Source organism: Sparus aurata, chromosome 5, assembly GCF_900880675.1.
Source record: "Sparus aurata chromosome 5, fSpaAur1.1, whole genome shotgun sequence".
Taxonomy (NCBI): domain Eukaryota; kingdom Metazoa; phylum Chordata; class Actinopteri; order Spariformes; family Sparidae; genus Sparus; species Sparus aurata.
In genome coordinates, this window is record NC_044191.1 from 6,004,784 (window position 1) to 6,076,872 (window position 72,089).

The 72,089-nt window shown below is 40.2% G+C and overlaps 2 protein-coding genes across 3 annotated transcripts; one reads left to right on the forward strand and one right to left on the reverse strand.

Annotated features, from left to right (window-relative positions):
* The first annotated feature begins 10,647 nt into the window (after positions 1-10,647).
* htra4 (HtrA serine peptidase 4) lies at positions 10,648-39,060 on the forward strand. 2 transcript variants are annotated; one of them, XM_030416455.1, is made up of 9 exons: positions 10,649-11,510; positions 27,984-28,083; positions 28,163-28,367; positions 30,325-30,519; positions 30,652-30,684; positions 32,296-32,410; positions 32,521-32,578; positions 34,818-34,913; positions 36,532-39,060. In XM_030416455.1, the coding sequence occupies exons 1-9, from the start codon at positions 10,913-10,915 to the stop codon at positions 36,704-36,706; spliced, it is 1,575 nt and encodes a 524-aa protein (XP_030272315.1). In that variant the 5' UTR covers positions 10,649-10,912; the 3' UTR covers positions 36,707-39,060. The 2 variants fall into 2 exon arrangements, with proteins under 2 accessions (XP_030272316.1, XP_030272315.1); XM_030416456.1 differs by lacking the exons at positions 30,325-30,519; positions 30,652-30,684 and having other exon boundaries at positions 10,648-11,510.
* Positions 39,061-40,746: 1,686 nt separating this feature from the next.
* tm2d2 (TM2 domain containing 2) lies at positions 40,747-53,550 on the reverse strand. Its single transcript, XM_030416457.1, has 4 exons — positions 53,138-53,550; positions 52,464-52,551; positions 52,259-52,374; positions 40,747-49,483 (listed from the first exon to the last, which is right to left on the reverse strand). Exons 1-4 carry the CDS (start codon positions 53,392-53,394, stop codon positions 49,270-49,272), a joined length of 675 nt encoding a protein of 224 aa, XP_030272317.1. The 5' UTR covers positions 53,395-53,550; the 3' UTR covers positions 40,747-49,269.
* Between the last annotated feature and the right edge of the window lie 18,539 nt (positions 53,551-72,089).

Sequence of the window (72,089 nt, forward strand, 5' to 3'; positions counted from 1 at the left end):
AGCGAGCATGGAGCGATTTCACTGGAGCTGAATGAAATTGTAGGTGAGCGGAGAGCGGTCTTGTATAAGTTGTCTGGTATAACTTTGAGCGATGGAGCGAAGGAGCGAATGCCCACGTAAGCCAGGAGTGGAAATTCTCGCCGCTCAGCTCCGTTCACATGCTCTGGTTCTGAGTATAAAAACAATAATTCTCAAATATTTTACAACACACAGAAATAACATTGTTTTGAATTGAAAGTTTCATTTTGCAGGAGAATTACAGTTTTTCTCGATTGTTTACACACATTTTCTGAAAGCATGCCTCATGCTCTCAGAACTCTACACACAAATCAAAAATCACACACACAATGGGCAAAACCCCTCAATTCTCCTGCAAAATTAAACTTTACATTCAAAACAATGTTATTTCTTCTCAAAATGGTATTTTGTTTTCAAATGACACACACAAACCATCAAATGAATAGACATTTATAAGAACCAGTTGAACACTGATGTGCTCAGTGTAAAACACTATGATGAATGGAAAACACTTCTTCTTCATTCATCATAATGACTTAGGCCTTTTTTGTTCAGTTACACTTACTACAGTCAGTACATACATAAGTGTGATGTAAAATATTTGAGAATATTGTTTTTATACTCAGAACACGCAAATACATGGTAACAGATATATTTTATTTTTCCCACAAAAAAATGTACACAGTGTACATCTAAACCAACACAAAGTTGCATATACAACAATATACGGTCTACATACAAAATAACAGAAGAATTTACTGTACACAGTTACAGTAAAAAAATAAAATAAAAAAATAAAAAACTGTGCAGCATGATCTCCTCCGTTTCAGTCTGGCCACAGCACCTCATCCACATCACAAGCAATGTTTTCCCTGGCCAAGCACCAAGAGAAACATCACCTAGCATGGTGAATCCAGCCATGAAAAGCACCAACTGCTATATATCCACATGCATCTTCCATAGCTTGGAGAAGGGGTATACACATTTGTGGATTTGTGGATTTCGGTCATACACTTTACAAAAAATTCTCAATAGGATTGAGGAATGGAGAATATGGAGGGAGGTAAAGTGTGGTTGGGCAGTGAACCAGTTACGAACCAGAGCAGCCCAGTGGAAACTTACGTTGTCCCAAATGACAACGTACCTGAGCTGCTCTGGTGGAATGAGTGTGTTGTGTAGGGTGTCTAGGTGTTTGCCCATTTGATGAGTCAGTGTGCATAGTAGGGCAGTTCACTTTAGAATTTTGAATGACAGAGTGTTCTTTGTGAAAGCAAGAGATTTTCTTCATGAAAATTGTGCCAAATGCAGAGAATTGTGTGTAGTGTTTTGAAAAAAGTGTGTTTTAGAACTGCAATTTGAGTGTAAAGCAGGAATTGTGCTTCTAGTTTAGCAGAACTGGTTCAGGGGGTTGGTGCATGAGTTACATGTTGTGGTCATTGTGTCTCAAGTACCAGTTTTTGTGTGTAAACAATTGAGAAAAACTGTAATGGGTTTTGCCCATTGTGTGTGTTTTTTGATTTGTGTGTAGAGTTCTGAGAGCATGAGGCATGCTTTCAGAAAATGTGTGTAAACAATTGAGAAAAACTGTAAGCAAAAGGTTGATAAAAAAATATTTTCCAAATAATCAAAAACTCACAACAGGGACAAATATTTTTGAAGTAAAAAAAAGTAAAGGGAGAGAGAAGATCAAACGAACTATGTGCATTTTTACAAGATAGAGAAACATCCCAATCTGGAAAGAAAGAGTGAGAGAGAAGATCTAGACTCAGAAGTTCAAAGTTATCATCGGTAAAGTAGGGGAGACCGGGGCTTGTTGTCACACTTTTTACACTCTTATATATTTCTTGGAATCAATACATCATATAAAAAAATAATGTGTACCAGATGAAAGACCAAAGTCTCAGGTATATATTTTGTATTCATGTTATTTTTATATCTTGTGTCAGTGCAGAGTTATAAGCAATCAAATAGAGAGTGTGAACATGTGACATGTTGCCCCACCATCGGGTAAGTTGTCTCACTATATGGGGTAAGATGTCACACTGGATTTTGCAACAAATAAAACAAGGACAAAATTATTGTTGTTGTTCTTTTTTACTTGAAAGTGAACATTGAAGTCAGGCACAGAAAATGTTTATCATTGAGCTTGAAAAAGTCATTGAACAAATGTTACCATAAAATATTATACAACATGCACTGGATTAAAGTCCTTAGGAACTGCTGGCTTGTAGGCTATGCATGGCTCTCAGACGCAAATGCCTGTCTTACCTTTCTTAAGATCAAAATTCCAGATTGAATTAAATTACAAAAAAAGAAAGCATTGGTTCTTTATCAAACTTAAACCAGTCCTGAAATGTGGACATAGTTCCAACAGCTGGAAAATCCATTCATAAAAACTCAAAGAAAACCTGACAAACAATTTTCATCACTAGTCAGACTCATCATCCGTCGCAGTTCTGGCAAACATAGACTGATTTGCCAGGGGTGCATTCTTCATGGGCCCATCCTTTGCATATTATGCACTGCACCCAGGTTTCTCCTGGGCAGCTGTTTCCAAATGGCTCTACACAGACCAGGCACAGGGACTCATCTTCTTCCGATGAGGAGTCATCTAGAGTTTTTCTTCTCGTACCTGCCCTCTGTCTCTTCCGTGTGCTTTGTTTCTTTGGTATTTTGGTTTTGGTTGCCTTGAATTTCTTTTTGAATCACCTTTTTTTCCCTTGTGCCTGCCTTTCAGCTTCAAGTGCCTCCTTCACAGTTGTGTCTGTGAGAATAGCAGTTTTTCTCTTTTTTCTCTGCTGGTTAACTTTTTTTCTTGGACCAGCTTTTGGGTAAGGCCTGGAGTTAATGTGTTGGTGGAGGTGGCATGGCTACGAAAGGATGATCACTTCATGTCACGTGTGACAACTTACCCCAACATGACTGAGACATGTTGCCCCAAACTACCGTGTTTGCTAATGCACTAGCTTATAGTCAATTAAAACAGAATAATGACTGAGATATGACAGGATGCCTTAATCTCTCCTCTAACAAGACCACATGTATCACTGTTAGGATTTTTTATCTGAATGAAGCTTATTTATAATATATGAAATTGATATTTTTTACTTTGGGTTGTGCAAAATGGTTACTTGGTGCTCATCTCAACTCACAATGTGCTATCCTCTTCTCAGACAGGACATGACACCTGACCATGTAAAGGAAGAAAACTAGTATTCCACTTTTTAGTTGCACCCCCTGGTGGAAAGGATAATTGCAATGTGACAACTTACCCATGTGACAACAAGCCCCGGTCTCCCCTACCAGTGGAACCACGAAAGACTAACAAGTCTCTATGTTTGTTGTGTGTTCAAATTCAGGGTGTATTTGTATTATTTTGGGAAAGTGTTGATTTCTCAGAGCCTGGTATTTGGGGCATGAGGTGAGGAAGTGCAATTCTGACTCGACCTGTTGTCGGTCACAGTGGGAGCAGAGTCTCTCCTCCTCTGGCAGCCAGCTCTGTCTGTGCCGACTCTTCTCTACAGCCAGGCTGTGTTCACTGAGTCTGTACATAGTCAAGGCTTTTCTTAATTTAGGATCTGTTACTGTGCTCAGATAATTTGCTAATGTGAAGTTTATTTTTAGGGTCAGATAACATTTTAATTTACTCTGTGTTTTAGTTGTTTCCTTCCAGTATGCGATATAGATTTCTTTTTGTTGGTTGATAATTTGGTTTGGTCTGATTGGCTTGGTGTTGTGGTCCCGAGGCTGTCCAGGCCATGTTGGGTTGTCTGGACAGAACCTCAGGACCAGCTGGCTGAGGGGACTCTTCTCTGGCTTCAGCTCTTGGCAGGTTAGGGCTTTGTGATGGTATGTCTGGGGATCACTAGGTTTTAGTTCATTGTAAAATGTAATTGCTCTTTTTTGTATTTTCAATATGAGGGGGAATTGGCAGAGTTCTGCTCTACATGCATTGTTTGCTGTCTTTCTCTGGACGTGCATGATGTTCTTACAGAACTCTGTGTGGAAAGATTCTATTATTGTTTTGTCCCATTTGCCAATTTCATGATTTAGTTTTGGTCCCCAAATTTCACTGCCATAGAGAATTATCGGTTCTAATACAAATTGGAAAATTTTAAGCCAGATTTTAATTGGAATGTCCAGTTTGATATTTCTTCTAATTGCATAGAAAGCTCTTCTTGCTTTGTCTGTCAGATCTTTCACAGCCAAGTTAAAGCTTCCTGTAGAGCTTATGTTGAGGCCAAGGTATGTGTAGTTTTTTGTATGTTGTAATTAAGTGGTGTCCAAATAGAAATTGTGTGTGTTGTCCTGACTTCTGGACTGCTTCTGGAAGATCATAATTTTGGTTTTCTTTGGGTTAACTGTCAGAGCCCAGGACTGACAGAATGTATGCAGGAGGTTGAGGTGCTGCTGTAGACCTTCTTTTGTTGGTGACAGCAACACCAGGTCATCTGCGTACAGGAGACCCTTAACTTCTGTGCCATTCAGATTGAGACCAGGTGCCGTGGATTGATCTAATTGACATGCAAATTCATTGATGTATAAATTGAACAGGATTGGACTGAGGTTGCATCCCTGCCTCACCCCACACCCTTGGGGTAAGAAGGCTGTTTGTTTGTCTCCTATTTTAACTGCACATTTACTGTTTGTGTACATAGATTTTATTACATCATATGTTTTTCCTCCAATGCCACTGTTGAGCAGTCTGTCGAAAAGACCCTCATGCCAGATGTAATCAAAGGCCTTTGTGGAGTCAACAAAACATGCGTAGGCCTTTCCTTTCTTCTTGTCTAATTCTTGCTCAATCAGGGTGTGGAGGGTATAGATGTGGTCTGTTGTGCGAAAATTTGGTAAGAATCCAATCTGGCATTTATTCAAAACATTTTGGTCATTGATAAAACTGATAAGTCTTTTATTAATAATGTTGCAAAATGTTTTTACCAGGTTACTATTTACACAGATTCCACGGTAATTATTAGGGTCATATTTATCTCCATTTTTATAAAGTGGTGTTATTAAACCTTTATTCCATATGTCAGGAAAAGTGCCAACTGCTAGAATTATATGAAAAAGTTTGAGTATAGCCAATTTTAATTTATGGTCAGAAAGAATATTTAATCATTTCATTTAGGATGCTGTCGACTCCACAGGCCTTTTTAGCTTTCAGGGATTGGATGCTTTCCGTCAGTTCCTGCTTTGTTATTGAAGCATCTAGAGGGTTTTGGTTGTCTTTAATTACTAATTCTAAAGTTTTCCACTTGACGTGTGTTTTGGTCACTGTTCTTTGCAAAATTGCTGTATAACTCAGTAAAATAATTCATCCAAATGCTGCCATTTTGTATTGCCAATTGATCTTGTTGTGTATTGTTTAGAGTGTTCCACTTCTGCCAGAACTGGTTTGACTCTAAAGATTCTTCTATTTCAGAGAGCTGGGTTCTGGTGTGTTGGTCTTTCTTAGCTCTCAGTGTGTGTTTATATTGTTTTAAGGTGTCATAGTAACAAAGGCGTATATTTTGGTTATTTGGGTCTCTTTGTTTTTCGTTTGATAACTTTCTTTAAGTTTTCCTTATATTTTTGCAGTCGTTGTTATTGTGTGTTTGTTTTGGTTTATGATTAGATGTTTTCAAGTGTGATAACTTTGCCAATTTATCAAAAATTGCGTTAATTTTGCCCACAGCAGTGTTTACAAAATCATTATTATGGGGAAATATTTCAGAAAGAAATAGATCGATTGAATTTTGGATTTTGGAATTTTCAAATGCCTTTTGGTAGCTCTCCATGCTGTCTGATTTCCATCTGTATGAATGTGTGGTGTTGTACAGTTCTCTCTCTCTCTCTCTCTCTCTCTCTCTCTCTCTCTCTCTCTCTCTCTGTCTTCAAAATAAAAGCTTTACATTGCACCCCAGTGGTGTTTAGAACTGGGTTCTTAGCGGGGGGCTTTTAATTTGAAAGTAGCGACCGTTCGTAGAGAGAGAGAGAGAGAGAGCAGAACCGCAGCAGACAGAGAAGCGGTTTTATAGGCTCAACACACTCACAACACCATATTACCAGGAAATACGTACGGTAACCGTGGAATTTTTATACCGCCGTTTTTTGGCATCCCTTTGCACAACAGGAATTTATGTATTCATTAAAAACACACACAAAAAGGGCACTTTAGAGTACGAGGCACAAAGGGCAGGGTCTCAAGCACCCTTTGGGCCTTATGTGTGCACATGCCTGGGCCAGACTGAAACAGAGAAGAGCATGCTGCACAGTATTTTTTTTTTTTTTTTCTTTTTTTTTTACTGTAAATGTGTACAGTAAATTCTTCTGTTGTTTTGTATGTAGACCGTATATTGTTGTATATGCAACTTTGTGTTGGTTGGGATGTACATTGTGTACATTGTTTTTGTGGAAAAAATTAAATATATCTTTTACCGTATATTTGTGTGTTCTGAGTATAAAAACAATATTCTCAAATATTTTACAACACACTTATGCATGTACTGACTGTAGTAAGTGTAACACTGAACAAAAAAGGCCTAAGTCATTATGATAAATGAAGAAGTGTTTTCCATTTATCATAGTGTTCTACATTGAGAAGATCAGTGTTCAACTAGTTCTTATAAATGTCTATTCATATGATGGTTTGTGTCATTTAAAAACAAAATACCATTTTGAGAAAAAATAAAATTGTTTTGAATGTAAAGTTTCATTTTGCAGGAGAATTGAGGGGTTTTGCCCATTGTGTGTGTGTTTTTTGATTTGTGTGTTCTCAGAGCATGAGGCATGCTTTCAGAAAATGCGTGTAAACAATCGAGAAAAACTGTAAACTGACAACTAAACCCCACAGCTCAGTTGTCACAGCTGGGATTCGGAATTCAATATAGGAACAGCCAGATTTTATTCGCAGAAAGTTGGTAATCCACATTCTTTTTTAATACAGGTTTAATGGATTTGTGTGAGATAAAGGGTGTGCTCATGAATACAATCTGATGCTGAAATGAGAGCTTGGCTGTTCCAAGTAGTATGAATTAACAAACAGGTCAACTGTCAGACAATAGAGGAAATTAAAACCATCCTATCAAAATGTAATGTAAAAAATGCTGAAATACTAGTAATAAAATTCAGATGAAAATAGCTTTCAGAAATGCAGGCTTGTAGTTAGCAGTTAGCAAAAGCTCACTCTCCTCTGCTCATGTGAATTGTTTTGGTTAACTCACCATGCACTCCAATCCAAATTCCTCTGTTCAGGGCAGCTTCGTTCAGCAGAATGAGGACGTAGCAAAGAATCCACTCACAAAGATTCCACTCACAAAGAGTCCAGGGGAGAGCAACACTGCTCAAGGTGTATTATTATAGTGCAGTTTTGTAGTCTTACAAAAAAGGCAATAATTGACCATTATGGCTCATATTAGAAGGTTCCTCACAAAGACATTTCTTTACCAATAAATAAAAACATCAAATGTGACCATACATTTTGTGTGCAGAACAATCTTGTAGATTTCTGTAAATGTTTGATAAAAAAGGAGGTATTTTCCCTGATAATAAAAATGGCAGTTATACTGAAAGAAGTATAACCTTGCTCAAATTTAAAAAAAATTATGTCCAGATATCACATCTAAAATATTTGACTTCACAGAATCTGAATTGAGTTACTTCTTATGACCTGATTATTTTATGTTGATGTAAACAATAATACTGCACTTGACCCAACCTTAAAGGTCCCATATTAATCAGTTTTTCATCAATTTCACACAGCTGTCAGAGGTCCAACAACTGTGTATTCGATATGTATTGCCCCAAACACATGCGTGGTCCTGAATTCCAGCTGTCTAAAAGTCGCTCTGCTGCGCTTTATTCAGAGCAGTCTGTTTCTGTGCCTGCACCTTTAAATGCTAATAAGCTCTGTCTGTCAATGCCTACTTGGGGAGCCTTGCCTGCTAGTCACTCACAGGGAGAGGCACGCCCTAATGGTTATGGTGGATGTAACACTAAGGCTCGCAGAGATTTTTTTTCGTTCAACCAAACCCGTTGGACCCAGAATCGGACCCAGAAGGAGAGACTCTGAAAGAAGTACAGACTCTGCGGCAGCAGCAGGACATTTCAGAATGGTTAGTGTGGCTGAATAATGTTAGCTTGTTTGTATGTGTTGTTACAGTTACTGCCATGTAGCTAATGGCTAGCAGCTAGCGAAAGCTGTGTTTGTCTCCAACACAGTCTCCCAAACTCTTGGACACTGTTCGCATCGTCTCTGTCTCCAGTCTGCACATGTTTCCAGACTTTCTACCGTGACAACCAAGCTCCATCGTAATATTATTAACATCAAACTCGCTTCAAACGCCATTGCATAGCGGACCGAAGTGGAGCTAACCAGTTAGCCAATTTTCAGCTGACTTCACCAAACTCGTCGGCAACTGTAAATACTATTATTGGTGGCTCTGGTGCAGTTGCTGGGTCCGGTATGGTTGAGACTGATCCTTTAACGAGGGTCAGTGTCAAGGCAAAGCCAGTGTTGTACTGACACTCATTACTGAAGCAGTCCGATGTGAAGTGGTTAGCACACACATAAAAGCTAACACGAACCGCAGACGGCACGTTGTCCTTAAAAATGAAACACAACCACGGTCTCTTCTGTTGTTCTGTAGCTGGGACAGAATATAGGCACTGATGTTGATTTATACAACCAACAACAGAGTAGTGCCTAGCTCTGAGCGACAACGTTGCGAAACACTGCTGTCTCTCCGCTGGACACACCGAACTTCACCTCAGGGATGAACGCCCCCCTCTCAGATATCTCCTATCACCGCTCAGAGAATGTTGGCCTATGATAATGACTCCTTTCGTTACGTAACGAAAGGAGCAGAATCTGAACAGCCTGTAGGAGCGCCGTGTTACCAGTGGGTGGGCTGCAGAGACCATGCAGGACTCGCTTGTTTTCCTCATTCTGGGAGTTGGCAGGCTCAGGGAGGACCAGCTTATAACATGTTTTTTTATGATATGGGACCTTTAATTCTTTGCCTTGATCCAAATGATTTTCTTAACATTTTAGTTATTGAACCAAACTAATAAATTGAAATTGAACCAACCTAATGTATTCACTTTTAATTAAAATAACATGAATTAATGTTTGCATTGACACCACTTAACTCAATCCCATATAACCAAACTATTTTTCACATTATATTTGACCTTACTTTAAGATAACTTGTATTTTCCATCTCATAAAGTCTTTAAAAAAAGACTATAGCAGTTAACCCACAAGGAGTACATAGACTATATATTAGAAAGCTCTAATCAGAGATTCACCAAATTTCTGAGTATGCATGGACAGCGTATCAGTACGGGAAGTCTCTCCCGGCAAACATGCCTTCACTCACGGTACCAACATTATATCATCTTTGTTAACTCGACACAATTTAATGTGAATATGAATTAACCCGCAACTGTCTTACACATCATCTTATTCTCAAACACATTCACGAACCATAATTACACCAACTCTAACAGAATACCCAAGAGTCTTTGCGCCACAGTCCACAAGGGACCACAAGACACTTGGCCAACAGATCACTTTAAATGTATTTATTCATCTTTAACATTTGAACCATATGCAACATATTTAACATTAAAAGGCCGACTGCCTAATCTAAAAGAGGGCAGATATTGTCTGGTCAATATGTGAGTAACCCTAGACTAGAACACTAAATCTTTAATTATCAGCAACTGCTTTGCTACTTAAGTAAATGATATTCGCGATGTCAAATGGTGCGTCTTGGCTACAAGAAAGAGAGCTACGGGACTTGACATGTGCTCTGACTGTGCAGTGTGCAATGTGCACGCGCAATTCACATTCGACTCAAACTAAAAATATTACCTGCAGGTCATGAAGAAAAAAAAACAAATTGATAGAAATCAAATACATTGTTTTGGGTCCTTTGGACGTATATTTAGTTCAGTATAGATCAAACTTGATGTCTCTAAATGCAAAAAGAATGAGTTTCACAATCAAATCAATAATTTTGTCCTGTTTTAAATGGCAGTTATTAGTTTGAATGAACAACTGCATGTTACACTTTTTTCAGTGTAGGCAGATGACACAAGCCCCAAGAAAGAGCCCATAAAACCAGTATTCGTAGTGGCCAAACCATGTAATTACATCGTCAAGTAATGCACTGGGCACCAAAAATACTTTTCCCATGAGCTAACATGGTGAAAAATGCTTCTGACTCCTTTCGCTCTTAATTTGAGCCTTTCATTTGAGTTAGCCGTGTGCTAAACTGGAGGTTAGCCAGCTCAGTCGATGGAAGTCTGTTGTGCACACTCTGTGCGCCCCATGACATGGAAGATACTTTAACACACTTACAATGAAGTGGAATCAAAATACACTTTATTCAAGCATACTCTAATGTCCTACTAAAGACATACAAGTAATTACACCCTTTAAAAGTATACTTCCAAAAAAAACACTAAGTATACTAAATTACCACTGCACGGAGATGATGCTTCTGGAAGTTTGCAATGGTAGTCAATAAGGAGGGAGGGCGAGCAAGACATGTAATTGGTATCAGACCATTGGGAACACCAACTACCGCGGGATGCCCCGTGCAATAAGTTATTTAATCGGACAAAAGATTTATACTGTTAAATCACTAATGTGAACACAGATGTATACTTCTGTTTGCATTTCTTTGTTAAATATGAAGAAAATATAAATAGAAGTGCTGTCAGGTGTCAAGAAATAAAGTAAAATTGTCACCTCAGAAGTTGCCCAGTGGTAAGTTCGTCCAGGAGGGGGCAGTTTAAGACCCCTGCCTGGAAAAAACATACACCAAGCCTGTTTCAGCTACATTCCATAGAGGTTTCATAATAACACAGCATACACGATCAAGGAGCAAAAAACAGGATCAACATGCTGCTACAAGAAGATAACTACTGGCACTTAGCCATTCCCATAGGCTATGAAAGAGCACTTATATCTGTGGTTGTGTACCACAATGAACTTCACCAGTATGGATACAAGCATCGGGACGTTGTAGTTACACCTGCAGAGTCGACAAAAAGAGGAAGACTTTTTACTGTGCATCGATTCGATGTCATAATGAAATTTGTAGTTTACTTCACTCTCCTCACCTCCGCAGTTCATGCAGGTGTGCTGCGCAAAAAACAAAGTTGCCCTCAGGTCTGCGATGCCTCTCAGTGCCCCGTCCTAGCGCATGCCTGTTACTACGAGCAGCTGAAGGACAGATGCGGCTGCTGCGTAGTGTGCGCGGCCGGGGAAGGTGAAACCTGTGGCCCAATCCCCTGTGGTGACGGGCTGCGGTGCGACCCTGTACGGGAGAAGCACGGTGGGCTCCACAGCACCTGTGTCTGCGCTTCATCTGGCCCGGTGTGTGGCAGCGACGGCAGGACTTACCCCAGCATCTGCCGCCTGAAAGCCGAGAACAGGAGAGCCGAGCTCGGTGAGATCCCCCCGGTCATCTTCATCCAGAGGGGCTGGTGTGAGTCAGGTGAGTGGTGTGACCTTTTTTGTACAATAGAATATCGTAATTTAAGTTGACATTACAATTAATGACAATGATTGTTGATCAATGGCACATAGGCCTTAAAATGTCAATGCTACTATTACAGTCATTATTTGACTTCTTTTACTTCTGTTTCTACTTGGCTACTACAAATAGTAAAATAATAATTATAATAAAAATAATAATAATAATGATGATGATGATGATGATGATGATGATGATGATGATAATAATAATAATAATAATAATAATAACGTTATATTATATATACAGAGGGTGTGTGACATGATCCATAGACAAACAGACGGTTAATATTATCGCCTAGGACAGGAAAAAAGAAGTGGCATTCTTGAATTGAAACAGCCTCACAAAACGGGAAGAGTGCCAAAATGACACTGGGCATTATACGTTTTCTCTTTCTACTGAGAAATACGCCATGGAACTTTACCGAGCTGCAATTTGTGTCACCCTGGATTTATTTGATTACTATCTGTGCTTCTTGAAATCGTTCAGAAATCATACAAATTACAATGATAGCATCATCTTTATTATCCTGAAACCTTGGTGGATGATGAATGTGAATAATGAATGAATGTATAATGTCTACCAGTTACCGTCTTAATTTGGCCTGTCAGTATGATAGCATTTGCTAATTAGCACAAAATATTAGGTACAACTGAAGCCGTCATTCGTTTTGTAGGTATTTGGTCATATACCAAAGTATTGGACAGTTAAAAGCATGCTAGAAGAATCCATGAGAAGATCACAAAAGCCAGTAGATTCATCATCTGGGCACCATAAATGTCACATCAATCTGTCCATTAGCTTGTGAGATCAAAGTCTGAACCTAATGGTGACTTACCAACCGCCAGACCAACATTACCATGCTGCTAGCTTTTCTCTTCAGCATTACATACTTAAGGTGGACTTAACCTGTCTGATTAAACGTGCCCTGTGCAGTTTTCTTGTAAACATACAAAAGTTATAATATTGAATATTATAACTTTAATATTACTTTGAAAACACATATTAATCTTTGAGGTCAAACAAATGTGTTGAATGCATTTCCTTCCTTATTAATGTCTGAAAATAGCTTCGATATTTTCGTCCGTTGATAATGTAACAGTGATTGATTGGGGTTTGGCACGAGGTATCTTTCACCATCACCGATTGGTTAGTTGCCACCCGCAAAGGGAGATGGGATGACAATAGCAGCGTCAACAACACGCGCAGAACATGCTGCTGCATGCGACCTGCCTGTCCCCCCGCTGCTTAAAGCCACTTTTGACGGTTGGAGATACAAACATTACTTTGAATTTGTTGAACGTGAGAAAAATAATCTTCAGGGTGTAATCATGTAATGTAAGGCATTACTGTTTTTGAGAGTAATGTGTAATATATTACATTTTTGAGTAACGAGCCCCAACACTGATTACATCTTTGTTTGCAAGTGTACACTCTACTACTGAACTGCATTTTTTGGTCTGCTACTATGCGCTTTGGTTTTTGACTGCTAAGACTTTTCCACTATCAACCAGTTGAATAAACTGGCAGCATAAATGTGAAAAACGGCACCCACATAGGGACCCACTAATAAAAACATTGCTCCATAGCTCTCCTAGAGGCCTGCCACATGGTACCTTTAAGTAGAACCCCGATTCCAAAACACTGATACGCTGTGTAAAGACAAAACAGAATGTGATAATCCGCTAATCCTTTTTGACAAACACTCATTTGAAAGTGGTGCTATGGCAATATGTTTAACGTTCAGTAAATATTTTCTTATTCTTAATTTGACGCCAACAGCACTTTTCAAACAAGTTGGGACAGGGGCAACAAAAGACGTGGAAAGTTGTAGAATGCTCCAGAAACATCTGTTCAGAACATTACTGAGGTAAACAGCTTCAGCGGTGAAACAACAGGTGACAATATCGTAGTTTCCCAGATAGCAAAATTCTTCTGGCCCGTATCTGGCCCACACCTGACATGTTCATTCGGCCCACATACCGCATGGAATGATGGCACTTGGGCGCTCCGCTTCTGTTTGCCAAAAGTGGGCCACAACCGAGCCATCACAATGCCAGATGTCAGCCAAAAACAGACCATATAAACCAGCACTCAACCAAATGTGGGCCAGATAGCAAAATTCTTCTGGCCCATATCTGGCCCACACCTGACATGTTCATCCGGCCCACATACCGCATGGAATGATGGCACTTGGGCGCTCCGCTTATGTTTGCCAAAAGTTGGCCACAACCAAGCCATCACAATGCCAGATGTCAACCAAAAACAGACCATATAACCTAGCACTCAACCGAATGTGGGCCACTGTGCATTTTTATTCTGCATTTTTATTCTGGCCCACCGACGTGTAACCGGTTACACGTCGGTTAGAAGCCCCGTTTACACGTGTAGAAGAAATTGTAAACGTTGACACCCCTACTACGTAGCGTTATGACTAGGCTGACCACTCAAGTGTCATGATTCCATGTGGTAGGTGGGCCAGAGTAAAAATGCACAGTGGCCCACATTTGGGTGAGTGCTGGTTTATTGGGTCTCTTCTTGGCTGACATCTGGCAGTGTGTTGGTTTGGTTGTTGCCCACTTTTGGCAAACAGAAGCAGAGCGCCCAAGTGCCATCATTCCATGTGGTATGTGGGCCGGATGAACATGTCAGGTGTGGGCCAGATATGGACCAGAAGAATTTTGCTATATCAACCAAGAGCTGACCATATACATTAGAACTCACTCAAATGGGCTCTCAGACTTAACCAGAACTGGTTTACAGTCTATGAACTTGTCTAGCCTGCACACATAAGGAGTCACAACCAAACCATAATAAAGTTTTATGTCAAATATGAACAAATACAATAAACCAGAACTGGTCTGAATTTGTGGCTACATGCCATTCTGGTACCCCCAGATACTGTGTTGAATGGTGACAAGTCCAGCCTTGTTGGGACTCATCTGGGGGTCTAAGATGAAGAAACCTACTGAAGAATTGAAGAAATGACCAGACATGAGAAACAACTGGTGAACAGAAGAGGACTATGATTTTTTAATTTTTTTTTAACCTGTGAGACAACAAAACAAAATTCAGGCCCAAATCAGTGGAACCACGGAAAAAGGTGGAACAGTGGAGAAGCTCCAAAAAAATCTTGCCTGGGTCCAACATCATGGCTCATCTTCTTGTGGCCCTTGAAGAAATACACAAAAAAAAAACATATTTTGTTGACTCAGTAAAGCAGTACTGTGGTTACTGAATATGGTGGCAGTGAAGTACAAAACACAAAACATTATCAGGAGACCAAACAAAAATGGCCCTGTAAAATGATATAAAAGTTATACAATATTGTGTTGATGTCTTTCAAAACTTAAATCCATAGTCTGTTTTTATTTACAATTAATCTGAAGCTATAGTTGATATGATGTCTGATCACTGACCCAATATCTGCTTGCTCAACCTCATTCTGTTCAGACAAAAATGAAAGATGGGATTGATAACAAGCAAAGTGAGCTGGAGTAAAGCAGCTTCATCAAACACACCCTCTGCATACAACTACATCGAAATAACAGCAGGAGAATACAGCAACGTCACTTAAAAAAAACAGTTCAATTTGAAGAATCTAGCACACATTTATGAAGCAGAAAATAGCGGCCAAATGAGTAAGAACCACAATTTTCACTTTAAAAAAGAGAGCTGATCCATATTACCTCAGATTCTATTTTGAGAGCAGGCCAGAGGTCCATGAGCTTGTTCACTGCTGGGCAGGACATCACTATGGTCTGTAGGCATAGGGAAAATGTGGTCTCCATCATCTTTCTAATGAGGGGGAAACGTACAAATGCAATCAGTATAGAGATGTGGAAGAGGGCTGATTCTGTAATAATGGCTGTGCTGCAGCCTGTAGTATCTAAATAACTGTATTTTGGAGGTGAAAGAAGCTGCGCACAACTTACACGTCCAGATCATTTTGGAACCAGCAACCTAAAAGGCAAAGAAAGAGATGATAAAGTTTAGACCACCATCTAAAACTTTTAAAACAGAATTGCTTACACTTACTACTTAATATAACAAGTTAATTACTATTAGCTTATCAAAATATTATCACGGACTACAGCTATCACTGCTTTAAAATGACAACATGTTTTCCTCAAAACAATTTGTTTTATATAACATCTATAGATGGAAAATAGCTCAAGTAAACTTTTAGTTTTTAACAAGTTTTTAAGACAAATCTTGATTTAAATTTTGGACTCTTTAGACCAATCATCTTTCTTTTTGTTAAGTAAAATAACATCTGTGCAGTGCAAAAGGTTAAATATCAATTAGGAAGATGGTATGTATGAACAGAACACATTGATGGCTTGTTGAATTGAAGACGGCAAAAAGTTTTATTTTGACCAAATTGGCAAGAAGAATAAACGATGATATGTGTATGCGGGAGTGCGTATGATTTAGGGTTACCACATTAAAACATTGTCTGTGAAAAAAAAAATAAAGTTATTGTTATTTAGAGAGGGGGGAGTTGTGGTTGATATAAGAATTTATTCATTGGATTACCTGGTATCTTTATCATATCTCCAGTTATCTTCCTTAACTCTGTCTTAACTTCTTGAAACTGGAACAGAGAGATACAATGATGGGAAATACATTCATCACATATCAAAATATACTGTTTGTGAGCTTGGATCCTCTGAGAGATCAGGTTGTAACCTAGGTTAGCTAATGTTAGCTGTGTTAATGTTAAAGTGCATATTGCAGGTTAGACCCCGCCTTACATCAATGTTTAGAAAAATAATGTAGGAACATTTTTTTATCAAAATTGTATTTATGCATGCCGTATTTAGGCGTTGGTGGCCGTTTTTGTGATAAAATTTTACTTCCGCATTTGAAAACGCTTGACCGGAAGTGACGTAGGCAGAGGGAGAGCGGTCGATTTGAACAATAGGAAAACAATGAATTCTGGTGCCGGTTCTGACCCCGAGGAAACTTTAAATGTGTACAATTACACATATGACGGACCACAGCCGTATAACTACGAACCCGTTGTGCAACCCAGAGAGTAGAGAGAGACTGGGGGAAGAATTAATGGCCAGAGGAGAGAGATAGAGCTGTGGTGTCAGGAGAATCAGTGGAGAGTAGGGCAGGTCTTTTGGTGAGAGACCGGTGTTAGATTATACTCATTAGCTACGGATATGAATGCTGTGCTCATATCACACAGGGTTCTCCCTAGACAGTGGAACAGCGGCGCTGCTTGATAGAGTGTTAGTGGGCTGCCGCGGTCTTCTCGTAAAAAAAAAGCGCTTCCCGGCTGACGGCGAGGAGCCGGGGGACGGACAGACGAACGGACGCTTCCCCCCGCTGACGGCGATAACGACAGTCTCTTCCACCCCCCGACACATTACGATCATGTATCAGGCAATAAAAACTAGCATTGGTTATCTAAAACAGGCCCGAGTATTGACACTTACAGTACCAATAACAGAAACTAAAGAGTTTGTTTACGTCCTGTCTCATACTCGTTAGTAGCGCTTTACCGTCACCGTCAGCAAGAAAGAGAGTGAGAAAAAGGCGAGATAAACACTGTCCTGACACACCTTTTATTTGATTGGTGCTTGTGTCGTGTGGGAAATGCGAGTCCATGTCCACAACCGAGGAGAGTATGTGCTGCAGAGAGGTAGATGCCGACTGGGCCTTAGTGGACACCGTCACCCCCAGGCTAGAAGTGCAGTGTCTAACACAGCACCCAGGGTTTGAGGCGTGCTGCCTCAATCCTTATGTCCTGCAGATAGCCTACATGCACTACAGACAGGAGCATGGACCTCTCCAGGCCAGCAGACATGAGTAGGTTCAGGGCAGAAATAATGTATTACTTGGACTTCTTTCACTTATTCTGTTCTCTTAACACTATATGTATGTGTGTGTGTGTGTGTGTGTAATAGTTTTATAAATAATGGTAAAAGGTGCAGTATATTGAAAGGTGTTTCTAACATTGTGTTCACTCGGTAATCACACAACAGGGGCGAAATATTAGGAGCACCAGTCAATATAATGCACCCTAATACACCACCATCACTTTGTATGACTTAATAAATATGAAGTAGAATGAAACCTTCCTGGCAGTATTTACAAACAGTGAAAATGTTTACACTTCACAAATGTAGAATTTGAAGCCAATTGATGAGTTGATGTATATATATCAACTCATCAATTGGCTGTTTACAGTCACCGGCTAATTAATTAGGAACACATATACATTTATATATATATTTATATATACATTTATATATATATATATATATATATATATATATATATATATATATATATATATATATATATATATATATATATATATGTATGTATGTATGTATATATATATATATATATATATATATATATATATATATATATATATATATATATATATATATATATATATATATATATACACACACACACAGTATATACACATAGACATACATAAGAAGTACAAGTTGCTTATATTTATATCATGAATTATTGTCATTTAGTACACAAGTGTAACAGAACAAAAGTTCATATGGCTCAACACAGAATTTTAAATATCTAAAATTATACAGCATATATACATGTATATAAAAAACAATTAAATGCAAAAACAAACAAACAAAAAAAAACTCATTACTACCTGTGTCACAGGTAGTAATTTTTTGTCCCTATCCCCAGGCAATACCGATACACTGCTTGCAGGCAGATTGTCCGCTGGGCCTATGGCATTCTGGGCAGGCACATCAGAAAGCCTCTACCTGCTTGTGTTGTGTCTGCCATTAGAAAGCAGTTTCCAGAGGAAGGAGGGGATTATAAAGGTTTTGAAGGGCCTCATTTGGGTGGAAATTAATAATAAAAAACAAATCACAATTACCAAGTGTTTCTCTGAAAATGTGTTCAAAATTGTAGATCATTTACACACATGGACAAAATTGGTCCTGTTGAAGAGAAACCTGCAATTATCACTGAAATAACTTGAAACTGACAAAGGTGACAAACAATACATTAAAAGAAAATTGTGGCAATTAATAATGAAAATTGACCTGGACAAAAATGATGTTACCCTCAACCTAATCGGAACTTTATATTTTGTTGCAAAAACTTTTGAGCCAATCACTGCAGTCAGATGAATTCTGTAACTCTTAGTCATACTTCTGCACCTGTAGACTCCTCGTGAGCAAACTGCTCCAGCTGACTCAGGTTTGAGGGCTCCTTCTCCCGACTGCATGTTCCAGCTCTTTCCACAGATGTTCAACAGGATTTAGATCAGGGCTCATCGAAGAAGCTACTCCAGAACAGTCCAGTGTTTTATTCGCAGCCATTCCTTTTTGTTTGTAGCTGCTGAGTGTTTTGGGTCATTACCCTGTTGGATGACACCTGTGACCTAAACTGGACTTTGTGACACTGAGCAGTACATTTGGCTTGAGATTTCATTGAACCCTGCACAGATTCAAGACACTGTGTACCAGGTGCAGCAAAGCAGAACCAGAACAGAACTGAGCCTGATCCATGTTTACAGTAGGTACAGTGTTCTTGTATGTTTCATTTTGCATCTGTGTACAAAGAGCTGATGTGCAAAAAGGCTCCCGCTTTGTCTCATCTGTCCACAAGCCTTCTGTGAGAATGTCCTTTGGTCTTTGCTGAAACTTTTTGAACCAAAACTGAAGCTTTTTTTAGGTAACATCAGCTCTTTGTACACAGATGCAATCTGTGGAGGGTTCAATGAAATCTCAAGACAATCAAGTCATTCAGAAGCCAAATGTACTGCTCAGTGTCACAAAGTCCAGTTTGGGTCACAGGTGTCATCCAACAGGGTAATGACCCAAAACACTCAGCAGCTACAAACACCCAGGAATGGCTGCGAATAAAACACTGGACTGTTCTGGAGTAGCTTCTTCGATGGGCCCTGATCTAAATCCTGTTGAACATCTGTGGAAAGAGCTGGAACATGCAGTCGGGAGAAGGAGCCCTCAAACCTGAGTCAGCTGGAGCAGTTTGCTGACGAAGGAGTCTACAGGTGCAGAAGTATGACTAAGAGTTACAGAAATCACCTGACTGCAGTGATTGGCTCAAAAGGTTGTGCAACAAAATATAAATTAAAATTTTAAGAAGTTAAGGGTACCATCATTTTTTCTGTTGTTTGTTTTTTAAATACTTCTGTTGAAACAAAATTCAAAAGCAATGTCTGATTTTTCGTGTGTACGTCTCAAGCAGATCTTCATTTGATGGTTAAGACTGCTAACAAACACGTTCTTCATAAATTATATTCATAAATAGTTAAAATTAGGCACATTCTGTACAACACAACATTGCAACTTTTATGCAGATGTGCCAAATATATAAAAAATATATAGAAAGTCACATTGTGTGTGTACTTTGCGTATGGCAAGCCTCTGTGGGGGCATCAACGTCTTGTATTGAATCGTGAATGCTGTGCAAGGTACACGCCAACAGCCTCATCCTTGTTGATCTTCTGTAGGGATCTGGAAAGGGGCGCAGGTGCAGAGGAGGACAGAACTGTGCTGTGCTCTCGTAGAGCCTGTGGTGACCTGGAGTATTCGACTCTCAGAAACTCCATGAGGGCTGATGCATATGCTGGGGGAAGGATAAAAAATTTTGATCACATTCACTGACTTATGGACTGACACAATTATATTTAGGAACTGACTGAAACTGCTAACCATATGATGGCTTTTCCTTGACAGGGCGAACTACCCAGCCACCTTGGCGAAACCGTGGGTAGCGAACCGCATAACACACCTCACCATCACTGGTTTGAGCAACTTCTCTGCTGCCATTGCTATTTAAATGCAAAGCTACCAAGAGAAGTCTGTAGTAAAAAGTAGAAAGTTGTACGTGTGAATAAATCCAAAAGTAAAAACATCATGTAGAAAATTTGTAGACCCAATTTTTCTTGTGTAGTGACCTAGGGCAATTTTACAGAACAAAGTATTCAAATAGAATAAATCAATCACCGTTGACAGGGTTCACCAAGCTAAAACTCATGCAGTCTAATACAATATAACTGCAATTAATTGTACCTATAGTTTTAGCCGTACTCATACTTTCACAATCACATACCTACCTGCTCTACATCCCAAGGAATGAGAAGCCAGTGTGCTTTGGTGCAAAGTGCAGGATGAGGGAGTGGAATGCCTCCAGTGAAGAGGTCTGATGCTGTGGGGACAACTGCCGCTGCAGCAGCAGAAATGGCTGTCATCTCTCCCGCCTCATCACTGCCAATGTCTCCTGAATCCTTCAAAATATAACAGATTAAATACATTATGACTGTGTGTAAAAAGGGTCACTGGGCTGTAACTAAATCTGACGGTTATAATATTAGCAAACCGAGTGTCTTTGCATAAGACAGGTTCTATTAAAAAAAAAAAAAAAAGTTAGCCAGCTAACGTTAGCTAGCGTTAGCTGGCATTGCTCGCTTATTAGCTTGGGAGTTGAAAGCTAGCTGCACTCTTCTACAACAACCTATACATGTCACATTGCTTCTCGTGAATTAAATCGTTATGTTGAGTGAGTAGGTAGTTAACAAATGTTAGAAACAAGACTTACAGTGCACAGTTCGCGTTTACGCCGAGCTGAGTCTCTGCCTGATCCGTGACCGTGTCTCCCACCGGCGGCAGCACCAGCAGCTGCTGCTGACAGCGGTCCATATGAAGCTGTGGGAACCGAAGGCACCGCTCCGGGGGTGAGTCGCAACTGGTTCTTGCTTCGGCATCCCACGTTGAACTCCAACAGGTCGCTTGGATGATAATCCTCCGGTCTGAATTGAGCGCCACACACGACCGCGTTTTTCGTAGCTGACGCAGAGGAGAAGTCCCGTCTCTTCAGCTGCACAAAACGGACCCAGGCACCGAAGATAGCACCGTTTTTTTTCCTGTTAGGAAACCGGTGGACTCGGTGTCCTGACAGGCTGGAGTTTGTACAACCTCCACAAACGCAATAATTTACCATGTTGATAGTAAATTAACGCAATCCAAAACTACTGACAACACACTGACTTACTACAACACAACCGCTCTGACAGATAACGTACCTACTCCCACACTGAGCTCTGGCAGCTGCTAGCATACAACTCCCTCTCGTTACGTAATATGACGCGATGTTGAAAAAAAAGCGGTTTTTGGCGCTTTGCTCAAAACTGTCACTTTTTTGGTTAAATATCTCCTCTAACGTCTCGAATAACATTTTAAATCCTCAATCAACTTTTTAAAAGGTCATTTTTGGACCAGATTACACATGCATTTTATAAAACATTTAACCTGCAATATGCTCTTTAATGTAATGTGCTAGCTTGTTCTAGCAGCTAACCATTACATTCATTGTAATTGGTTCGCTAGTTAGCACCATGGTGGCTAGCGGAGTTTTGCCTCTGCTGTAAAATTACTTTATTACAATCCATGGGGTTAAATAAGTAAAAGTGAATAAATATTAACATTCAACACTTACAGTAAGTCCTGACTGCTGCCGAGTAGGTCGAGCTTTCTGCCTCCTGTCGCTTCCAGCCGGCGCCAACCGTCTCTGCAACGTTCAAACTTTTCTTCTTCTGCGTTTTTTCAAAGAGCGGTAAGGAATCAGCGTAGTGTGCGCATCAGCGCCGCCTTCTGCTTCGGAGGGTGAATCAGAAATTAACTCGGAATAAAAAATTATCCCTGCAGCTGCACAACACTTAAGTAGAAATAAAAAAAATATATAGGCTACATCAAACTGATGCCAATAAAAATACAGAAAATTCAATAAAATACATTTTTTGTCTCCCACTAATGTCAAATGCATTTCAGACCATTTGCCCCAATCAAATTGTTACTGTTTTAATAGGCTATGATTGCAATTTATTTGTTATGATCGATTTTATTGTGTTTTAGCATGTGCTATATAAATTAAGTTTATTTTTAAATCACCCCTATTTAAAACAATATAAATAACAGGACTTTATCATTCTTAGCATGTTTTTACTTAATTCTATTACGTTTTGCTTAAGTGATGTTTTTAAGTTATGCATACTTATCCACAAAATAGCTCCATTTAATCCAAAAACACCAACTTGACATAATTAAGTTAGTAGAACTTTTTGTAAAGCTTCGAGTATACAGTACTTAATATGTTTAATTACTTTGAACGTTCGGGTTTACAGTTGTTTATGAGCTGAAGCTTATTTTTGTATGTGCATTCATGTTGTGCATTTAGTGCATATACTCAAATCAGAGAAAACACTGAAAGACATTGTTGGTCATTACGTTATTGTAAGACTTAACATTTATTTTTTTATGAATTATTTGATTTATTTAACCTTCGTTTATCCAGGTAAGTCAACTGAGAACTAGTTCTCTTTTGCAATGACGACCTGTAAGATTCAACATCTCAGACAAAAAAGATTTTATTGATCCCATATCAGAGAAAGTTTCATTAACAAACAACAAATTCATCAAACAAGGCACATGATTTATACTCTTAGATATGAGAGATAATATATAAATATATTGCACTAAGAGAAAAAAGTTAAACTTGACTAGGCCTACTATATGTTGGCTAATTCCTGCTGGTATTAAAGAGTGTCAGACTTGTCCGACTAATCAGACTCTGTAACGACTCCCAGAATTATCTATCCGCTTGTTGTGTTGTAATATCTTTTTTTCTCTCAGATGTACTATATTTTATGAACAGTGGTGTTTTTCCTTGTATCATGGGTGCAACAGACGGCTTGTCCTGCACATGGGGATGAAGGGTGTTGTACATGATAGACATTGGCTTAGCTAAAATTCTCCTCTCACCCACCTCCATAGCCAGCTCCTGGCACCTATATATTTACATACTGACATTACCTAACGTCAGTATAGCAACATATATGCGGGCCACTTTAGGCTCAGGTCCAGATCATCTAATGTTGATTGTGCCATATTTTGGCCAAAACTGGCACAAATATGTTTTAACGTAGCTGGGCCACGTGTGCTACCTTATATGTGGGCCACTTTAGGCTTACATCCAGATCAGTCGATGCCAACTTGGCATATTTCGGCCAAAACTGGCCCAAATATGTTTCAACAGAGGTGGGCCACATGTGCTACCTTATATGTGGGCCACTTTAGGCTCACATCCAGATCAGTCGATGCCAACTTGCCATATTTCGGCCAAAACTGGCTCAAATATGTTTCAACAGAGGTGGGCCACGTGTGCTACCTTATATGTGGGCTACTTTAGGCTCACATCCAGATCAGTGGATGCCAACCAGCCATATTTCGGCCAAAACCGGCCCAAATACGTTTCAACAACGGGGGGGCACGTGTGCTGAACCACATGTGGACCAGCCTTGGTTCACTTACAGAATAACCATTGCCTACTCTGCCACATATTTGCCGAAGATGGGCCATATTCGTTTTGTGATATTTGGGCCAAATGTAGCATTAACTATGTGGGCCAGTTTAGGTTCACATCTGCTTTGTCTGGGCCAGAAGAATGCCTATGGTGCCGGATCATTGCCTGAAGTGGCCCACATCCGTATGCTATCTGGGTTTGTATAAAAGGGGCATCCTCAACAAGCACACAAGCAAGGAAGTGTCAAGGTTTACCTATTTGTCAAACACCTGATTGTGTAAAGGATAAGATATGGGCTCAGGAACACTTAAGTAAAACTGTTGTTGCCAATGCAGTTTGTTGGCAAATGGTTGCACTATGTTTTACATAGTGTCCCAGCTTTTTTAGAATCACTGTTATAGAACTTATTTTCCAACATGTCATAACTGAAAAAATGTGCTCTCTAGTTGAGAAGACCGTTATAGGTTTAAAACATGTAACTTTTCTTTTAAATAAAACACATTTGAGATGTCATGTGTTGAAATGTTCAAACATATGTGTTTTCTGCATTGTATCCCATCAGCAGATTTGAACTTATGGTAGATATAACAGCAGATAAGATGACCTTTCAAGTATATGTTGTATTTACTTGACAGTGTTATTGGGACGATAGAGTCACGGGCACTCCTGCCAACAGCGAGCATACTGTTGATTTGTTAGTAGAGCTAACTGCCAGGAAAAATAGTTGGTGTTCTCCCACACTTGCTCTTGGCAATAGACTTAATGTAATTTGCATTTAAGACTGTTTCTGCCGAGACAAGTTAATTTGTGCAACTGTGTAAACACAGCATTGGTGAGAGTGTGGTGGCCTCAGAACAGTGACTGTGTCCTTAGCAGAGAAGAATGTTGGAGTTGTCATCAGGGAAGAGATTGCACTTTCTTTTGGTGACACAAACACAGGTACCAACAGATATCTGTGTTTTAAATGAAACCAAACTTGTTACAAGACTTTTAACTATTGAGGTTTGATCTTTCATTTCTTCATAGCCACTTAAGCCTTCTACTCCTTTGATATCAAAAACAAGAGTTGAAGGTAATAAACTGTGAAGCATAGTGGTGGCAAGGCAGATATTCTGATCACTCACTGTTCTGTTATCTGATCTTTGTTTTCATGAAGAGCGTTGTTTGTGCTTGCGGTTAGTCCATTCCAGTGAAATTAACCAACATAAACGCTTCCAGTAGAGCAATGATATATGCCCGTACTTGCCTGCAAAGTAAGACATGGTGCAAGTAATTTGCTCTGAAATTGCAGCCTGGAATTTGATCATAAAATAACAACTGGATGGGGAATTAATCCGTCTTGCCTCTCTGTAGTTTCTGTAATATCTTGCCAAGTCTAACCCCATTAATACATTTGAATTAAAAACAAAAAACAAGGGTGCTGAGTTTAGCTGAGTTGGTTGAGTGGGTGTCCCATGTGCTGAGGCTCTGCAGCGGACCCGGGTTTGACTCCCGGCCTGGGTCCCTTTGCTGCGTGTTGAAGTGGAAGCCATCTGGAGGACGAGCATGAGCTTGATTCGTCTGGTATGCCGATGCAGAGCCACTGGCAGATGTCGGCTGGAACATCAACGGAGAATCACGATGTTGGGCAGTGGTAAAGAGGAGAAGATGAGCAAACAGGTTGGAAGGCTAGCTAGCTGGTGGCTGGCAGACACCAGAGCTGACGGGAGGCTAGCAGGCTCCATACTAAGACCTGTATGGAAGCCATTGGAATACAGTTATTCTACTAAAGACTCTTCAAGCACAGCTACTTCGGACAAGAGTACTGCTATGCCTGGAGCTTCCCGTAACCAGAACTTAAAGACCAGCTTCATCCTAAATATATCTTTGGCTGTTGAATGTTGGTGTCTGCAGGGTCCATTATGGTCAGATTGTTCTGCTTTTTGGCAAAACTTGTTGTGAGGACACAAATGCAAAACTCAACGGGGGGAGGAGGACGAACTGACCAAGACATCAGGGAGCACACAGACTATATACACAGAAGTGTGTTGTACAGAAATAACATCCTGTCAGTGAGTTTTAGTGTAGAGGTAAACATATCAGTGTATTTTCTCAATAGATACAGACTTATGCCACTTTCCATGCTGGTTTCCAAATGTATAAATGGACTGATGCAGTCTTGTACCTATCTTTAACACCATGCATGCAGTTTTTTGATTAGTTCCGACTGACTTCCCATTAGACAAAGAAGGATAAGAAAAGTGTGAATTTTATTTAGAGCTGGATTACATCTGTAGTTTAAAAAATATTCACTATGATTATGATTACACAGTCATGTGCAAGTGGTTACCTGGTGGTTTTCCTCTGTAAATATGTTTGTCATGATTCATTTTGATAATTATATTGACAATGATCTTTTGTTTTTTTTAAATTATTATTCTACTTATCATATTCCATAATCACAAACATATTTTCAGAAAGACAGTAAAAAATGGCAGTAACAAGTCGCACATATTTTTTTTGTGGGCAGCAGTGGTTAGGGCTATCAGAGCGTCACAGCACTGATGTCCTAGCAGGGCCTATCTGTGCAGAGTTTGCATGCTCTCCATGTGCTGCATGGGTTTCCTCCGGGATCTCCTTCTTACTCCCACAATTCAAAGACATGTATGTGAGCTGGCCAGTTGTTCAGGGTATAGCCTGCCGCTTGCTCAATGTCGGCTAGGATCGGCTCCAGCCCCCTCATAACCCTGCAAAGGATAAGCACAAACAGATGGACGAATGGATGGATAATCTTTATGTAAATAAACAAATAAATACATGACTTTACGCATGTAAATACGGATCATTTTCCTGAATTGATGGGGAGTAAGAATATCTTCAGGTGTAAGGGCTGTAGCTGTGTGTAGAGGCTGTGCCATATGATACAATAGCTGCTGTGGTGTTTCAAGAGGACATTGCCAATGCGCAGTTTAGGCTAGAGAGAGTTCTCAAGGACTATGCTGATGTCCTGGCCCATGATGATGAACTCTCATCAAGCGGAGAGAGCACACCCTCTCCTCCTTCAGAAATTCACACTATCACCGTGAGCTGAAATGCGTTTCTTGGCCTCTTGCTGGAAATCAGATCATTTTTTTAGGTAACTCCCCTAAAGTCTGTGCAGCTGAACTGGTTACATCCACTGCTTCTGTCACTTTCTGCCATTCCACTTGCTTCATGTTGTTACTAAAGCCAGAACTTAATTCTGCAATACTTCTTTTCATCTGGCAGTTTGATCAGTCATTGTGTAAAATTTAAAGTCTGTAAAATTACGCCTCCTGTTCTTCAACTACTTGTTTGCTTCCAACATGTCTCCTCAACACAAAATTCTGTCCCTTTATATGCAGTCATTTTTAGAGCCAATTATATTCAATTGTGAGGATGTTCAGAGGGCTTGTGAACATAATAACATTTTAGGAGGATTGAGACGATGAGGAAAAGACACATGGGAACAGACCTATGTGGGTATTTTATACATCTGAAAAAGAGACTGCATATGCATGTTTCCTGTTTTGTGTGTACACAGATTTCTACACCTGAATCTACATAGAGTTTTAGACATTTGGACCCTGGTCCTGGTGCACCTGATTATCTGCCGTTGAACCAGCTGAACTTACTTGGAGATGCCCTAAACGCATTTGTGCCATGCCATATAAATTTGCTAAAGTAGGGCCCAGAGAGAATATTGGGTTGCGAGCTTCTGGCTGGAAATTGTCCTGATGAAGTAAATACAGGCCTCTAAATGGAGAAACATTGTCTCTAGTTTGGCAGCCTTATTGCTGAGCTGAAAAGCCATCATCATTCCCTCCATCCTGTGTGAATGTGATATGACAGGAATTGTTAAATGTACAGATTGGAACATATGGTTTGCAGCAATCTGAAATGCAAAATTTTATTTTGGCAACTACGACAATGTTGGACAAAAGGGTCAAAACACATTAACGTTGCCATCCATAGAGCTATACTTCTTTTATGTCAAAAATACTTTGAATAAAGTTTTACAGATGCAATCTGCCACATTTTAGAGAAATTGAGTGGCCTGCCTTGTCTAATTATTATCTTTTTTTATCCTGTATCCCAAAGGAACACAGCATCCAGGAAGTATGCGCTTCAAGTACAACTTCATTGCAGACGTGGTGGATAAAATTGTCCCAGCTGTGGTTCATTTAGAACTTTTCCAAAGGTAAAACTAACTGAAGCAAGAAAATAAAACCTTCAATAGAACAAAATAGCATTCACCCATTTGCCCTTATCTTTGCCAGGCTGCCATTTTCCAATGAGGAGCTCTCTGTGTCGAGTGGCTCTGGGTTTATAGTATCAGAGGATGGCTGGATCATCACCAACGCTCATGTACTCACCAACAAACAGCGGATAAAAGTGGAGCTGAAAAGTGGTTCGCAGTACGATGCAACAGTCATGGACATGGATCAGAAAATGGATGTGGCGCTCATTAAAATCGAACCAGATGTGAGTGCCCACGATTTCCCCTCAGCTCCACGGGAAGCCTAGATTAAAGTCTACCTTGTGTTAAACTCTGTCCTGGCAGCCTGTCATCAGAAGCTGACATCAAAGTGTATAAATCCCAAACATAAAGGGGGTGGATATTCCATAGAGAAAGTCAGTGAGGGCTTTTGCCCAACAAAATTAGACTCCTCCAATTTGTTGTTTGACTTTCTCGTGGGTGGTATTGCCTTTTAAATTAAAGGCTGAGCTATTTGCGAGCACAGTTCTGTATAAAACATGTCACTCCACAGACATGTTCTTACACAGAGTTGTTTGCATGGTAGAGAGAGATTGTACTTATGACCACTTTAGTCAGACTCAGCATGAAGTTTATGATTAACATTTTTAGTACTGATCTGAATACAAGAATACCTCAACATCAAGAGTAAACCATCATTGTGTTTGACCGCCCTAGAGAGGTTTGCAACACCCAAGATGACTTATGCCCCTTTTCGACCAAGGCAGTTGAGATGCTGGTTCAGAGCCAGTGCCTACCCTGGAACCAGTTATTTGCATGTTGACAGTCAAAGAACTGGATTCCAGCCATTAATACTGGTTCCAGAGTGGCACCAGCACTTTTTACATGCTGACATCAAGAGCTGGGAGCAGGGGTATTAAGACCAAGGACCAACTAATACTGCTTATGACTGCCATTTTTAACAATCAGAACTAGGTAGCATGTTCTGACTGGTCTGTATGAAAATAAACAAAAGATTAGAACTATTTTCACTGATCAAAGCAACAGTGGTCCAAAGACCGATCATGTTTGAATGCCAATGTAGGCATGCAGGGGTCCCACAGTCTCATAGTGGTTTCTAACAATGCTCTCATGCCCATGGAAAAGAAAACCGGTTCTTCAAAGGTGAACCAGTACAGGCACCAGCCCAGAACCAGCACTTTGTTTACTTTGATTGAAAAGGGGAATAAGTATGCCTCAAAGAAATATAGACATGCCAGAGCATTTTTTCCCCTGTAGAAGAATGTGAATGGGTGCAGCGCTGACACAGCACTGTGGAGTTGGGTCCTGCTTTGTGAGACTAATTCATTCTGATTCATGTAACATGTATCAGTTGAGGCAATTCATCAAGTCGCAGTCATCCCGGTCGTCTGCTTCTCCTGTCGGGGTCCTTAATCCATATGGCGAGGTAGCGCTAGGGTGCCCTGCCACTGTGCCACCCAGCCTGTCTGTTTCACTTAATGAGACCAGAGACACTGCCACTTCTGGCTGTTTTTTTTATAAGCAAACAACAAAAAAAGCATAGTGTAACCCATTAACTCCAGACCACCACTGAACATACAGTTAGAAAATAATAACTTGTCAGTTAAGCTGACAAAGATTTTCATGGCCCTAGTAGTCTGCTCTATGCAAGAGGGAGAGAGATTGGTGGGATCAGTGGCCAAGTTTGTGTTTTTGGCTGTCCTCCCGTGCCATAACCGCCTAAGTGCCCTTGAAGTCCCACTGTACAACAAGAAAGTGGGAGGGATTGTTTCAACTCATTGCTAAAGAGAATTCATGTCTACTGTTTGCACATGCTTGGGTTGTAGTTGACTATGTTTAATTTAGTATAGAGAGAAAGCAGAAGTACCTAGAAGTAAGCAGAAAGTAAAAACAAGTTGTTTACAAAAAATAAATGCTGCTGATTATGATAAATATCACATCACAGACTTTTAGGCATGATGATATCTATATGATATATGTGAGCTTTTAGTATTGTGACATCCCAAATCTATATTAACCTATAGTTACTGTGTTTTAGTGGACTAGTTAGCCAGCTGACCTTAAAATAACCTTTCAATGCCAAGGCCAGCTAGTGAACAACATCATGACATTATTTCACCCACTGTGTGTCTCAGCTCCATTCATAAAATCGATCGTTATCCCACATTGTGGTTCATCATTTCTCTTTGTACCTTACTGCAGAATCCCCTGCCTGTTCTTCATCTCGGCCAGTCATCAGACTTGCGCCCTGGTGAGTTTGTGGTGGCAGTGGGGAGTCCTTTCTCCCTACAGAACACTGTCACCACCGGGATTATCAGCACAGCCCAGCGCAGTGGCCTAGCGCTGGGCTTTGAAGACTCTGAAATGGACTACATACAAACTGACGCCATCATTAATGTCAGTGAGGGCCCAATTACCATTACAAACACAATCACTGCCTTTCTTGGTTTTGCATTTGATTTGAACTACACAGTTTTTTTTTCTATTTTACAGTGAGTAAGAAAAACTTTTTGTTCTGTTAATTCACAGTACGGCAATTCTGGTGGACCACTTGTCAATTTGGTAAGAGAATTTATAGTGCTTTTCAGCTATGTAGGCAATCCGTCTTGTTTTATCAATGAATGTGAGGACTAAGGTCACGAACACAACAACCAAGACTGGTGGTATTTGTTGTTGGTAAAAAATAACATTTGATAGACTATGAGTTACAGTGCCTGTAAAAATTGCTTTTACAAGTGGAATCATGGTCCATATAATTTGGCTTTTTCGACCCAAAAAATACAAATTTTAAAAATTGTTAACTTGGTCAGTCAAGTAGAAATATATAATGTAAAATACGTGATTGAGTAAATATTAACCCCCTGTAAGTGACTGGCCTACTTCAACAGTGGTCCAGCCAGTTGGTGCTATTAGTCTCAAAATTAAGATCCTGTGCACCGTGAATGTGTCTCAAGTGATTGTAGTATTAGGACACTGTCTTAAGGACCAATCAATGGTTAATTCGTATTCCTGGCTACAATTACACCACAAAAAAAAAAAAAGAATTCAAGTCACTGAACATTTCCTGGAGTTCAGTGAAATTCATCATTAAGAAATGGAAGGAATATGACACTGTAAATCTGCCTAAAGCAGGCATCCTCATAAACAACGTAACAGTGCAAAAAGGAGACTAGTAAGGGAGGCCACCTTTCATGTGAAGTAGTTAGAGCTTTAGCAGCGGAGATGGGAGAGACTCTGCATACAACAACTTATGCCGGGGTTCTTCACAAGTCAAAGCTTTATAGAGAAGACAGCTCATTAAATCTGGACTAGAGTTCAGCCAAAGGCATGTGGGAGACTCTGAGATAAACTAGAAGAAGGTTCTTTGGTCTGATGAGACCAACATTTTTTGGCCATCAGACTTAACGCTATTTTCTTAACTGCACATCACCACATACACACCACATCCACCGTAGAGAATGGTAGGGGCAGCACCATGCATGGGGATGTTTCTCAGAGGCTGACCCTGGATGGCTTGTGACTGTACAGGGTAAAATGAATGCAGCAAATATATGAACATGCTGGAGGAAAACCAAGATTCACTGTGTAAGAGAGCTACAACTTAGGTGAAATGTATCTTCCAGTAAGACAACGACCTGAGCCAAACAGTGAAAGCTACACAGAAATGATTTAAACTCAGCAAGGTGAATGTTCTGGAGTGGCAGAGTCAAAGTCCAGATCTCAATCCAATAGAGAATTTGTGGTTGGGTTGTTCACATCCAACCTCCATGCAACCTGACAGAGCTTGTGCATTTTTGCAAAGAAGAATGGAGTAAAATTGCAGTGTCCAGATGTGCAAGCCTGACTGAGACCCATCCACACAGACCCAGTGCTGTGATTGCAGCCAAAGGTGCAGCTACTAAATACTGACTTGAAGGGTTGAACATTTATGCAGTCCCTTATTTTACGTTATATATTTTAATTATTATCAAATTTTATTGACCATAGTTCTATTTTTAAAAGCAAGAAAAGGAGAAAACTTCAAAGGGGGTCAATACTTTTTATAGGCACTGTGGACTGGAGAGGCATAATACTCTCACTGCTGTTTTGTTTCTGCAAGTAGCAAAGCTATGTTTTCAATGAAGCACATAAGGCCACCATCTCCTGGCTTTCTTTCCATTGTGTGTTCAACAGGATGGCGATGTAATAGGCATAAATACTCTGAAAGTGGCAGCTGGAATCTCTTTTGCTATCCCTGCAGACAGAATACGGCAGTTCCTTGCTGAATCCTATGACAGAAAAGCTACCAGTGAGTGAGATTCTAATGTTGGTGTTGTAGTCACAGTGTCCAAAAAATACTATATGATTGCATTCATATATAAAACATGTTTTATCATTTGTTTATTCTTCTGCCTTTAGGAATAAAAGCAACAAGAAAGAAATACATAGGTGTACGGATGCTGCAGCTCACACCATTGTAAGTAAACATCAGAATAATTAATCCATTGCATCCACAAGTCTCTGGCCCAACTGGATATCACGATCCAACATGCCACCCATTCATTTCAGTGGGAACTGCTTGTGAGCCCATGAGCCAAAAAAGGTTTTCTTGCTTCCAGTTTTATTTCTGCATGTGCATTACTCCTTCCTGAACCCCTTCCGCCAGATGCTTTATTTTCTTGTACTCCATATAAACAGTCTTGAATTCTGATAACACTATTTTGAACAATTACTATCATAGAGTATACACGCATATATGTGTGTGTGTGTGTGTGTTTACATATATATAATATATATAGATATGTGTATGTATACACACACACAATTGTTTTAAGAAGTGTGTGTGTGTGTGTGTGTGTGTGTGTGTGTGTGTGTGTGAAAGTAATGGATATGGACCACATAAAGTAATGAATCTCACCTATAACAGCAATATCTTAGACCCCCTTACAAATCGAGTAATTTTAAGAGATGCTGCATCATGAGGAGAAACTTAAGCAACTTTGTGAAATGGCTATGGCTAATTTTAACTCATTGATGCTTTCTTGTAATTCAGCAGTAAGATATTTCTTTCCTCGTATAGGGTGTTAGTTGATATAAGGCATCACTGTAATACCTTTTACACTGGACTCCTTTAAAAAAAACACTAAATTTTGAAACTTGTTGCATCAGGAGAAACAGTCAAAATGTTGTAATAAGCTGCCTAGAACACATTCTTATCTATTTGGGCCTACGATTCACGATATTTTTCTTTGTGTAAAAAAAAAAATCTGTTTGTTTTGATGATGTCGGTGTAGCCCTATATTTTCATGCGGTTGAGCGCAATGCGTTTATTGTCACCATTGTTTGCGCTATTGTCTTATTAGTCTATTTCTATCCTTACGGTTACTATGTTTATATTGTATATATTGTTTATTCTTTACACTGTTTTTTGCACTGCTACTGGAGTTGGCTTTTTAATCTCATCGTACATGTGTACAGTGACAATAAAGGCATTCTATCCTATTCTATTCTACATAGCTAAACATTCAGCTGACTAATGAGTACTTGTGGCTATCAACCCCTGTTTGTGTAATTAAATGAACTCTGTGTGCTGCTAACATAAAATACATGAGGTAGATGGGGAAACAGCAGAGGAACAACAAGCTAGACTGTTGACAACCGTGCATTTCTGTTTGTGATGTACTTTAGCTATGTTTTTAACGATTGCTCTTGTTCCCGCTGACATGCAAATGTCTTGTTGCACTTGTGACAACAAGCGTTGTCTGCATGGATTGTTGTGAAGTATAACCTCACTTTTGATTGTTCTCTCTGCCATTTCCACTGGGAGCAGGGTGTTTCTCTCTGTGTGTGAGTGACAGTCGGACAGTAAGAGCCCACCCCCTGCACAGAACAGGCTTCAACACAGATCGCTGTTCAGGACTGGGAATAGTGAAAATCCATCATAGACAAATTCCTTAATTTTTGGTCTTTCTGGATTTAATCCATTATATACCGCAATTCGGTACCTATCCCTACCCCTCAGTCCTGCATTGTTCATAGACATGGGACAGCACAACACACACACATTGTTATTGTGTGCTTGGAAGGCTATACAATATCTGTAGTTTGAGGAGTCACATCAACATCTTTATTGATCTTTTCTTATATTGATGTCAATGGAGAACACTTTTTGTTGCTGTAGTGTTGCAAATGGCCACTGGGACAAATCCAGCTGTCTTAATACATCCAGTGATTGTAAGAAGGCCAAGCAGTGCTTCGGCTACATGCTAGTGTCAGAATGCTAACATCCTCACAAGGGCAATACTTACATACTGATGTCTACTGGTATGTTGTTTACTATGTTTACCATCATATTTTAGCATTTTAGCATAATAACATTCGCCAATTAGCACATATCATGTGTATGGAATATATTATCAGTGATACATTTCTGATGATCATCATCATGCAATGTGCCTATGTATGGTTGACACCAGCTCAATTTAAGGTGTTATATAAATGAAACTAATCAATCTCTAAAATGAAACATCAGAGTTATGAACTGGTAACTGGGATTCTCTAGATTTTTTCCAAAGAAAGTGAGCATTCCTGCCATTTTTAAGGCTGCACGTTTCTTTCTAAAAAAAAAAAATGTGGATCAATTTGATTTGTTCAGTTGAAATAGACTGTGTTGTATGTTTCTATGTTTCTCTTATTCTCTGTCGCCACTTTTCCAGTTTGATCCAAGATCTCAAGGAGCGTATGGCTGAATTTCCAGATGTGGATTCAGGGGTTTACGTTTATGAAGTAATACATGGAACAGCTGCATCCAGGTAAGAGTCAATCTGCTATGCTATGACGTGTTAAATCTCATCCCATTCCAGCTTATTATTTAGCAAGACGGGCAAAATATAACCTCACATGTTTGTTGTCGGTACTGGAAGATGATTGGCTTTTCTTATACTGGTTGAATATTGACGTCCCAACACCTTAATTAATTTATTCTGTAGTTTTCTTCACCTTTCCATCAACCAGCTTTCTGCTGCTACTTGAAAAGATCAAAGTGGATTTTTTTTGGCTGGAATACTTTGCCAACTGAGCTAAGAAATGCTTAACTGCTCTGTAGAAATAACAGGAGGGAAATAGGTAGGTTAATATGTGGGTCCATAACTAATGGTGTATTCACACCAAACACAATTGACACCTTGTGTTACTCATGTGAGTATGATCTCAGGATAATTTGTTTTTATTCACGTTACTGCCACATGTGTTGCTGCAAGTGTTTAATCACCAGAGTGTATTTTTTTCTCCCCAAACAGCCAGTACTATTTTCAACTCATGCAAACATGCGAGTGAGGTGAATGACATGTATTTGTGTCATTCACACAAGGCCCAGAGGAAATTTGCTCCAATTTCTGTAGGAACACATCGTAAGAGCAATGGTTTTCATGTTACTCATTTGATCCATTGTCAATATAAAAATATTGACTGGTGCAGCTTTAATATGGTCAGTTTTTATACTGATACTGATACTTTATACTGTATATATTGTCACAGAGACTTTCTCCATCCTGGCACAAATATTTAGGAATTAATCTGTGCTGTGTTTATTATTTCTTTTAAATTAAATACGTCTTTTTTTCCCCATCTGTGTAAGTGCTTGTGCTTGTACTTGTGCTTCCCACAGGCAGAACTCTGCTTTTTTTTCTCTCTGACTGTTTAGAATCTCTATTGTCAATAGTCGAACACCGCCTCCTATGACATTGAAGCCTGCAGCTTTAAACTGCATGCAGAAGTAGTTTACCATATAACCAGTAAAGAAAAGGGAGTCGATTTACCATGACAATGCTGCATTGTCGGCCATACTACTCCTCGCAGTCATCACTTTTGTCTGTAATCTGTAATCTAATACAGGGAAAGACTTGTCTAAAGGTCATCAGCCTTGAGTCCATGAGCATTTTTATGCGCATTTTGAATATTGCATTAGAAATTCTATGGAAACGGTAAAAAAAAAAAAAAAAAGTCCTCTAATATGAGAAAAAGGTTGTACGCCTGCTTGAGGTGGTTTTTGTCTTTTGCGAATCAGATAGAAACAGATTTACTGAATGAATGCTGACTGGTCAGCTGTTTCCGCGTCGTTGTTGTGTTATTGCCCTTGCGCCGTGCATTATCATCATTGCATTTCTTCATCATCTCAGGACACAGCATGCAACATGGCAAATAGTAGCTGACATGCAAGAACAATTTTAACTTGCCCTATCAAATGTAATTCCTGAAGACCTCTTTTTTTGTTTTGCAAACCTTCAAAAGTTCACTTTAATGTGCTTGTCATTTTATGGAAACATGGCTACTGTTGTTTGTCTGAGGGTGTGAGATCTACCCAGCTGAGGTAGATGTGTTTAAGTAAGGTTTTATATGTGAGTGATATATGCCGTTGTTTTTGTTCCACAGTGCAGGCATGATTGAGCATGACATCATCATCGCCATCAACGGACAGTCCATCCACACCATGCAGGAAGTTAGCGAGGCAGTCCAGAGTGGTATCCCACTTTCAGTGGTGGTGAAACGAAAGGAGAAGGATGTATCGCTAACTATCATTCCTGAAGAAAGTGACAAATATCACTGACTGTAACTAGCAATAATTAAGGAAAAATGTACAAGTATTTTACAAGCTGTTTTGGTTTTATTAAGGAGTTCCATTTAAGGAGTTCATTTCTGGTCCATCAAAACATGATTCTTCTCCGTCGGCTTAAGAGACAGTATAATTATAACACTGGCTAGGCTTCTGTTGCCGGTGTGTTCTGTGGATTATCCAGAGTAACAGGGCCATTGGGCCTCTAGCAAGAACATTTTCAGATTTTTGCCTTCAATTGACTTGTTTCTACAAAGTTTATTCCTTCAAGTGTTCCAAGTCAGATTAAGAAAAAGAGTAGAGTAAAAAAGAGTGGAATAACAGGACTTTAAACACTGGGGAGCAACTAGATCTGGTGAATCCAAACCACTGCAGGAGAAAGACTCATGAAGATATCACCCAGAGTCTGCTGTGAAGGGGTTCCATCCATCGCATTACTGCGGGTCCTAACCGAGCTCTCATCTCCAATCCAACTTTCCAGCTCCACAACAACTTCTCAAACTGCTCATGACTGGCTTGATGTCAAAATAATATGATACTAATAATGATGCTAATAATGCTAATGATGATAAAACAGAACAGCTTATTTCCTCCACTTTTCCCTATTTCATCATTGAATTCACTATCATCATTTTGATAGCTTGTATATGGTAAATATTCACATAAACATTTAATCGAAGTCATTGTGTTAGTTTGTACTCAGTTAATAAGTAATTTAATTTAGATCCAGTTGTTGTTCTGTCTATTCAATTGAAGTGGTTCAATTTAAGCAACTTAAAGTTACACTTTTACATATACAACTCATAACATAAGAAATTACTGACTTGGTTAAAACGAGTGCAAAATCATTGAGATACTACATTTGGAAATTGGGGCTTCTCTTTCACTGCAATTCTTATGCCATTAGCTTCCTAACTTTTGGTAGTATATTCGCTGAGCTTTGTGGAAGACTTCATTGGTAGAGTGCATGCGGGCAGGCGAGTACATAGGGAGGCCTGTCCAACTAAACTGGCTGAACTAAATGATTGGACGGGCTAATTAGAGTCCTGTGACTGCTAAGGGTGGTGTTTTTTATTTCAAATCTTTTATGTTTCAAAGTATTTTAATTATTAATCACTGGATTTTAGGAGATTTCATCCGAAAATAGCAAAAAACGCCTCTAGGATAACTTACCATCCCAAGCTATAAATGTTTCAGCTGATGTGTTGAACTTTGCCAATACAATCATAAAAACCTCAAAGTAAACTGGAAACACATAACAGGATAGTATGTTAAACAGGATATTAATGTTGGAATTTCAATCACCTTTATTGTATTGAAAACCTGGATGAGTTTGTTCAGTTATATATACTTATATATAGCCTGCAGGTCACCGCACAGAAGATGCACTGTGGAAAGGCAGCCTAAGGTTCGTGTTACTGCATCAGTAACAACAGGCTACATGGAACTTTGCATATTTACTGTTACATAAAACTTTTCAGACACAACAATGATCTTATTGTCACTTATAATATACTGATTTTTTTTTTCTAGATATGGACAGTGAATATGGGAATGTGTGTAACTTAAAAGATCAATATGTCTTGACTGTAATAATACACTGAATGTTATGTGCCATGATGTCAGTATTTTCTATTGGCTGTTGTATGAATCCTGATGCAGAAAGTTGAAACAGGTTCAGCTGTGAACTACAATTTTTCTCAATTGCTAAAACACAATTTCTGAAACCTTGCTCCATTTTCTGAAAACACTAAGCACTATTTACAAAACCTCTGACTCCTCGTGCAAAATGAAACTTTCGCCTCAAAACAGATTTACCTGTGTTCAAAACCAAACACTGCTCTCAAATCATAAATAAAGCGATCAAAATGATATACACTATCAAGCAGTCAGTAAACAATACACCAAAAAATAGAAAACACGTTGTTCAAAACATATAGTTCTCAAGAAGTACATTTTTAATCTCAAAACAAATTTCATATTTTTCCGTCATTGTCTTTTGATGAATGAAAACATGTTATACCACAGTAGCACAAAATTGATCAGAAATTATACTCTGCTTTGCTCTTTGCAATTTCTTTCATTCTTCCTCCTCCTTGTACCCCTATTTTTACAGTATTGTACCCTGCATCTCACAAACTTGTCCTTTCTTTCTGTGATACTGTAATTCTTGTTCTTTGTTGATATGAACCTGTAACCAGTCAAAATCTATTGAGCAGTCAGTACTGTATACAAATGGAAAGCACCATGTTCAGGGCCAGACAATTTGTTTATTGTACAGTAATACAGTCTAAAATGCACTGTACTACAGTATACAATACAAAAATTAAAGGAGTAAACGTGGTCAATGTGCTTCTTCTTGTCTTTGGGCTGGGTCAGGCCAGATCACTTCGTCGACATCACAAGCAATATTTTCCCCCCTGAGGCAACGGGGATCTGAACTGGCTTATATTGGTTGTGTCACATGATTTGAAACAAGTGAAATCAATTTGGAGTGGTTGTGTTTAATCAATGATATGTGTTCTCTATTTGTATTTGATTATTGCCACTTGTGTTTAACAGTATGGTTGACATGTGCATTACAGTGCAGAATGTGTTTTGAGAATGAGAATGTGTTTAGAATTCTGCTGAAAAGTCTAAGTGAGATCTGCAAATTGTGTTTTACCATTTGAAATGGTTTAAGGTATTGACAACAGTCTGCACAATTAGCTAAATGAGTTCAGGATACTGCGAACTGCGAGCTTTTGTATTTAATTTTTACAGGGAAACACACCACACAAACATTCAACTCTAAAGCTCAATGACACTATAGTTTAGCCAAAGATAAGTTCTATCAGTCTGTATATACACTATTAGTAGGGCAGATAACCAGAAGGATTGCGCATTTTATGATAAAAGCGTCATATTTGGTAAGCTTGTAGCCAAAGGCATATAGAAAAAAATTAGATGTGGAGGCACAACAAATTTTCCATATGGCGGCCATTTTTCAAGATAGCCGCCAGTGACGACTGTTTTTAGATTAAATTTCACATCAACAATGGATAATAGGTGATAGAAACATACATTTTGGTACAGTTATAGCCAAAGACATGGGGAACATGTAGAGAGATCAAGACTTTTCCATATGGTGGCCACAACTGTTTTTAGATGAAATTCCACATAAACAATAGATACTATGTGATAGGAGCATCAGATTTGGTACAGTTATAGCCAAAGACATGGGGAACATGTGGAGGGATCAAGACTTTTCAATATGACAAAAATAAGATGTGGAGGCAAATTTTCAATATGGCAGCCATTTTTCAAGATGGCCACCAGTGACAACTGTTTATAGATAGATGATATATAATAGATTTTAGAACCCACCGTGACACAGGTGTCACACGTCCTTTAAATGTTCTGGAAAATTCTATGAGCAGCTTTATCCTTCAGCTTTATCCTTGATTTTAACTCATGAAGTCCCAGAGTGACACATACTAAACATCCTGGTGGATCATGTGACAGGTCATGTGATTTAGTCTTCCCATAACAACATTTCCAAGATGTCTGTGTGCCAGGTTACCATTAGCGGCAGAGCTAGCTAAATTTAAATAGCTTGTTTTGGGTAGCCAGAGGTAAGATTCAAACCATTTAAGAATTGTAATGCAAGCATAACAATGCCTTTATTACATTTAACCTGTTGTGAACACTTGTCATGAACAAGGTGATATAAAAAAAGTCAGGTAAATATCGTTGTGACGTATATGTCACATCGGACCTTTAACCTTAAAATTGTCATGGAAAACCTACTGTGACATATATGTCACAATAAGAAAAATATATTATGATCTGCTCAGTTAACTTAACTTATTCAATGATATTTTGTTAATATAATTTATATTGTTCAATTTAAAGCATATTGAAACAAAAATCACATTAAATGAATCCAATTTTTAATTAAATATGTAAGGAAACAATGTTTACCCATCAGTAAATAAACAGACCCTATATCTGTCAGGCAGAGACTAGAAGGAGGACTCAGAAGCAGAGGGGCGAACGGTTCAGACAAGCTTTATTTCGGGACTAACTGTCCCCTCGTCAAAATGAGCGACAAATCAAACTCGCTAACAAGCTTTTAAACACTTCCTGAACCCATGGGAGGAAAACAAGAACAAAAGAAAATAACAAAAAAATCACTCTCACGAGGAAAACTAGGACTACTGTCTACACTGATCTAAATAGCAAAACTTCGTATGAAACATTAACAACAAAAATTCACTCACCATGAGGAGAAACAAAAGGCTATCAAAATTAACTGCACTGCACTAAGGCTGAAAAGGATGTAAAGAAAAGGCACTCCAACGGAGGCAAGCAAGGCAACAACACAAATCTAGCTCAAAAGGCTGACCAAAAAATTACAAACAAAAAATCACTCTTTCTCAGAGGCGAACAGAAAATCAGGCACAAACTTGAAACTTGGCGTGGCACTGGCAAGACTTGGAGCGAAGGCTGGAGGTACACGAACAGTGACGAACGAAATACTCTGGCGACGAGGACAGGGAAGACAAAGACTATATACACATGAGGTAGGATGACACAGGTGGAAACAATCAGGGATCAGGGGAGACGCCAGACTGGTGACACAGGAGGAAGGGCAAGTGACCTGAAACGAGAGGAGAGTTACTTTTCAAAATAAAACTGGAAATTCACAGGACAAAAACCAAAGACAGGACATCCCTCACCGCGGTGTGACAATATCACTTTTTTCCACCCTATATTATTTGAAAATGTAATTAAAATACATAATAAAAATTAAAAAAAATATTGAAAAATGTCATTTAATTGTATCTGCAGTATGGATAATAATTGATACAGTGTTCAGGATGCATTGGCAGTCACCCATGTAGACGACAGTGAGGGATGTGAAAGTAGCTCAGATGAAGACCTTGAAGACCCTGATTACACTCCCAAAGACATGGAGAATGATGAGTCAAGTGAGTCTAGTGATTCAGACTGCAGTGAATCAGGTGATTTAGATGAAGTACCTCAAACAAAGATAAACCCTGGACAGCAAAATACAACTACCCAGGACAATGACACATCTCCAGCACCAACTCCCAAAAGAGTTTGTGTTGGAGTTCCAGGTGATGTTCACGTGGACCAGGTTGCACACTGGCTTGTGAAATGCAAGCATGTCCATTGAACATTCTGCAAAATCAATGCAACCACCACGCTTTGTGAGAAATGCAACATGCATCTTTGCTTCACTCAGAAAAGTAATTGTTTCAAATCTTTCCATTTGACCTAGGCTTAACTGCCACACATGTTGATAACAATGGTTCAAACATGGTCCTGAGAATGCAAAAGTTTTATTTATTACACTTTTTTTGTGTTTACAAGTTTACAAGTCTGTTGCTCAGTTTTCTACAGCTACAGTAACGTATTACGACCTCCAATATGAGGTAATTTCCTATTTTTATTCAATTTGCAGACTTTTGCAAATGTATTCATTTTTGTGTTGGAAAACAAATATGAAAAGATGTTGTTGTTACACCTAAGAGGTAAAGTTATAATCTTTGCTACCAAACAGAAAAACATGACCAGAAAAAACACTGTTTTCTGCTCAGTTTTCTACAGTTACAGTGGCTTGTTGAGAAGACCTCCAATATGAAGAGGCAGTCTTTTTTTAATTCAGTTTGCAAACTTTTGTATTATGAAATAAATCAAAATTGTGCTGTTAAAGGTTTTGTTGTTAAACCTAACAGGTAAAATGATAATATTGTGGAAAAGCAAATCACAAGGCAAAGCTTTGTTTTAGAACCAAAAAAGACGATGATTTATTTTCAAATGAGTAATGAATTTACTATTAACACCCACTGACAGATCTTTGACACTAGGGAGTGTTATTTTTTGAGAAAAAATGTCAGAAATGTGTTCTATATGGTCTATTTAGTCTGTTTTATGTCCTCCATAATTTTCATTGATGGAGAAATTATCCAGGTTCTTAACGCCCAATGTGACATATATGTAACATTTCAGATCTCTGACAGTGGTGGGTGGCATTTTGAAAAAAAATTCAGAAATGTGTTCAATGTGGTCTATTTAGTCTGTTTTATGCCCCCCATAATTTTCCTTTAAGGAGAAATGTGTCCGGGTCCTTATGGGTTAACAATGGATAATATGTAATATAAGCATCAAATTTGGTGCTGTTATGGCCAAATACACACAAAAAAAAACATATGGACCCTCATAAATGATCAATATGGCGGTCATTTTCCAAATTGGCTGCCAGTGACAACTGCTTTTAGATCAATTTTCATATTAATGATGGATATAATGTAATGTTGATTATATATCAAGGATATATGTTGGATTTATCTGCATTGCACTTGGGAACTATCATTTAGATTATACTTTTTTTCAAGATGGTGACCAAGTGGCAGCCAACGAGCAAAAAATGGTAGTTGCAATAAAGTTGCATAGATTTCTCTGATTTGGATGATCTTTGTGTCGTCATATTTTTCTGGATCTGAAGTAAAGTAAATGAACATCAGAATTGCTCAGAAGCTGCAATTCAAGACTCAAAATATGTGATAGTCTAAGTAGGTCCAGCGCGGAAAGTCTATTTAGCACTCCCCTTCACAGTAACAGAGAGCTGTGCATTCTAAGGCAGCTTTTTTGCACCTGCACTGCCTAACACAACCCTTCTTACATTGACAGGAGACAAGTTCATAGCTGGACTGGCTTGCATCCCACAGGCATGTCCAGAAGGGTGCATAATAACCCTCAGATGTCTTTGACCAGCCCCATTTACATGGTGAAGGTAGTTCTGGTGTAGGTTCCAGCATCTGACTCCACGCACTTCCTGTCCATTCAGGTGCAGCTATCCAACTACATCATGTCATCAACAACTAGATGCGGGGCTAACATTAAATAGCATTTAGGAAACTAAACTACACTACCACTAAACTATCACTAAACTACCACAAATAAGTGAAGCTTTATAAAGCAGAGTGTATTAGCTGTCACTGAACCCCATGCTGAGTTTCACAGCAGTGGTGTCACCAGTGTGCCCTGGTTGTGCTTTGACATCCACTCTATTTAGGACAATTTTATTTCGTGGAATTGTGAATGTACACAAATCTACACAGACTACCCTAACTCTAAATCTTACTCTAACCCTCACTGATATCCAAATAAGATAAATGGAATTGTATTGAAAGCACTGTTTTCCTAGGCGACCAGGCATGCCCGCCATCTTGAACATTTTTGGTAGTTGGCTGCCATCTTTGCCACCACAGTGAAAAAGGAGTAATTCAAATGAAGGTTCCCAAGTGCTATGCTTAGTAGATAAATCCAACATATATCCTCATATCATTTATGTCCATCATTATTATGAAAATTGATCTAAAAAGAGTTGTCACTGGCAGCCATTTTGCAAAATGGTCGCCATATAAAAAATGTATGATGGTCCATATCTGTATTGTTTTTCCTTTGTGTCTTTGAGCATAACTACCAAATTTGATGCTTCTATCTCTTATTATCCATTGTTAATATGAAATTTTATCTAAAAACAGTTGTCACTGGCGGCCATTTTGAAAAATGGCAACTATATTGAAAAGTCTTGATCCCTCTACATGTTCCCCACTTCTGTGGGTATACTTGTACCAAATTTCATGTTTCTATCACCTATTATCCATTGTTAATGTTAAATTTAATCTCAAAACAGGCGGTCACTGGCGGCCATCTTGAAAATGGCCGCCATATGGAAAATTCATCGTGCATCCACATCTAATTTTGTTCTATATGCCTTTGGCTAGAAGTGTACCAAATTTGACGCTTTTATCATAAAATGCACAATCCTTATATAATTTCTAGCTAAGCTGCCCCACTATATATTCTTGGTTCTCATAAAATATATGTAATATTTCAACATACAGCATTTTATAATTTTGCCAGTGTGACTGATCCTCAGTGTGTATGGTGGTGTCCAGTATGTGTATCATGTTGTGTGCTCTATGTACTGTAGTTGATTCCACATTTACTCATTTGATATTGGCGAATATCAACATGAGTACAGAATATGATAAAAACTTGACACAAATACAAATAGGTGACAAAGTGTCTCAGTGATTGATTGATTAATTGTAATTATCAGTATAATTTGTTAGTTATTTTACACTTGTAACAACTGGCACCTTAGTCTTCAACAGATTCACCTCAGAAGCTTGGAAAATTGGTATCACCTGTGTATCATTGCAATGTCCCTAATGATGTACTATCTTATATTATAATATTGTGTAAACCTGTTTTTTTGCTGTATACAATGAAAGGTTTCATAAACCATTGATTAACAATACTAAACAATACCAAAGCTTGAAACTGGATCACATAAATGGAATGGTTAATCTATGAACCATTGAGCATTGCAAAACTTGTCAGACGCTCAATGGAGAGTTTTTTAGTAGTATCAAAATGCTGTGGAACCACAAATCATTTTTTCACACAGTTTTTTCACACACTGTTCTTCCTTGTTATTACCTCCCACCCACAGTGTTACTCTAATGTTGACAGCCAACTGGAACTGGAGGGGGACTTTAATGAGAAGTTCACCTGAGTTCAGACACACACTCCCTCAGTTGCTCTCTAGTTATGGAAAATGTAATCTAGGTGTTTTGGGAAATGCACATTATCCTGTTGTCAAACTTGATCCCCAGCTGGTGGTTAAACAACCAACATTGCTAAAGAAATCTAACTGATGTAACTCAGACTAAAATGTTCTCCTAGAAGGTATTGTTTTAGTTCTAGTCACATTATCTTTAGACTCATTTGGCGACTTTCTTCCTCACAGGAGTCTATTCTGCAAGCGTAGACACAGGCAACGAAATGAAACGCAGTGTTACCTTGTGTACACTTGTAGATTTTAATGGATTTGACAATTGTTGCAAAACATTTGGGAGAATGTAAGTAAATAACCCAACAAAATATCAAACAAAGGTCTTGTTGTTTTTAGACATTTGAATGCAGACTTCTTACATATTATTTCTTCAACTAACATTAACTACCATTAGCTTATGGTCCTAACCGTTTGTTTGATAGAAACAGCTCAGTGTGAGCTTATCATTTCTACTTTACTTTTTAAAGGGAATGAATACACCAATCAGCCATAACATTAAAACCACTGACAGGTGAAGTGAAAAAAAAATGATCATCTTGTTTTCATTAAATCTTCTGCTGGAAAACCTTGGATCCTGGCATTTTAATGTGGTACTGACATGTACCACAAACTCAAACACTACTGGCAACAGCACTGCCCGATGTCCCCTCAACTGGATAATGCACAACGTCAAACAGCAAAAAGTGGTCATGAATTGAACAAGCAGTACTCAAGGCATTGACCTGGCCTTCAAATTACCCTGATCCCAATACGATCGAGCAAGTACAATTTGTAGAAGACCCACCGTGGATTGGAATCGGCTCTGAGCTGCTGATGAATGGATATAGGACCTCTGGGGGTGTCCTTTGGTGTTTGGCACCAGCTTCTCTGGGTCCTTTGGTTTGCAGATTGGGGCCTCTATAGATAACTTGTTCCAGCACATCCACAAATGCTTGTACAGATTGGGATCTCTGGAATTTTGAGGCCAGGTCAACGCCTTGAGCTCTTTATTAGGTTCCTTGGGCCAATCATAGGCACATTTTTTGTTTCTGGCAGGGATCATTGTCCTGCTGGGCGGGGCCATTGCTGTCAGGAATTTACACTCTCATGAGATGAACTTGATCATTTTTGTCCAGTGTCATCAAGATGAATGTAATGCACAGGGTTTTCCCAGTAGCACACTGCACTGTAACAAGATGGTCAATGTTATTCACTTCACCTGTCAGTGTCTTCACTGTTGTAGCTGTCTTACCTAAATGTGGGATACCTGTACATGTCATGGGAGGAACTTGCATTGCTCTGCAATCCAGTCTTTTAACCTTAGGCAATATCTCTGAAGCACTGAGTAAGGACAAATATAGGGCCCTATGATTTCTGCGATCACGGAATCGCGGACGGAATCGCGGAATTGGCCGATTAAAATGGAATCTAATGCGGAATGGGAAAACTGCACGGAGGGAAGCAAATCTGGGTGGCACAACAAGTCGCCGCCGCCCCCCTCCCCACAGACTGAGCTCCCCTGTCAAAACAATGTAAGCATGGCAAAGCGGCTGCTCACGGCTCTGTCTGCGTCGGCGAAAAAACTGAGAAACTTGACATTAACCCCTCAGTACAGAGCCAAGCAGTTCCCGAAAGACTTTTATGGGTCAGGTGAACTGTTGTTTTGCAAAGAAGCAGACCTGAGAAATCATAATTAAAAGGTGTAATGCGTGAGAGTTAGCCACCTGACCGACTCATATTATCGGCATATAATACCAGATTGACTGCTAACTGCTGCTAACAGTAGGTGCTGTTAGCTAGTTAGCCCCGTTAGCCACAGCCCTCTTAGCTGACTCTACCTGGGCTGGGAGCTCAGAGGACAGGGGGAGGGCTGGTGTTTTCACTGCTAGCTGGCTAGTACGTTATTGACATAACGTCACAAGCATAATTTCTCATTTTGTTGGTCATCTTTGCTACTTTTTTTAATATTTAGAACTTAAATTTTAGGAACAATTTTGTTATGCAAACAATTACTGGATCTGCCTGAGAGCTGACCATGGTTTTATGCTTCCCCCTTTAAAAGATATCGAGCCAGCTAAAAATATATTGCTGCTGTTGGATGAGAAGAGTGAATATATTAACCATCATGTCTTCCTCAACTTTTTATGACCTGAAAGGATTTTATTTATCCTTACATAATCAAACCTGCTCTACATATTAAATAGCACATAAATCTTCAGTTCAGGTAAAGATGAGAAATCTTAACAAACTGGAAGATGAGATTTATATATTTAATGTGAGACCTGAGCATAGCTGTGGAAAGCCAATGAGGATGAACATTTGTTTTAGGTCAAGATGTATGAGCAGGGTCAGACTCCACACTTGAATGCAGAGCAGAAAAATGCTTCAACACAGCAAAGATGCAAATTTTTGAGGCAACGGAAATTACCGCTTTCCCCAGCTCAAAACTTTCTTTGAGTCAATACTCAAAATGATTTAACTATCAACATGTTAACATGACTAGTGTGAACACAGACCATCTTGAGTTTTGTGGTCCTACTTGCTTGAAACTATAACGTTAATCAATCCAAGAACAGTAAGAAGACATTCAAACAGCAATAAAACAGAGATGTCACACCACCTTCAGCAGACGAAGCCACTGAAGGTTCAAAGCCGAGTTTTCCTGGTAATTTGAAGAGGGAAAGCTATGATGATACTTCTGTGTAGGATGCTGCACTCAGGAAATTGTAGAATATTTTCAAAATCACTCAGAATTTGTAACTGGAACAGAGGATTCTTGGTAGAATGAAATATGTATGTGAGCAGTGACTGTCAACAAGGCTTATCATATCAGGGCTAATTCCCAAAGTGACGTGCTTCAGACTTGTTCTAAAGGATTTCCAGTCACTTTCTTACCTGCAGTTCAGATGATGTGATCTTAATTGACAAAAAAAAAAAGATACATTGTTGCCTTTGTCTTCAATTTCTTATTTTGTCCAACCAGCCAATGATAAATGACAAGGAAAATCATCAAATCCTCACATTTAAAATATTTGGAACCAACAAATGTTTGACCTTTTTGTTTGAAAAATCATTGCACCTATCAATTATAGTTGGCGGTTAATTTCCTTCTGACTGAATAATTAATTAATCAACTAAATATTGCAGCTCTAAAGCAGTCATATCAATGACAGGTTATGTCATCTGATGCCATTATTTCTACATGGTGAGTACAGTCATGCTGCATTTTACTGAGCGCTATGTGTCTATTTTGTTTTTCTCTGGAGTCATTAGAGGTTCATAAAGACATAACTGATGATTATAACCGGTACAGACTGCAGATGGTAAATATTACATATGGTGACAAACAAGTTGAAAGGGGCAAAATAAGGGTGTCTTGTACTATGTTTGTTTGTTTTGTTTGTTTTCTAAAAACAAATGTGTTATCACAAGATCATGTGCAGGATTTGATTGCTTTCATACAACAAATTAATCACTCTGGAGTCCACTCCCAAGAGCAGTGAAGAGGGCTAGGACGGGCTCGGTCATTCTAGTGTCCAACTCTGTCAGGTATGCAGGTAAGTGTCGACATGAAGCTGACCATAACATTTCTCCTTGGTCCTGACCATACAAATTCATCTACAGGTGTAAAAAGTGACCTTAGAACTAAGTAGCATGTCATCATTGTCAGTCTGGTGAAAGCTGTGGGTACAACAGTCCTTATTGAAATCTTAAGTGAATTTGATAAGAATAATAACAAATTATTCCTAATTTTTCTTGGGAGCCCTAAGAACCCTGCAGGAGTCCTCAGGAGGTCCCTGGACTCTGGAGCTGTGAATCCTCTTAGAACAAGCCACAGATATCATTCATATCCGTGACAGGCTGAGGTCATTCCCCAGAGTTGAGTACTGAGAAAGGGCTTAGTAATACTCTGCTGCCAGTTTCAGTAGTAAGTGCACCAGTTGCTGTAGTCACTGGGCATCAGGCCGCCAGTAATGAGCAAGATCAAGTCGACAAACCACCAAATTCCCAGGCCGCCCAAGGTGAGCAGCTTCCCGACAGCTGTGCCAGTGTGGCCCAGGCAGAAACGATCGACCCCAAAACAACCCAGGAAAAAGGAGTACAACAGCGTGGTGATGAAGTAGTGTCCGGAGTATCTGTGCAAAAACAACAAAGAACAGGTACACTGGAACAGTTGGACAACACACAGTTGGAATTAAATATGATCAATTGGGCAAATAAAATAAATCATGAACATTTAACTTGAAGACCATTAAATAACTTGAACATCAATAATTTGCTTAATTCCTGAACCTGCATATAAACTTTTACTTTTATATGTTAAATAGATAATTCTGTTGATATTTCTGTGTAAATTATGGAATACTATTATAATAATGATGAAACAAACAAGACCTTTTAAAAATAAGTTGCGTCTAAAATTCTGATCTGCGCCTGTAAAAGCAACAACTGTTGTGTAAAATACTTTAAGTGGACACTATCTGAACAGAAACTTAACATTATCAGTCTCACAAATGATGCATTTATTCAAGCACAGGATTACAGCAGTGTTCTTGTAAAGATGCTGCTTTCAAGCTGCATGTCTCTGATCGCTGTGCAGTCACTACAGAGATTAACCACATGTGCAGACGAACGTTGACTGATGCGAGCAGAACATGGCAAATAAAGAAGTTATACTTTTGGTCTATACATTTCGAAAAGCTGACCTCTGGTGGTGAAGTCCCGGTACCAAAGATTTTCATCTGAGTTAACTAGCTCAGTCTTAAAAAGGAATGCACCATGAAGTCCCCCTGAGTGTGTCAAACTCCACACCACAACTAGGCAGAGATAACCAAAAGTAGGCAGAGTCGCTTAGCAGTTTTGTATTAAATGACTTTCAGTACCTGACGTAAGGAGTCAAATGAGATTTACCCGCTAAAACCCTGCCATGACAATTGAGTTTAAAACTACAGATACAGCAGATTAACAGCTTCACGGCAAATCGTGAGCACACTTTCCTGTGCGCTTCTCCATATTTCAGTCATGATTTTTTTTTTTAAATCAGATCGCTTTGGACAGATGGCTTGGAGCAAAAGAATGCGTGAGGTTGTGAAACTGTTTAAAGGGACAGTGTGTAATATATCAAGTATTTAGCGCTATCTAGCTGTGAGGTTCTACATTGCAACACTCCTTTGCTCACCCCTTCCGTTCTGAAGACGTTGGAGACGTTCTGGAAGCTACGGTGGCCCTGACGGACAAGAAACTAATTTTCAAAATATGGACTCTTTTCCAACAGCGTCGAGTATTTCTACTGATTCAAGTAATGAGGTAAAGATGTAGTTAGTTATTATTACTACGTAGTACCACATAGTGCTTTGTGTCCCTCTCGGCAGTCTATAGTTTTTTTTAAAACCGGAAAGACATGGCGGCCTCCATAGAGCTTGCCCGTGCTATGTATATTCAGATTAATTCAGGTAATTCTTCGCTCAGGAGGATTAGTCAGATTGTTGGCAGAGGTAATTGTACACCAATGAGGACTTACTTATGAACGAAGACGTTGATTTGAGTTAATAAATTAGCCTACTTAAATCGTAACACACGGTAAATGTTAATGCCTTTCTTACGCGGAGACATTTTCGCCTTATTACTGTCCATCCATCCATCCATTGTCAACCGCTTATCCAAAATCGGGTCGCTGGGGCAGCAGCTTCAGTAGCGAGTCCCAGACATCCCTTTCCCCGGCCACATTGGCTAACTCTGACTGGGGAATCCCCAGGCGCTCCCAGGCCAGAGAAGAGATATAATCCCTCCACCTGGTCCTGGGTCTACCCCTAGGTCTCCTCCCAGTTGGACGTGCCAGGAACACCTCCCTAGGAAGGCGCCCTGGTGGCATCCTCATCAGATGCCCGAACCACCTCAACTGTCTCCTTTCCACGCAGAGGAGCAGCGGCTCTACTCCGAGTCCCTCCCGGATGGCTGAGCTTCTTACCCTATCTCTAAGGGAGACCCCAGCCACCCTGCGAAGAAAACCCATTTTGGCCTCTTGTACCCGCGATCTCATTCTTTCGGTCATGACCCATCGCTCATGACCATAGGTGAGGGTAGGGACGAAGATTGACCGGTAGATCGAGAGCTTTGCCTTTCGGCTCAGCTCCCTTTTCGTCACAACCGTGCGGTGAAACGCATGCAACACCACACCCGCTGCTCCGACTCTCCTGTCAATCTCACGCCCCATCATCCCCTCACTCGTGAACAAAACCCCGAGGTACTTGAACTCCTTCACTTGGGGCAAGGACACATTCCCCACCTGGAGTAGGCAATCCACCGGTTTCCTACTGAGAACCATGGCCTCAGATTTAGAGGTGCTGATCCTCATCCCTGCCGCTTCACACTCAGCTGCGAACTGATCCAATGAGCGTTGTAGATCTACAGCCGATGATGCCATCAAGACCACATCATCCGCAAAAAGCAGTGATGCGATCTTAAGGTCACCGACCTGTAACCCCTCCATACCACAACTGCGCCTCGAAATCCTGTCCATGTATATCACAAACAGGATTGGGAACAAGGCACAGCCCTGGCGGAGGCCAACACCAACTTGGAACAAGTCCGACTTACTTCCGAGTATACGCACACAGCTCTCGCTTTGAGAATATAGGGATTGTTACTTTGTTACTGTATGACAGTCATTTACCTTTACACTGCCATTAAATTACAAAACCAGAGAATTTAATGTGAGACAAAAAATAACCGTAATTGAGATTTTACCTGAATATTAACCATTTTTAAGGGTCTTGATTCTGAAATGTAGGCGTGTTTGATAACGCTAATAATTAACACATTAAATTACTGCAGTTTTATAAGGGGTCCAATGACAACGTTTTGCCACACATATACAAATATAGGAGTGTGTCCAGCAGAGTATCTCTTACTTGATACAGGGTACATTTCCTCTGAGGAATTCTCTCGGTCCGGCACACTCTATAGCATCGAGTGCAGTACAGATAACCGGTGTGTGGTTCACCTCTTTTTGAGTCTGGCCACCCCACTGAAGATAGAAACAGCAAGTTAAAAAACTACCAAGTAATTAACGACATTAAATGGTCTGCGGAGAAACAAACAACAAAAACACCTTACCCCGACACAACCATGGCCCATTTCCAGAAAGGCGCTATGGTTGCCTGCATGATCTACTGGGTCTTGGCAGTAGATGAATTCCTCTGGTCTTCATATATTCAATGTATAACAAAAAAGACAGATTGTGGAATGTTACCATGTATATCACTGCTGTGAAGATGACTGGTAAAAAACAAGAAGCAATGTACATTCAAATACTTCCCATAAATACAGGACACATGCCAACTCCCAATTGTAAAACCAGAAACCATCTTTACAATCCCTCGAACTATTCCAGGTAGATCATGATTTAGGTCTACTGTTTATTATTAACTTAAAGAAAATTAGGCAAACAAATCATGACCGATTCTGGATCTTGTTTTAGTTCAATTAACGTTAAACGTCGGGTCCTCAAATGATCTGTTCAACATGGATGAAAGTCAAAGATACTCCATTAAGTAGGCATTATTTCATTATACGTGGCCTGAAAATAATACATGAAATTGTGAATTTGCTGCATACGTGCTGTTTGGGGTGCGGGACTGTTGTATTGGTGTTCAGGTCAGCAGGATTTTACAGATTCATGAAAACAGTTTTCTGTCGGTCTAGAACAACAGCGTACCGTTAGCAGTTAGCATTAACTTACATGCTAACTGTTCCATTCGGGCACACCAACGTTGCCGTACGTTACTTACAGATAGCTGCAGAGGACGACTGGAGAAGGGGGTCTGTACTCATACTGCTCTGTAGAATTAATCGATATTTCATATTTCCCGTTTTCGGGCGGCTGCTCGCCGAACGACAGCGCTGTAGTTCCCTGGACAGGAGAAGAAGCAGGAGTCTCTGTCGTCGTTGAATTTTGGGAGTGAATTCCTTCCAGACATTGTAACAGAATCACCGTCAGTAGGAGCAAGAACTGTCCACACAACAGAATATAGCTCAGTGAAATCATTTTCAGCCTCAGAATGCTGGATTAATCCTCGTAGAAGCCTATCATGGGTAACAGCATCATTTCACCAGCCAAATGGAAGTTGTTGACGTTCTTCTTCCTCTTGCGTTTCTGAATGTGCGTCAGCAGAGGGGGCTACTGCTGCTGCTGTTTTCTTCTTCTTCTTCTTCTTCTTCTTCTTCTTCTTCTTCTTCTTCTTTAGGTTTCAGACCAGACGCAGCCGGGGAGTATTGCTGCCCCCCACGGGTCATTTCTGTGTAAGTGTATGAAAATGATTGCCTAGGTCACCAAATTGGTCAGAGCCAGTTCTGCCACTACAGTAGGGCTGCACGATTCTGGAAAAAATGTGAATCACAATTTTTTTGCTTTGCATTGAGATCACGATTCTCTGGCACGATTTTTTCACAAAATGTTTATTGCACTGATGAACTTGAACAAAAAACAAAAAACAAAAAACATTGTAGTATGGCAGAGGCATACTACTATGCCTCTGCCAAAGCAATGCTTTTTTTTTGTTTTGATGAAGTTCTATCACTGGATGAGAAATGATTTTTACAAAAGTAAAAAAAAAAAATGTGTCTCCAAGATGAGAGTGCATCCTTTTATCCCTCATGTTGTACAGTGTTTATTGGGGCCGTATCTTTGGCTAGATGATATGTGATAGCTGCTGTGATCGGCTTTCTAAAACGGAGGCGTAATATTCCTCCTTTTCCAAAAGCTGCCTCTGGGGTCAGCGTAAACATGTGATGTGACGTGAAGCCTGAAGTTGGGCTGTGAACAATTGACAACAAATTTGTCTTCAAAATAAGAGCTTTACATTGCACCCAATTGGATCGCGATTTTTTAACGATTTTTCGTGCAGCCCTACACTACAGCATGACAATAATAATGATAATAAACGTAACTGTATTTTTTTGGCACCTTAAAAACACTTTTTACTTAAAAGTTTAAAATTAACTAGAAAAATTGCATTTCCTGCGAAAATACAGTGTGAATGCTGAAGGCCGAAGCGATTTGGGAAATCTGCTGGATGTCCTGCTGAAAATGCATAAAACTATAAGAATGGTGGAAAAAAAAGTGAAAAGCTGTACAGTAAGTTAAAGGCTGAAAGAGCTTTAAAATGTGAAAAAAAGGATGAAAAAGATGAAAAGATGTAGAGTTAGAGTGCTGAAAATGCTTAAACAGGTGAAAAATGAATGAAAAGCTGTAGAGTGAGTGGGCCGAAAAAGCTTAAAAAGGTGAAAAAGGATGAAAAGCTGTTGAGTAAGAGGGCTGGAAGAGGTTAAAAAGGTGAAAAAATATGAAAAGCTGTAGAGTAAGAGGGCTGGAAGAGGTTAAAAAGTTAAAAAAAAAATATGAAAAGCTGTAGAGTAAGAGGGCTGGAAGAGGTTAAAAAGGTGAAAAAATCTTAAAATCTGTAGAGTAAGAGGGCTGGAAGAGGTTAAAAAGGTGAAAAAATATGAAAAGCTGTAGAGTAAGAGGGCTGGAAGAGGTTAAAAAGGTGAAAAGAATATTAAAATCTGTAGATTAAGAGGGCTGGAAGATGTTAAAATGGTGAAAAAAAGGTGAAAAGCTGTAGAGTAAGCGGGCTAGAAGAGGTAAACATGGCGAAAAAAGACTAAAAAGGTAAAAAGTTAGGCTGGAAGAACTTAAAAAGGTGAAAAGAGGAGGAAAAGGTGAAAAGCTGTAGAGTAAGAGGGCCAAAAAAGCTTAAAAAGGTGAATAAAGGATGAAAATGTAAAAAAGTTAAAGGGTGAAAGAGCTCAAATATGGTGAAAAAAGGATGAAAAGGTAAAAAGATGTAGAGTAAGAGTGCTGGAAGAGGTTAAAATGGCTGCACATACGCTGGAGGAGGAGCAGCCATGAAGCAAGCCAACAAGATTTCCTACATGTTGTATGTATACATTGTCTATGGGAAGTAAAAGATATGGGATCCAAATCCAGCTGAAGAGAATTCTTTCTCCAGATTTTCCAGCTGCTCTACACTGTAGCAATGATGTCACGCACTCTAGCTGACGCAATACACACGCATTCTTCAGATACACACGCTGGAGAAGTAAGAGAGACAGTGATGAAAATGTCCCCATAAGAATGAATGGGAAAATGCCTCCTAACCCCTGTGGTTTTTGAAAGAACTGTAATAGTTATCGCCGAAATATTTAGACGTTGAGTGAGAGGAGACATGGCTGAACTCGCTCATGTCGTTTTTATTTCTGTCGAGTGAGAAATGAGGGCACAGGAGCGAGAGACAAATCAGGTACCGTCTGTCTGCTCTTGGCGAGAAATGTAGCCTCAAAATTAACATTGCGGCTTATGGGGCAAAATCTTTACTTCTTGTCGCTCTCTGGCTTCTAAATCCAAAACTGTAAGTCCTACATCTGAAATAAGACCATCAGCTGACACCCAACAAGATTTCCTACATTTCTATGCATATATTGTCTATGTCAAGTAAAAGATGTGGGATCAAAATCAAGCTGAAGACAATTTTGTCTCCCATTCTTCGAGCTGCTCCACACTCTAACGATGATGTCACGCACTCTAGCTGATGCAGTACACACCCATTATAAAATCAGAAGAGGAGCTAAAAATCCTTAAAACTAAAACTGCAATATTTTCAAAACCGTACTAAATTTTTAAAAACTGAATACATCGCCATTAGTTCAAGGTCTTGAGACTGTTTTAGAGTTTGAATGGTGTCTCTAGCTCAACGTATGAGGAACAAGAAGTGGTTGAAAGTCGATGAGTTTTGAGGAGGATTTGAAGCTTTTCCCATTTGATTCAATGTTATTTTTTTTTGGGAAAAAGCTGAATTTCTGAAAAAGTTGAAAAGTTAAAAAGTCGAAAAGCACAAGGTTGAAAGAGCCTAAAAAGCTGAACATTTTAATAGTTGAACGGTTTCTATAGCTGAACATATGCTGAAGTTATAGCAGAATGAAATTTGAAAAAATCCCCATAAGGATGAATAGACAAAATTTTGCAGAAAAAGCTGAATATTTCCAAAAGTATAAAAGATAGCCAAAAGTAATAGCCATCATGTCCTAAAAAACCTGAACATTTTGATAGTTGAATGGTTTCAATCGGTCAAAATTTGTAGGAGATAGGTGCCAAAAAACGTACGGAAGAAGAATAATAAAAAGAAAAAATTCCAGAAGAACAATAATGTGAATGCCTTCAGCATTCACACTAATAAACGAGAAGAACAATACAGCATTCACACTAATAATCCGTGTACCCTTTGTTCTTTGGTTTTTCCGTTTCAAAACCAAATTGTTTTTCTGTTATTTTGTTTTAAAACCAGAACGGAAAAACGGAAAAACAGAATAACACAAAATCACACATTTTGTAGCTGTTATTCTGTTTTAAAACAAAAACAGAATAACGTGAAAATTAAGTTTTTTGATTTTTACTGTTTTGTTATTGTGATATTTGGAAAATTCGGATTTAGGAGCGGCAGCGCAGTAATTGTAATTCATGTAATTCACACAGAAAGCTGCGCTGCCGCTCCTAAAGAGACGTGACGGTAGACGTCATGATGATGACGTCGGGGTGTTTCCCCTGCGGTTATTTATCAAAATATACACCTGCACCCAGCATTTAAAGGGGACCCTGTGGTTAATTGAAACCCGGCTATTATTTGGTAATAAATGGTACATTTACACCCCGCTCTGTACGCCGGAGTGGCGGCGGCCATGCGCATCCGCGATTCATTTACAGCCTGGAGGCGGAGTGGTGTGTGTCTCCTCTCTGCTCTGACTGGACTGCTGCATAAGGCTACTGAGAAACTGACCGCCTGTGAGTGCTTTTGGACGGGGGAGGGACTCACGGCAGCACCCGCTGCTCGTTGAGCACAGTAACTGCAGAGTGATACGTGCTTTCAAGTCAGAGTCTCCAAACACCAAAAAAGTCTCCAGTAACACCAGTAAAAGTCGCTATTTGTCGGTAGTCGCTTTTGGCAAAAAAGTCGCCAGAAGGATGATTTGTTTGTGTGTTATAATAGTCCAACCACTTGCATTTCGACATGGGGGGAATTTTCGCGATTTTATTTTTTAATATTTTTTCCGATTTTTTTCCCCCCCCCTCCCATCCTGTAGCCTACTCGCGCCCGCAGCTCATTATGAGAGAGATCACGTCCACCTTCGGTGCGTGACGCACATTTCCTAATATGGACTTCACTCCTGGAGAGGGTGACCCCTAATTTCCACTGGATCCGCTCCGTGTGTGTAGGTTACAACAGGTTGTGGAATTTGGTTAAAATTCCGCGTAGTCAAGCCAGCCGCTCCAACATTTTAAGTGCATCCTTATTACAGACTTTATGGCCATAAAGTAAGGGCGCACTTAAAATGTTGGAGCTGCTCCGTCTCTCCTTCTTTCTTTCCTGAGACGGGGGCGGACCGGACGAGCTAATGTACCGGAGCAGAATGTCAATCAATATTTTATCAGTATATGCCTATAGGCTACATACACACATAGCCTACCCTGTTTATAGAAGTAATCACAGCCGTTTCCAGATTGGCGTCTAAAACATAGGCTACTTCTACAGCGAAGGTTGTGCTCCATGAAAAATAAAAAATCGGAAAAAAGATTATTAAAAAAAAAAAAAAAAAGAATCACGAAAATTCCCCCCATGTCGAAATGCAAGTGGTTGGACTGGTATAACACACAAACAAATCATCCTTCTGGCGACTTATTTTTTTGCCAAAAGCGACTACCGACAAATCTAGCGACTTTTATGGTGTTATTGGAGACTTTTTTGGTGTTTGGAGACTCTGACTTGAAAGCACGTATCACTCTGCAGTTACCCCAAATTTCCACTGGATACGTGTCCGCTGCGTTGCAGCTCCGATCCGGTTTTGATTGGTCAAATCGATCCCAAGCCTTGCTCCCTGTAACATTGCAAACCAGCTCCAGTTAGCTTAATGGCCTCGACCGATGTGACAGTTTAACTGGCGTTCATTTTAACTTGCGAGGGTCCCAGGTGTGCTGGTGGTGTGGTTTGAGAATCCCGTCTGGAGAGGTGTCCTCGGCCATGTCCGCTAACCAGGAAAAACATTCTGCTCATCGATCCAAGTCATGTATATGTGTATTAGGGGTGGGCGATACTGCAAATTTTGGTATTGATCCGATACCAAGTAATGATTTTGTACTTTTGCCTTTAATGAGTTGATCATGATTATGATAATAATAAAACACAGGTCAAAGATTTTAGCCAATAACAAAATAATATTTAACATAATTAAATCTATAACCTATCTGCATGTAGCCTAAATAGGAATACTAATGTTCCTTCAACATATACAAAAGGGTTATTATACTCTGCCATATTCATACTTCAATTTTGAGATAGGCTATGACTAAATTATATATAATTTATAATTATACATATATACATATATATATATATATATATATATATATATATATATATATATATATATATATATATATACTAAAGTATATCTATTTGAGTTCAGGAGAAGGAGAAGGAGAGACGGAGCAGCTCCAACATTTTAAGTGCGCCCTTACTTTATGGCCATAAAGTCTGTAATAAGGGTGCACTTAAAATGTTGGAGCGGCTGGCTTGACTACGCAGAATTTTAACCAAATTCCACAACCTGTTGTAACCTACACACACGGAGCGGATCGCATGTAGGCCACAGGATGGGGGAAAAAAAAATCGGAAAAAAGATAAAAAAATAAAAAATAAAATCACGAAAATTCCCCCCATGTCGGAATGCAAGTGGTTGGACTATTATAACACACACACAAATCATCCTTCTGGCGACTTTTTTGCCAAAAGCGACTACCGACAAATAGCGACTTTTACTGGTGTTATTGGAGACTTTTTTGGTGTTTGGAGACTCTGACTTGAAAGCACGTATCACTCTGTAGTTACTGTGCTCAACGAGCAGCGGGTGCTGCCGTGAGTCCCCCCCCCCCCCCCATCCAAAAGCACTCACAGGCGGTCAGTCTCTCAGTAGCCTCGTGCAGCAGTCCAGTCAGAGCAGAGAGGAGACACACAGCACTCCGCCTCCAGGCTGTAAATGAATCGCGGATGCGCATGGCCGCCGCCGTTCCGGCGTACAGAGCGGGGTGTAAATGTACCTTATATTACCAAATAATAGCCGGGTTTCAATTAACCGCAGGGTCCCTTTAAACGCCGGGTGCAGGTGTATATTTTGATAAATAACCGCAGGGGAAACACCCCGACGTCATCATCATGACGTCTACCGTCACGTCTCTTTAGGAGCGGCAGCGCAGCTTTCTGTGTGAATTACATGAATTACAATTACTGCGCTGCCGCTCCTAAATCCGAATTTTCCAAATATCACAATAACAAAACAGTAAAAATCAAAAAACTTAATTTTCACGTTATTCTGTTTTTGTTTTAAAACAGAATAACAGCTACAAAATGTGTGCCGCTCGGCACACAGAAAAAAAGTTGTTTTTCTGTTATTTTAATTTGGTTCTGAAACGGAAAAACCAAAGAACGAAGGGTACACGGATTACTAATGATTGTTTGCTTTGAATATTTGAAACAAGCAGTTTGGACTGTCGCCTTTGCTTTTCTGAATGTGTGTCAGCAGGGGGAGCTGTTGTCCTTTAAGCTGAATGTGTTTTTTTTCCCAGCACACCATGTGAAATAGCTGGCAGCTCTCACACACTGACCTCATTCGATTTTCGCAGCACACTGTTGGAACACAGAACAGGCGTACCGTTAGAAAGAGGGAAAAGCATCAGAGTAGCTGTTACAGGAGATAGTAAGACATCATAGAATAGAATAGAATAACTTCATTGATCCCAGACTGGGAAATTATTTCATCATCATCATGGATGGACACCTAAGTTCAGACAAGTAATGTTTCTCCTACATATTGGCAAAGTTATTGATTAATCACAGCAACAAATTAAATGTTTTTAAAGGGTAATGTGTATTATATCTGTATTATTAGACATGCTTTAAAATGTGTTTGTAGTCTCTAAGAACATTCATGCTCAGCCTACATATTTTGCTTTTATTGCACTGCTTTACTGCTGCTGATGTAAGGCTTTCACACTTTTCTACAGATGTTGATGGCTGATGGGCTTTGTATTTTGGGGGAAGTAATGAGCTCAAATGTCAAAGGGCTGGCAGCCAATTAGTTAAACCCACAGTTTATTGATGCCTCTTTGAGTATCATTGTGACCTGTAATGGAAAATTTTAAAAAAGTTCACCCAACAGCAGAACTTCAGTCCTTGTCTACTCCAGGGATGTGCACATGATTATAGAGGGGCAGGGGCTCAAAGTCAGAAAAGGGCAGTATGTGCACGCCAAATTTTTTTTCAGGCCTTAATAACACAATATGTAGATTAATTAATGTAGAATTAATTAAAAAAGTACTTATAGAAAGCTAACTACTTAGCTGTGTATCATGTGTAGCTGTGAGTGATATGCAATTGCCATTTCTTTTGTGTCAACAAGTTATTGTCAACATGAGTTTATTTACATTATCGTAATACTGAGGCTTGGAAGACATGCAATTCTATGGAGGTCTAAACCTGACTTAAGTATAAATAAATAAATGCATAAATAAATGTATAAATAAATGCGTTCATTTTAACTTGCGAGGGTCCCAGGTGTGCTGGTGGTGTGGTTTGAGAATCCCGTCTGGAGAGGGGTCCTCGGCCATGTCCGCTAACCAGGAAAAACATTCTGCTCATCGATCCAAGTCATGTATATGTGTATTAGGGGTGGGCGATACTGCAAATTTTGGTATTGATCCGATACCAAGTAATTACAGGGCCATAATTGCCGATACTGATACCGATTCTGATACTTTTTACTTTAAAATTACTGATCATTGAATGATTTTGTACTTTTGCCTTTAATGAGTTGATCATGATTATGATGATAATAAAACACAGGTCAAAGATTTTAGCCAATAACAAAATAATATTTAACATAATTAAATCTATAACCTATCTGCATGTAGCCTAAATAGGAATACTAATGTTCCTTCAACATATACAAAAGGGTTATTGTACTCTGCCATATTCATACTTCAATTTTGAGACAGGCTATATGACTAAATTATATATAATTTATAATTATATATATATATACTAAAGTATATCTATTTGAGTTCCAGTAAAACAATTAAGATTTATTTCAACTGTCTGAATATATGATAATAGTTTAATCACCCTGCTAAAATTACATCGCTGACTACCACTTACACTAACAACATTAATTAATGCTGGAAATAACTTTCACTTCTAGAAATTGCTACCTGGATATTGTTGGGGTTTTTGTTGAAATGCCTCTGTCAGTGACGTCTGTCTCTGTGCCAGGGGTCTGGTTCGGGTTTGGGGAGCTCCCTCCTCCTCCTCCCTCCGTTTGCTTTGCAGCTAAGCATTAACTTTTGGGTGTGCTGCTTTTAAATGCGTATACAAGTCAGTGGTGTTACCACAGAAACGTATTGCTTTCCTGCATACGTCACAGGTAGCAGTTCCTCTGTCTGAAACTGTGAAATAACTCCATACAGCACTCCTCTTCCTCTCTGCCATCATTAAGGGTCGCCACTCTGTTCACCACTGTCTCTGCTCTGGCTGGCAGCACAGGAGGGGAGGGGGAGAGGAGGGGCACAGTGAACCTGAGTGAGTGGAGTGAGAGGTGGAGAAGAGTGCTGCGCATAAGGACTAAGAGAGACGCTGCGCTCACACAAACTCTGTGAAGAAATACGAGTGATTTGTTGAACTTATAGAAGAGAACTACAACAAAAATATCGATCTCATCAAGCTACTGTCGATCTGATACCAATACTCACCTTGGTATCGATACTATCGATATTTGAATCGATCCGCCCACCCCTAATGTCAGGCCCATATTAACCCCATTTGGTGTCCCTGGGCACTATACCTCAAATGCCGCCCCCCCAAACGCCTGCCAATGTAATAATGTCCACAAACGTAACAAACCACAAACGTAACAAAGATCGGCAGCATTTAATGTAATAAATCCACAAATGTAATACATTTCCCACAAAAGTAATAACTATTATTAAGTATTACGTTTGTGGGGACGTGAACATCTGCATTATAATAGCTAATAACTGTAAGTGGTTGTTGCTTGTTTGTTTGCCTATAAACCTACTAATACCACTATCACACAACGGATCATATCTCTCTCACTCAATATTGTTTTGTGTTTGTGTTAGTTTAAACAGATTTATTTATTTGCATAAGCAAAATGCTTCATGTTAATGATGATGATCATCTCTCGTCCACACCGCTGTCCGCATGCTGCACATCACTGTGCACATCTGTTCCGTTTACTTTCCGCTTATCCGTGATGTTGCCGCTTTTTCCCCCCTAAGGGGTTGTGGGGCTTACTGGGGCCAAATCCGGTTTACTCGATGGGCGAGTAAGTTATTGCACATATACACCCTGGATGAGTCGCCAGCAGGACCCTTACTGATGGCAGTGGCTGCCACACAAGGTGTGATACTTCGACATGTAGCTCAGTCCCGCCCCAGGGGAGCCGGGATTCAAACCAGCAACCTTCCAATCACCAGTCCATCAGCTCTACCCACTGAGCTACTGCCACCCCTGCATGAATGTGTTACATCCAAATGAGTCGGAAGCAGCAGCCCGTTCCTAGACGTGGCTAGAAAATGAATTTTGGGCTGTTTATGGTTTATATGTGTTTCAGAATTAATCTCAGCTTTGATATATAGACCCTAGTCAACATTCAAATGATAACACCTGTAACACCTGTTATTTAACAGAGCTGAATAGAGTTTATTGACAGAGGAAACAGATAGTGGTTGACAGAGGGAGGTAGCTAGCTTAAAAAATAACAATTTCCCTGAGGAAAACATCGCCTGACATTTAAATTTATATCCCCATTGGCAATACAAATCTGAAGAAATCTGGATTTATTGCTCATTTGTAAACACAACACTTATCAGAATCTAAAGGTTTATTAATTCAATTTTATTCAAATTCGCTTTATTGGCATGAATGCTACAACAACAATATTGCTAAAGCACCAAGAACCACAAAAAGAGTACCCAGCACTAGAACAACCAAGATTAAAATTTATATGTGCAATAACTTTGTTGAATGAAAAAATGCAATACTGCTGTTACATGACTTTTCCTGAAGATGTCTGTATTTTAGTTTAGAACATTTTTTTTAATATAAATTACACAAAAGAAAAATGGTTTACCTGTTTCGGCCATAAGCGGTCATATTGACTGCACATCATTTCGCAGGGTTTGCTATTTTCATTGTCTCTCTCAGGGGCGTCGCTAGATGTGAAGGACTGGTTGAATGATGAGGTAGGTGGCTGGATCAGGATTTAGGAGTTCGACTATCTACTGTGGGGTGTCGATAATGACACGGTAGGCAGGTATACGTTTAATAATGTTTATTTAGGTTCTCGAGAAACACAGAGTATGTACAGGTAGGTATGGTTGCTGAAAACAGAATACAAGGAATGGAATATCAGTAATTTGTACTAATAAACCAATAAACTGATGCATAATATGTTGTATGCTATGAAGAAAGAAATGAATGGAAACAAATCACAATCTAGGCTGAAATAGATATCTCACAGAAATATTATCAGAACGTTACAGGAAAAATACAGGAATACTACAGGTAAATTACTGAAACATTGCCAAAGTAACATAAATATATACAAATGATCCATCAATGATAGAGAATTTCAACTTACATTCTTCATGAACGCATACAGTCTGTTACTCTGTCAGGTGGAGAGTCAAACTGACTCCTATGGAGAACATGTGGGATTAAGCCCCTCTATAGGTGACCGAACTATGCCTGAGTGAAAAGTGAAACATAACCAATTAATGGGACAGTACCACTGGTAGCCTCCAAGGGGCACTGAAAGATACTGCAGTGACCTAGTCACACTTTCGTACAGCCGCCCCCAAGTTTAGGATAAACATGAGAAAGGGTGACTAATCGGGGGCAGTACTTGTAGCTTCCTGGAGAGGAGGAAGCTCAACAAGACGTGTGACAGGCCGAGTGTAGGTTCGGTCTCTCGTCCTCACGTCTGCCACTCGAATCCGTCCATCGCTGCCAGGGTAGACCCGATCAACCTTACCAACTGGCCACAGAGCCCTGGGCAGTTGAGGGTCTACAATCATCACGGTACTGTCAACCGCCAGGTTTGGTGTGTCCCTCTGCCATCTCTGCCTGCATTGTAGGGATGGCAAGTAGTCCTTCGTGAACCGGGCCCAGAAGTGGTCAGCGAGGACCTGACTGTGTCGCCATTGACGACGGCCAAGAAGCTCCGTATCTGCATACACCACTTGGGGTAAGGAAGGGTCTGGCCGCCCCATTAGAAGAAAGTTCGGAGTGATGGGGTCTGGGTCAGAGATGTCAGCAGAGGTGTACCCAAGTGGCTTCGAATTGAGAATTCCCTCAATTTCCACCAGTACGGTCCTTAGCACCTCCTCGGTTACTGACTGGGCACCTAGAGTCACATGCAGAGCATTCTTGAGAGTCCGGATCTCCCTTTCCCAAACGCCGCCGAAATGGGGCGCGTTTGGCGGATTAAACTGGAAGTGGATCTGCTGCTTTGCGAGTTCGGCTTGTTGGTCAGGGGCCAGGTTGGGAAAGGCTTCGCATAACTCCCTCTCACCTCCTTTAAAATATGTGCCTTGGTCAGAGATGATCTCGAACGGCTTTCCTCTTCTGGCAATGAATCGCCGTAGTGACATAAGGAAGGCATCTGTATCTATGTGGCCAAGGAGATCCAGATACACTGCTCTGGTATTTGAAAATAATGCCCCACCTCTTTTCTGTTCTGCGGCCAAGTTTCACCGCATAGGGGCTGAAACAATCTACTCCTGATGAATAGAACGCTGGCTTGTGAAGGCGGAGTCGCGCAGGTGGCAAGTCTGCCATTTTAGGGGTCTTGACCTTGGCCCGCCATAGCTGGCATTGGAAGCAGCCATGTTGGTACTGTCGAATAGCTTGCCTTCCCCTCAACACCCAATACTTCCTTCACATTTCGGAGAAGACCCTTTCGGAGCCTGGATGACACAACTTCTTATCAACATCCTGGATGAGGAGCTTCGTAACTGGATGTTTGGGGTCCAGGACAATGGGATGTAATGAATCTGTATCAAGCTGATGAGCCTGTCGTAAACGTCTTCCTACTCTGATCAGCTGAGAAGTGCTGTCCAGCTCAGGAGCAAGACAAATAAGCCTACTGTTAGAGGGCACGGGCTTGCCTGCCTTTAAGCAGGTAATCTCCTCCTTGAAGCTGTGTACCTGCGCTTGCTGCAGGATGACCCTCTCAGCTTCTCGAAAATCCTCCACAGTAGGAGAACTAGAAGGATCCGCCGCCCCGTGAATGACTCGCGCTGTGGCTTCTAATAAGGTTTGGAGGGAAGTGAACCGGCTGGCTTCTGGATACGCTGGAGTCGTAGTGGTCTGGGTCAGACCACAGAAGACTGATTTGCAGAGTTCCTCCTTGTGATCCGATTCTTCACCCGTGGGTTTCCAGGGCCACTGCGCAGGAGGCTGTTGCAAGAACGGTGGTCCATCATGCCACCTGTTTGTGGGTCTCAAATCTAGGAGGGATTTGCCTCTGGTTAGGTTGTCCGCTGGGTTGGTAGCTGAATCGACGTAACCCCAGGTGCACTACGGGGTGAGCTCTTGTATTTCTGCTATCCTGGTTCCTACAAATACCTTATACCTGCAGGAGTCAGAGTTGATCCAGAGCAAGACGGTGGTTGAGTCTGACCAGAGAAAGGTGCTCTCTATAGGCAAGGTGAGTTCTCCACGCAGCAGGTGAGCCAACTGCGCTCCACTAAGGGCTGCACTGAGCTCTAGCCTGGGCATAGATAGTTGGTATTTTGGAGCCACTTTGGAACGTGCCATCAGGAATGAGACTGAAACTTGACCACTCGCGTCTCTGCAGCGGAGGTAAGTGACAGAACCATAGGCACGTTCTGAGGCATCACAAAAAACATGGAGTTGTCGACTGCTTTCCTCCAATCCATGATGTCGAGGCAGGATGATCTTCGATAGATCCTGCCATTCTGCTTCCCAGCGGTTCCATTCATGCAACAAGGCGTCAGGGAGAAGGGGGTCATCCCATCCATGGTCTTTGTCCCATAAGTGCTGGACCAGTATTTTGGCACGGGTGGTATAGCGGGTAATATACACTGTAAAAATTAGTTGTGCCCATTAGTCATGATAACTTCTAATTTATTGTCAGTATGACTACAAATCATTGAAACAGTTGTGATAACTCAGAATTTTGTGTTTATGTCTTCTCAACTAGTGAAAAGTTTTCAAACTAAGAAACATGATTCAACTGAAATTAAGAATGACAGTCAAAATGATGTAAGCATAATCGCTTCTGTCATTGGCTGTCAAAGGCTGACGTAGGCACTTCAACTAACGTTCCAAAACCGTTTATGCTGCCCGCCTTTTTCTCCCTCTTTCACCACATCCACATCTGTTCGCATAGTTGGATTAACTATTCTGCTGGAATATGAGGTAAGTTAATTAAGATAGCTAGCTTTAAGTGATAGCTAAACATTTGGAACATAATTATTTTATATATAATTATTATAATTATAATTTATATTATAGTATATGTTTAGCCTTTTATTTGCATTAATCACCAGAGACGACCAGATGTACCTGCCTCTGTTCAGATGGCATTAATGTCGTTTGAAACAAAATTCTAGCTCAGCAAAACCTATATCTAAAGATGTTTGAATATAAAAGAGAGAGAAAACTATATTTCAAAGCCTTTGGTTGATATCTCTGATATCCCTAAACTTGTGTGTAACTGCGGTGTCGCGCATGACCCCGCCTCCCTGTCTGCAGCATCGGCCGAGCTGATTCTGTGCCCCGCTGGTGAGCTCCATGTACGGAGAAACCCACAGCCGCTGCACGGAGACACGCTCCTTTCTTTCTCCTCAGAAGAAACGGGTGTCTGCTCCCCAGTTTGTCATCAAGGTGGGTTGAATTACATAGCTTTTGTCTTGTATTTCTTTTGTAACTTGGTAAGTTAACTGTAGCTAACTCTGTAAGCTAGCGACTGCTAAATTAGCAGTAGCTAACTTGGTAAGCTAGCAACTGCTAATTTAGCAGAAGCTAACGTAGCTCTTAGTAATATTGATGTTGTAACAGTTAGCTAGTTTCAGCCCAGCTCGGGTGGATTGGGTTTTCAGGGGTATGTCATGATGACCACGAGACTCTAGGTCTCACGTCCAATTTCTCATAAAGTTCAAAAACACAAAAACACATTCACAACGGATAATGTAACAGCGCGAAAAAGAGCCACGCATGCGCACATACAGAGAGCGGCACAGCGTGTTGTCTGCTGTGCTGTCACGTTAATTTATTAAGAGAATAGAGAAATATCCACAGGCTATTTAAGTGTAATTTATTCCCGTGCTAAGATGCATAATGTTGCATAAAGGAGGAGGGGAGGGTGCGGCGCATCCTCTCTGGCTCTGGTTGCCCAAGCTGCAGTCTGTTCACGACCCTGTCGTTAGGCAGGTGGAACAGGAGCATCCGAACCAGGACCAGCAGGTTCAGAGACAGCTTCTGCCCGCACGCCATCAGACTACTGACCTGCTGAGAGACCCTATGCAGACACACACACACACACACTCACACACACACACACACACAGACACACACTCGCCACTTTAAGACTCTACTGTTTACTTTCTGTTTTTTGTTTTTTTATCTTTTAACACCTGCACTTTAATCTGTTTTCTTAATTGTAATGTTATTTATTTATATTAAAAGTAAACAGTAGAGTCTTAAAGTGACGAGTGTGTGCATGTAGGGTCTCTCAGCAAGTCAGTAATCTGATGATGTTCAACAAAACATTGCTTTAAGAACATTAGGCATCGTTCCTGAAGGAGAGATGGTGGAAATAACACTTCAGGTTGAAGCTGATGGGCCGCTCGAAAGATGGCGCCAGTTTTCATTCCATACATTCAGGTTTCATTCGATATATTCAGACATTCATTCCATATATATTTGATTTCCTAAACGGCAGACCATAATGCTGAAACATGTTCTTGGCTTTCATAGACGGTTAGACAAATACTAAAAAATGCTCAATACTAAAATATTTTTGCCCTCCTTTGTGAAGCCCACAGACATAGAGGACAGCATGACTGGGGGAAAGGATGTCAGCAGTCTCCTGGTAAAAGAAGGAGAAGATCTTCTCGACATATCGGTGGTCCTGGAGCAACGGATTGTTCTGCGTGGCATCAGTGACTACTCTCATGAGGTAGTTATGTTAATCGGTCTGCTATATGCACTGAAGATTGACTACGCGAAGGAGCTGCAATATACGTTCAAAGTCATCCAGAAGGTTCTCATGAACATCGGGGGTGAGCACTGCTCTGCAAGGGTTCATGGACTGAGGAAGAGACTTCTACAACTCAGTAAACACTACACTGAGACTGAGAGTTTTTGTTTCTGACCTGTTTGGATGTGAATACTCATCATCTGGGGTGAAGAGATACTGAAGCTAACTTCAAAGAACTTCAAACTCAGATATATATTTATGATATTAACGAGGTTGACCTGTTTGGATGTGAATAATTTTTTTTGTATATTTTTTCATGTTCTGAAAGACAGCAACAGAAGTAATGAGTTGACAGTTCTCATTTGTGCTCATTCTAAGGAGATGTTTTACCCCTAAGCTTGTGCTGTTTTTGAGGAAACATTTTTTGTACCTGATGGGATGTGTTGATCTGCTTTATTAAAGCTTTCAAGAATTGGAATTGATTTGGTTTCATTGGAACACCCAATAATCTATGGAGATAAGATCTTTAAACATAATCTAAAATAAAGTTGAAAGATAATTACCAAATATGTAGTACATTTACAATTTAATCTTAAACAGAACTAAATTATGAAAGTTGATTCAAATATAAATGTATAATGAAGTTGACATAACATAAAGTCAGATAAACTAGACATTATAGGTAGAGTGAACTGTAGATTTATTTATGTAATTAATTTAAGCTTTGGAATTCCTGTTGAAAGAAATTAAGATTGTGTTGACTAAACTTAAGAATTCAATAGGAACTGAATTTTGATTAAGTTAGGTAAACTATAGATCAAGTTTATTTGACTTGAAAAGTTTATTTGTTTTGAATCATTACACAATTGTCTCAACTAATCTTAACAAGTTCAGCTAACTTAAAATTCTAAGGCAGCCCGGACACTAACTTTTGTTAGTTGAAACAACTAGTTTTTTTTTACAGTGTAACCTAGTGGGTCATATTGTCTTGCTAGCACCCGATAAATGTTGCACATGGTGGGTTGGTCATAACTGACAGGACGATGGCGGTAGGTCAGGGTGTCCGCAGAGACCAAGAGTCAGCTCTTGAGGATCGGTCTTATTCTGAGAGAGCCACAGTTCACTACTGTCGGACCTCGCCTCCGTTGGGAGGTGGCTGATCACTGTGGGTATGTTGCTGGCCCATTGCCGAAGATCAAAACCTCCTGTAGCAAGTAGTGCCCTCAGCTTGTCAAGGAGGTGGTGTGCCGCATCGGTATTCGGGAAGCTCTGTAAACAATTATTGACATAAAAACACTTCTCTACTGAGAAGCAGACATCCTCGTCTGGTCGACTATTATCAATGACATGTTTCTGTACCGCGTAGGTAGCACAACATGGGCTGCAAGTTGTCCCGAAAGGGACTACCTGCCACTCATATGTGCTTGGGAGATGTTCCTTCTTGAGGTCTCGCCAGAGGAAACGCAGGAGGGGTCTGTCCTCTGGCAACAGGCGGACCTAGTGAAACATCCCCTTGATGTCAACACTGATGCCAACGGGATGCTCCCGGAACCGTAACAGGACCCCAAGGAGGGAGGAGCTTAAGGTAGGTCCGGGAAGCAATAGTGCATTCAAACACTGGCCCTTCCACTGGAATGAACAGTCGAATACCACACGATTCTTACCATTGTGCTGTACCATGTGGTGTGGTATGTACCACGTCTCTTTGACATCTTCTTCAGATCCTGGTGGTAACTTGCGGGCATAACCGGAGGTTTCTAGCCTGTGAATCTCGGCGATGTAAGCCACAGCCTGCTCGGGGTTCGTGGCTAGTTTCGCTTCGGTGCTGCGGAGCCTTGCCATTACCGCTTCTTTAGGGGCCTTCAGGGGGGGACTATTTCTTACACGAAGCAGAGGGGTAGCATAACGGGCTACTCCATCCACTGTCAACCTGCAGGTCTTGGCATCAAGGAGGGACATGGCCTCATGATCCTGCTTGGACCTGGTGATGGTCTTCTCATGGCGATGTGGAAGTGCGTCAAGCTGCCACAACCTCTCTACGTTATGCAACAACTCAGTGGAGGAAGAACTAAAACTTAGGTGGTAGCAGTGCGTTATGGCTTGGTTGTCTCCTATATCCCTAGCTGGGCCTTGCAGAATCCATCCCAGTCTTGTCTTAACCACTGCAGGACCGCCCAGAGGCCCTCTGCAAATGGCCTCAACAGGAGTGATAAGGTGAGTATTGTCAGCCCCAATAAGGAAAAGAGGCTGAGTGCTCTCAAAGTGTTGGAGAGGGAGACCTCGGAGGTGTCTATATCTCTTCTGAAGAGCAGCGATTGAGTGAGAATGATGAGACAAAGTCAATCCATCTGCCGTGAAAGCATTGTTTATCCTATACTTCTGGCGGGGTTTCTCAGCAGAAGAGATCTGGAAGGACACAGAGGATCCAGGTAGGACGGAAACATCCTGTCGGACGGTTCTTAGTTTGAGCTCTTCGTGCTTTCCCTGGAGTTTGAGCTCGTTAGTAGCTGCTGGGAGGAGGATGGTCCTCTCCGATCCATCATCCAAGACCGCATATGTCTCAAGCGACTGATCTCCATTGTGCAGGATGACCTTACTGACCTTTAGGAGAACACGACCACCTGTGGTTGCTCTGTCTAAATAGTACAGTCTAGTAGCGGCTTCATCTTGTGGAGAGGTCATAGCCGAAGACTGCGCTAGTTCTGAGGTAGGTGCTGCATTAGACGCTGGTGAGGTGGTCCCCCTTTGGCGCTGGTTGACCTCATGTAGGGCTCTGAGGTGCTTACCGTTGCAGAGTGAGCAGGTCCTCTTCAGGCCACATTGCGCTGCTTGATGAGATCGGCAGCACCTCCAGCAACGTTTGTTGGTCTTAATCCACTGCACCACTTGCTCCTTTGTGAGTTTCTGAAACTCACTGCACTGAGTTAAGAAGTGATCTGTGTTCTGACAGTAAGGGCAGTAACATTTACGAGGCGGCTTGGGATCTAAGTTAGAGTCGGCACTCAACTCAGACTTGGTCTGGGTAGGTTTCTCCTCCCTACCATGTAACACAGTAGTAGGATTACCTGTGGACTTGGTAGTTCTAGGTCTATCTCTCTGGCTGGGCATTGGGCGCTCTCTTCTTGGTTCACATCGGACCTCCTGTTGCAGCCAGGTGGAGAAATCAAGAAGGTTATAAGACAAGGCTCGTGGCTTTAACATCATAATGTACCTCTTGAATTGGCGGTAGTGTTCAGCAGGGAGTTTCTCGAACAAGCGTTCAACATGTGACCCACAAGCGAGCTCAGCGGCACCTTCCTGGCCGAGCGTTTGCAGCAGTCCAACTAGGGAATGCACCCGGAGAGCGAAGTTATCGAAGGCAACACCATCTCCCTGGCGAATGTTGGGTAGCTC

Bases quoted from the DNA above. Each gene is read 5' to 3' on its own strand.
- htra4 (XM_030416455.1), top strand. From the start codon at position 10,913: ATGCTGCTACAAGAAGATAACTACTGGCACTTAGCCATTCCCATAGGC. The intron at 30,520-30,651 runs GTCAGTGAGGGC...GTTAATTCACAG, and splicing joins AAACTGACGCCATCATTAAT to TACGGCAATTCTGGTGGACC. The intron at 34,914-36,531 runs GTAAGAGTCAAT...TTTGTTCCACAG, and splicing joins CATGGAACAGCTGCATCCAG to TGCAGGCATGATTGAGCATG.
- tm2d2 (XM_030416457.1), bottom strand. From the start codon at position 53,394: ATGATTTCACTGAGCTATATTCTGTTGTGTGGACAGTTCTTGCTCCTA. The intron at 52,375-52,463 runs GTAAGGTGTTTT...TTCTATCTTCAG, and splicing joins TGGGCCATGGTTGTGTCGGG to TGGGGTGGCCAGACTCAAAA. The intron at 49,484-52,258 runs GTAAGAGATACT...GTTTTTGCACAG, and splicing joins GGAAATGTACCCTGTATCAA to ATACTCCGGACACTACTTCA.